This window comes from Castor canadensis, chromosome X (assembly GCF_047511655.1).
Source record: "Castor canadensis chromosome X, mCasCan1.hap1v2, whole genome shotgun sequence".
NCBI classification, from domain to species: domain Eukaryota; kingdom Metazoa; phylum Chordata; class Mammalia; order Rodentia; family Castoridae; genus Castor; species Castor canadensis.
This window is the reverse complement of record NC_133405.1, coordinates 111,014,369-111,086,457: the sequence shown is the minus strand read 5'-3', so window position 1 is coordinate 111,086,457 and position 72,089 is coordinate 111,014,369. Positions and strand designations below refer to the sequence as shown.

General features: G+C 35.2%; 1 protein-coding gene and 1 non-coding gene across 2 annotated transcripts; both read right to left on the bottom strand.

Annotated features, from left to right (window-relative positions):
* Positions 1-14,406: 14,406 nt before the first annotated feature.
* On the bottom strand, positions 14,407-14,513 carry LOC141420065 (U6 spliceosomal RNA). Its single transcript, XR_012444772.1, has one exon. It is a non-coding gene; the product is annotated as a U6 spliceosomal RNA (small nuclear RNA).
* Positions 14,514-35,351: 20,838 nt separating this feature from the next.
* Tmem47 (transmembrane protein 47) lies at positions 35,352-64,072 on the bottom strand. The gene is made up of 3 exons (XM_020178681.2): positions 63,558-64,072; positions 48,664-48,804; positions 35,352-38,688 (listed from the first exon to the last, which is right to left on the bottom strand). The coding sequence occupies exons 1-3, from the start codon at positions 63,781-63,783 to the stop codon at positions 38,510-38,512; spliced, it is 546 nt and encodes a 181-aa protein (XP_020034270.1). The 5' UTR covers positions 63,784-64,072; the 3' UTR covers positions 35,352-38,509.
* Positions 64,073-72,089: the final 8,017 nt, after the last annotated feature.

Here is a 72,089-nt window from a genome sequence, read left to right as displayed (position 1 = left end):
TACATCAACAATAACATTTAGCACCTGTGTAGTTTAGCTGTTGTGGCCACAGGGTAAACCTGAACTTTATCTATAACGGCATCAGTCATTACTTTAATCCTACCCCAAGAACTTGACTGACAAGTCAGAACTTTGCAACTTGTTGCTGTTGATTGCCTGTCCACATTACTTCAAATGCTCATGCAGGAGAGGAACGGCATTCTCCCAATCTGCAAGAGAACTACATAGTGGACAAATGGCCTCAATCAAAGACAGCCACCACATTAGGCCATGATACAGTGGGTAGATGACCCTGATTACGGACAGCCATCATGTGCCTGTTTCAGAGTGGGTAGATGGCTTCCACCAAGGACAATTGACATCAGCCCATTCCATAGTGGGTAGATAGCCTCCACCAAGGACAGTCACCATCAGCCCACTACAAAAGGTCAGGCTATGCAAATAGCCCTAATGCAACACAAAGTCCATTGATATCCTTCCCAAGTGAAGACGAACTGCTCTTGATTTTCTGGATGTGGGCGGGATCCTCAGGCATGGACTCCTTGGTCCCCCAGACACAGCCTTGAATGTGCTTTCAAATGAATTTTAGGATGAATTTATTATGTTGAGGTACATTCCTTCTATTACTATTTCTTCAGAGCTTTTATCATGAAAGGATATTGAATTTTGCCAAAGGCTTTTCCTGCATCTATTGATATGATCACGTGATTTTTGTTCTTGCTTCTGTTTATGTGCTGTGTTATATTTTTTGATTTTTATATGTTCAACCATTCTTGCATCCCTGGAATGGATCCAATTTGATCATGGTTTATGATCTTTTTAATGTGGTATTGAATTTGGTTTGCAAGTATTTTAATTAGAATTTTGTCATCTATGTTCATCAAGGAAATTGGTCTATAATGTTTGTTTTTGTTGAGTCCTTGTCTAATTTTGATATTAGGGTACTACTGGCTTCATAGAGTGAATTTAGTAGTGTTCCTTCCCTTTCTATTTTATGGAATCATTTTGGGAGGATTAGCATTAGTTCTTTTTTAAAGTTTTGGTAGAAATCAGCAGTCAATTCATCTGGCCCTGGGTTCTTTTTTTATTTGAGACTCTTCTTGGATTTCATTGCTTCTTATAGATTTGTCTAAGTCATTTATATTTTCCATTTTGGTATACCAAAAGCATCTAGGGGTTTATCCATTTCTTCTAGTTTTTCCTGTTTATTGGAATATAAGTCTCCAAAGTATTCCCAGAGGATCCAGTGGTCCTCTGGATTTCATTGCTATTTATTGTGATATCCCCTTTTTTATTTTTAATTTTATTATTTCGGGTTTTCTCCCTCCTTCTTTTGGTTTCTCCACCTCTCATATGTAGATGTTTGCATTTATTTATGTTTTTGCACTTATAATTTTAACATATCACTACTCTGGAATTCACTCCGGATCAGTTTATAAAGAACTTCTTACTCTCTTGTACAATTACATAGTACTCATTTGTGTGTATGTAACATAGTTTACTCAATTTCTCTCTAAGTTTGGTTATCTAGGTGGTTTCCAATATTTTGCAACTACAAATAAAGCTCAAATAAATAATGCTAGTATTATGTTTTTCTTATCATTAGGAGATGTGCTGCTGAGTTTGAAGACAAATGTATATGAGGATTTGGTAAATGTTACTAATCTCCACTCAAGATTTTATGCAACATTTTTCATTGATCCCAGCAGCATCCATGAATGGGTTTCTTCCAACCTCTTCGTGAATGTTATACAAAAGTTAAGATGCTGCTACTAATATAACATTAATTTCTAACTGGAAATCATTTTGCATCACATGCACTTTCACACGTCATCAAAGCTCTTTCTAAATATGATGGGAAATAGGTATGTTATAGTCCACTGAACCATTTAACACGGTTATTTTACTCATTTTTGGACATTTAAACTGTTTCTAAATATTGTTTTTCATATTAAGGTGAAACAAAAATTTTAGCTGGTAGAGTGGTTCAAGTGGTAGAGTGCCTGCCTAGCAAGCATGAGGTCCTAAGTTCAAAACCCAGTACCAACAAAATAATAATAATAGTCACAACAAAAATTTTACAATCATTTGTTCATGTGTAAGACTATGTCCTTAAATTTCACTCAATAGCTTTTTTCACTCAATATCCTCTGATTACCTTTGAAGGACACCAAAGTTTAGAGAGGTAGCAAACAACCTTACTCACATGTTTGAGAAGTTCATGGATTCTATGAAAGAATTTTATCAAAAATACATTGCTTAAACCAAATAAATTGTACAAATATATGGGCAAAGGAGTCTTTGTCAAGGTGTAGCCATTAATGCAGTGGAGAAAAGAGGAAAACTTTAATAAGTATGTTTTAATGAAAGATATTATTTGTTTCCTCAATTATCAAATTACTCAACAATTTTACAGAATTCAGTATACAGCCGTGAGCTATTTGCCATGGGTTTTAAAACTACATAACCATCTTCAAATTAATATTTAAATGAGTTTAAAAAGGAAAAAAACTCATAGTATTCATAGTATCTATAAAAGTCACAAATATAATATGTAAGCAATATGTTACATATTAGTTACTTTGCTATTAGATAATTAAAGTGACAATATAAAAAAAGAATCAACTGAAACAATATCCCCAGCCTCTATGAATAATTTGGAATATCTTTTTATTTTCATCTGAGAGTTCTGAATTTGGTGAGCTTAATAAAGAGCTTCAAAATGATTGCCAAGTACTTTCCAAAACTCCCTGAGTGCACTTGGTGTTTGTATGGATTTTCATTTCATAAATTACTTTGTGCAGTAATTTGAGAAACTAAGTGCTTTCCTTTAAGTACCCAAAGTAATGATATAATCTGTGTTGAAAATGTGTGGCCTTATATTGCCTTCCTATTTTAGCATTTGGTCACCCTTTTGAGAAACAAGCTGAATCTTTTATAGAATTTGTCTTTTCTCTAGAAACAGCAGGCTCTGAGAGTTGAATGCCTGCTTCCATTAAAATTGCAACATAACTGGGGATTGGAAGTATTCCCTGTGGACACAATCATTTTATAAGCTACAAAATACTGGCATTTACACTGACAATATTGTATCAGTCCTGTTCAACATGACTATCCTATCCTTCCTGCTGACACATCAGGCCTCCAGCATCCTTTAGTGCCACACTCAATAAGGCATCCCTCATTTAAAACCTGCTGGTGTTTTTGCTTCAAACCTTGCCTTGCAGCCTGGGTACTTCATTTGCCTTGGATTTTTCTGGTCCTAAGCCCAGGTTTGTTTGACAAAGCACCTGCCAACTTCAACTTAGGTTGATTCACCAATTTCACTCCCAATTGTATATTCCTTGGTATATGACACCATCTGCAACATATTGCTTTCCTGTTTATATTTGGCCAAGTCTGAGCCTAGGTCAAGCAATTTCTATCAATCACTGGCTTCCATGACATACAAAGGTTCACATGTCAAACTTCAAACTATATACAACTGGAAAAAAAAAGATTCATAGCCTCTGGCTCTAGAATCCCAGAACAACAGTCTCAAATAAATGTTATAGGCTAAAATGTTGACACTAAGAGATTTCGTCAAGGTTTACTACCCGGAAAACAGTTTTTCCTGAGTTAAGTGAGTTGGTCTGTCTTGTACATTTTTTAAACCAAAGCATCAGATAGTTTTATCACCAATGTGAAAAAATCTAGATCCTACCTGCCAGAAACTCAAAACTGCATTTCTCTTTCTCCCTCTCTCTTTCACTCTCTCTCTCTCTCTCTCTCTCTCTCTCTCATACACACACATACACACACAATCACAGTATCACAGTTGCACTATGAATAACTACATTCACATAATTTGTTAATGTATCTTTCTCCCAAGCTAATCTGTGTATTTTATGGATGAAAAGTGAGACTGATGCATGTTTGTGTCTTGCCTTCCTGGGTATAGCAAGTGATCTGGAACAAACCAGTTGCCTCATGACTCTTTGAATGATTAAATCCACAAATACAAGCGTTAATTCTTTTGAAAGTTTTGTTAAGGTCAAACAGGTGCTCGAAAATTGTTTCCAAGCTCAAATAGTTATTCAAAAACTAAAGCACAAGGAAGACAAGTATCAGCCCCTCATGGAGCTCCTTTAAATACAAGTGATTAATAGCAAATCAGCACATTCTTTCTGGTGGCAGTGATGAACTGAATGATGATCCTGATTGGTCAGTTTCATGTACATGTAAACAGACACATCTAGCTTGAATTTTCCCAATAGACAACAGATATGAATGTGTTCAATCATATTTACAAATGTATTTATATCAAGGAAATAGATATCCTTAATTGTGCCAGCATTGGAATGATATAAAAATTTAGAATTATTATTCTGGAAAATGAGTGAAAATTTCAATTGAGGATAATAGAAAGTAATGTAGAACTTCAGTGAAGTTTGAAATTATATGTTAGTTATGGACTTCATCATCACACATCTCTGGAAATGTTAATATAGTCTATATATTTGAAATGCAACAACAGTATGTAAAAACTCCTGAATAATTTCTATTTCTCTGTTTACTCCTCCAAGATAAATATATAAAATTATGAACTTGTTAGGAGTTGGGAATGAATCTTTATTAATAAATATATTATTAACTGCTTCATATGAAGATGAGAGAAATAAAAGTAAAAAAGACTATACACCTAGACTTGTTCATATAGCCATGATTGAGTGACTTATATCAGGCTTACCCTCTTATCATGAACTACTATAACACTAGACAGATTATTTGAGGCAGCTATTTCCCGGAACCAAGAAAAGCTCAAAACTTAAAAATAAAGGAAACATGGGGTAAGCCATTTTTCAACATAAGTGTATAAATAAGGAATCTTGCACACACAAGCAAAATGAAAATTATTTGTACATCCAATAACTCAAATTAATCTCAAATATGTTATGCTAAAAAAGAAAAATTCAAAAGGTTACATGGAACATGGTTTCACTTATATGATCTTTTGGAAAAACCAAAATTATTGATCTAGAAAACAGATTCAGAGTTGCTAGTCTCTTAGAGTGGAAGGATAGATTGAATCTAAAAAGCCACACTGGAATTTACTTTGGATGAAGGCAATGTTCTATGTTTTGATTAAGGAGATATATAGTAATAGGAGTTTCTCAAAGCCACCAAAATTGCATGCTAAGAAGGGTAAATTTTACTATGAATTTGTACCTTAACAATGAAAAACAATAGGATGTAAAAGACACTTTCAAATAAACCAAAAATGCAGGAATTTTGTGTCCTACAGATCTGACATCTGAAAATAAAATGAAGAATATTCTCTGGTTAAAGAGAAATTACACCAGAGGGAAACTCAAGCTTACACCAGAAAATTAAAAATGATATAAATGGTAAATATGTGGACAAATGTAAAGGCTGTCAGATATTTGTATTTGATTCCATATTTCTCTAAATGAAAAGTGATTTTTAAAAAGTATAGGTAATAATAATTTTAATTTTTATGATAAAATAATATTTTATTTCTTTTATAATATTTTATTTATTGAAATTTTAGCATATATAAAAGTTAAATGCATGAAAAAATTGTACAATATTTAGGAGGGGAAATAGAATTATACTCCTATAAATGTTTTGAATTTACATAAAGTTGTATGTATACTATTAATTCTAAGTAGATCGTAAGGATACATGTTAAAATAACAAGAAAAAGTAATAAAACTAGTACAAATAGGTATTTATAAGAATCCAATTGAAGATATAAAATAGAAGATTAAATATAAAAATTAAACTAAAACAATAGTAAAAGAGAAAGAAACATACAATGTATGGGACAAGTGGAAAGAAAGTAAACCACACTAAAAACGTTGACTCATTAAGAAGAGATCACAATATTAAAACTGAATGCACCAAATAACAGAGCTACAAAATAGAAGAAAGAAAAACCTAGAGAACTAAGGAAAGAAACACAAGAAGTCACTGTCCTAGTTAATGATATCATTATCCACTTTTAGTAAATGATAAAAATAGACAAAAGATCATAAGACTGTAGAATATTTGAGCAATGCTATCAACAAATTCAACCTAATTGACCTTTATAGATTACCTCAAAATTGCTGAAAATGCTTACTTTTTCCATGTGCATAGGGGATTTCCATCAAGATTAGAAATTTCTAGGCAATATGTATCAATAAATTTGAAAAGACTAAATGCTTGAAATACATCATCTCTAACAGTAGAATTAAATTAATAATAAGAAGGTAGTTAGAAAATATCTCAAACACTGGAAATTAATTAACACTCTTCTAAGTAACTCATGGTCCAAAGAACGTATCATAAAAAAAATAAAAACTAGAAAATGTATCTAACTGAATTCTAATGAAATCACAACATGGCAAAATTTGTGGGATGCTACTAAAGCAATTCTTCAAGGAAAAATTAAACAGTTGTGTACTTATTTTAGAAAGCAAATAAGATTTAGGAGAAGAGAAGCTTGTGGATTGCAATCACCCACCACATTCCTGTGTCTCTACTGACCAGAAATGAAGTCTCAGATACATGGCTACAAGGAAAGATGAGCAAGTTAGTAAGAGAGGGGAGGGTACCAGTAAATGATTACAGCACTTCTGGCTAGAGAAAAAACAAACAAACAAAAAAACCAGTCAAATTTTAGATCTATAAAAGAAACAAAGACAAAGCTTTGCTCAGGCAGAGCCCAGAGTGGGCCCATGGAAGTAGGACCTGTTCTACTCTATTCCTCTACCATTTTAGTTCAGCTTTTTTTCAGCAAGAACCACCTGCATGAGTGCATACTCAAATGTGCCACCCTGCAAACAAAACAACTGCCTAGAGGTCTAAATGCAGGCCAACAAGCCTTACCCCAGCAAAGTAGATGCCAACCACTGACTGTGTCTCCTTGCCCAGGACAAAATGGGGGGCCCAGGAGTGGGCAAACTCAGCTGAATTCTTTCTAACTGGCTACATCCTTAAGCCCATTATGGAGCCCAGAATGTATAAGTAAATACAAGTGGCCACAAGTCTCCCTGCAAGGAGGATGTATCAAAGGCCACCACAGCTTGCTTAAGTCATGTGGTAAGGTGAAAATTACCACATGCCTGGCTCCACAACCCTGGGCAAAGTATAAATGTGGAAGCAACCAAGCCCAGCAGTATTCCCTCTAACCAGCTACATCCCTAAGTCCACCACCCAGCGCAGCAAGTATATGTATATACAACTGTGAATGAAACTCTCTACCAGGCAGAATGATCAAAGGCCAGCCATCACAACTTGTTCTAGTTGAGCAGTCAGGTGGAAGATGCCTGGCAACAGGGTCCTTAGATCAGGGAGAGGGAAACCATGGAAGCAAGCTAACAGCTACAGCCCTAAACCCACTGTACAACCCAGCATATAATGTGGGACAAGAGCTGCAAGGTAGTCTGGCAGAAGACACCCACTGTTTGGATCCCTTGCCCAGGGCAAAGGCGTGGTGTTTGCTAGTGAACTAAGCAGCTGCAGTCTTAAACCCACCACCCAGCCTGGTCCAGACACATACACACACACACACACACACACACACACACAAGACAAGAGTCTTATTTGCTTGTCACTCTGCAAATGAAACACCAAAACATCAAACTGGAGGCCTAAGTGGAAAAGTTGGAGCTGCCAGTGTACTCCCTGTGCAAGGCAAGGTATGGGCTTTGAGAGTCTCACAATTGGCAGATTGCTCACTAGATGTGCTTGGAGGCCCCTCACATGCTTGGAATTTCCCCACTCCCACCAGCACCCCAGCAGTGGAACATAGCTGTTGATCCCCAGAGCAGCCCAGGCCCTGGGAATTGGCACTATTCCAGAGGAAATGCCCTAATTCCCTCCAGCCTCTACTCCTGATCCAGATCCTTAGCCAACAAGTATACATCATACCCAGGCTGCACCCAGAGGGGAATCCAGTCAATCCGGGGCCCAGAAGGGATACATGAGTAAATACAATAGGAGAACCACAGACTAGAGAACATCCACTGCCTTGATGAAGTCCAACAGGTACACACTTTCTTCCTCAACCTGGGAAAAAATTGACTTTTATTTTTTTCCTTCTCTTTTATAAATTTTTCTTTGAGCAGTTTATTGTACCTCCATTTTTTTAGTATTCTTAACTGTTCTATCCTTTAGCAATCACTGACTATAGTACCTTTCTCCTCAATAGTTATAATATATTCCTGCATACTACTAATTCATTGATAAATAAAAACTGAAGAAATTTATGACCACTAAATCAGCACTACTAAAAGGAATAAGAACAGGCCAAACCCAAAAGCAGTAGATGGAAAGAAATAATAATGATTAAGGTAGAAATTAATGGCATAAAGATTAAAACAAAAATACAGAGAATCAGTGAAACAAAGAGTTAGTTCTTCGAAAAGATATATAAAATTGACAAACCCCTAGTCAAACCAATGAAAGAAAGAGAGAGAAAAATCCAGATTAATTCAATCACTAATAAGAACTGGTTATCACAGCAAATATCAGAGGATCATTAGGGAATACTTTGAAAACATATACTCTATTAGAGTGAAAAATCTAGAAGAAATATATGAATTTCTAGATGCATATAACCTAACAAAATTGAGCCAAGAGGATATAAACACCCTAAACAGATGCATTATATGCAGTGAAATTGAAGCAGTAATAGTCTCCCAGCAAAGAAAAGCCCAGAACTAGATGGATTCATAGATGAATTCTACCAAATATTTAAAGTAGAGCTAATGCCAATGCTCCTCAAACTATTCCATAAAATAGAAAGAGGAGGAACACTATCAACTCATTCTATGAAGCCAGTAGTACCCAGTTACAAAGACCAGGTAAGCACACACACAGACAAACACATACAAGGGAAATTATAGAACAATTTCTTTGGTGAACATAGATGTAAAAATTCTCAATAAAATATGTGTGAACCAAATTCAACAGGATAAGACCAAACACCAGGATCAAGTTCAGTTTATTTCAAGAATGTAAGGATGGTTCTATATGTGCCAATTAATGAAGTAATACATCACATAAACAGAATACAGGACAAAAATCCCATGATCATCTCAATAGATGCAGAAAAAGCCTTTGAAAAAATTCAACATCCTTCATGATAAAAGCTCTGATGAAACCAGGAATAGAAGGAACTTACTTTAACATAATAAAGGTCATATATGATAAATCTATAGCCAACATTGTCATAAATGGGGAATAACTGAAACCATTTCTTTTAAAGGTATGAAACAAGATAAAGGTGTCCACTCTCTCTGCTCTTATTCAATATTGTTCTTGAATTTTTTGCCAGAGCAATAAGGTAATGAAACTAAATAAAAGGGATGTAAGTAAGAATGAATGAAGTCAAATTATCCCTATTTGCAGATGATATGATCTTATACTTAAAAAACTATAAAGATTCCACTAAAAAACTCTTAGATCCAGTAAACACTTTTGGCAAAGTAGTATGATACAAAATCAACATATAAAAATTAATAGCTTTTGAATAGACTAAAAAATAAATCAGGAAAACAATCCTGTTCAAAATAACATTAAAAAATTAATTACCTAGGAATAAACCTAACAAAGGAGATGAAAGACATCTACAATGAAAATTATAAAACCATGAAGAAAGAAATTGAAGAAGAGACTAGAAGATACGAAGGCCTCCCATTCATGAATGGGCAGAATTTTTATTGTGAAAATGGATATACTACGAAAGCAATCTAGAGATTCAATGCAACTCCTATAAAAATTCCAATGACATTTTTCACAGAAATAGTAAAATCAATCCTAAAATTTATTTGAAAGTACAAAATACCCCAAACAGCTAAAACAATGCTGAGCAAAAAGAGATATGCAGGAGGTATTATAACATCTAATTTTCAATTACAGTACAGAGCCTTAGTAACAAAAACAGCATGGTACTGGCACAAAAATGGCCATGTAGACCAATAGAATACAACAGAAGATCAAGAAATAACCCCCTAGAGTGATAACCAACTAATTTTTGGCAAAGACATCAAAAACTTATGTTGGAGAAAAGAGTCTCTTCAACAAATGGTGTTGGGAAAATTGTATATCCAAATGCAGAAGACTTATCTAGACCCCTATCTTTCATCCTACACAAAAATCAGATCAAAAAAGGATCAAAGATCTTAATAGAAGACTTGAAACTATGAAATTGCTGGAAAATACATAGGGGAAAACCCTTAAAGATATAGGCATAGGTAATGTTTTTCTGAATAGGATCCCAATTGCTCACGAAATAAGAATTGACAAATGGATTGCATCAAATTGAAAAGCTTCTATGCATCAAAGGAAATAACTGCTAGAATCAAGAGACAACCCACGGAATGGGAGAAAATCTTTGCCAGCTATTTTTTGGATAAAGTATTAATGTCTAGAATATGTAAGCAAATCCAAAAGTTAAACCCCAAAAGAACAAAGAAGCCATTTCATAAATGGATAAATGAATTGAATAGGCAGTTCTCAAAAGAAGAGGTAGAAATGGCTAATAAATAAATGAAGAAATTATTAACATCCTTAGTCATAAGGTAAATACAAATCAAAATGACCTTGAGATTTTATCTCACCCCAGTCAGAATGGCTATCATCAAGGAAACAAATAACAAATGCTGGTGAGGACGGGAGGAGAGGGTCCCTTATACACTGTTGGTTGGAAAGTAAATTAGTGCAGCCACTATAGAAATCATTATGAAGGTTCCTCAAAAATCTAAAAGTGATCTACCTTATGAGCTTCCTGTAAGTTTCCTGATCATATACCTGAACAAATGTAAGGTAGCATATAATCGAGATACCTACACACACATGTTTATAGCAGCACTATCCACAAGAGCCAACTGTGGAATCAGCACTGGTGTCCATTAACCAATGATTGGAAGAAGAAAATGTGGAATATATACACAGCTGGAAAATTATTCAGCCATAGTGAAGAATGAAATTATGTCATTTTCAGGAAAATGGATGGAATTGGAAATTATGTTAATTGAAATAAGTGAGATAGAGAAAGACAAATATCACACTTCTCTCTCATGTGTGGAATCTAGACCTAAAAAAATGAGTAGGAACAAGTGGGAGGGGGAAGGGTGAAAAGAGAAAATGAAGAAGACTGGCTGGTGTGATTGGATTATTTCATAGACATGTATGAAAATAGAATAATGAACCCTGTTAAAATTGTCTAAAAAAATGGAGGAGGGTAGATGAGACAGAGTAATAGAGGGGTGAATTGGTTAAAGTACATTATATATATGTATACATGGAAATACCACAATGAAACTCATTTGTACAATCAATATGCTCTAATATATACATATTATATATATATATAATATATATAGTATATATTAGATGAAATCTCCCCACAAAATACACATGAACACTGTGGGCCATAGCCAGGGCCTCTCACTTGCATAGGTCCCCTCCAAAAAGCAAGAAATAAATAAGATTAAAATTTATGACTAAATCAATGTTTTCCATCTTAAAATCTTTATACTATCTAATTTTCTATAATACTACAGTATTTTCAATATTATGGTATTGTAAATGGATAGACAAATACCTGAAAAGAACAAAATACATCATCTTAAATAGACTTCCACTTCAATAATCAATTTTTTCCTTTTTTATCATTTTATTGGCACATAATATAGTTGTACAAGGGAGTGCATTGTGATATTTACATATGTTCTTAAAATTGAGGAAAGAGCTCAATGCAAATCAGAGGGTAAAGAAAAGCATCTCCAACATATAGGACTGGAACAATTTAACAAACAAATGAAAAAATTAACTTTGGCCTCTTCTTTACACAATGAATATAAATTAATTTGATGTGGATTAAGATTTAAATGCCAAAGAAAAACATCGGAAAGTTTTTTAAAGAATCATTACAGCATATTTTTGCAAACATGGAATCAGCAAAGATTTCTTCCAGTAGCCACAAAAAACTATATTAAGTTTGAAGAAAAATCATAAATCATAAATTGGACATTATCAGAATTAAAAAAATTTTTTTCATTATTCATCTTTATGAAAATAAAAATTCAAGCCATAGAAAGCATAAAATATTAGTAGCACACATATCTGAAAAAGGACTCTAAAAATGACTAATAAAATTCTTGAACAAATACTACAAGAAAGAAGATACATGAATAGCCAATAGTGCATATAAAGATTCACAATGATTAAGCATCAAAGAAATGAAAATTAAAACCATGTTAGTGCAACTACTTTGTAAAACTGGTTGGCAATTTCTTTATTAAGTTTTAGTTTATATTTCATTGACATATAATCATTGTACATATTTATGGAGTAAAATCATTAAACACAGATCATTTTCATAAACCAGTGATTTCACTCCCTGTTATTTATTTTTTAAAATAAGTGTCCAGACTTGAATGAGAATGATTATAGTAGTTTTATTCAAAATACTAAGAAACCAGATCAGCAAGTTATCAAAATCAGCAAGATATTAGATAAACTATGGTTTATTAATATGATTGGAATAAAGAAGCACAAGGATGTCTTGATCTTGAGTGAGTAGAGTATATGTTACATAGAGTGTTAATGTGTATATTGCATATGTGCATATACCAAATATCATTGATTTGTATGCTTGTAGCCTTCATATCTCTGTATGTAAGGGCTGGTGAAGTGGCTCAAGTGATAGAGTGCCTGCCTAGCAAAGCCTAGCAAGCATGAGGTCCTGAGTTTAAGCCCCAGTGCTGCCAAAAAACAGAAACAATCTGTATGTAAATTTAATTAATTTTTTAAATTACAATTTCATTCTTTTGGCAGTAAGGGGGCTTGAACTTACTGTCATGCACTTACTAGGCAGGTGCCCTACCTCTTGAGCCATGCCCCCAGCTGATAAAAGATACTTAAGCAGACTGATACAAGGAGAAATTTGACTAATACATTTCTGTTTTTTTCATCTAATTTATTTGAGGTGTAAAATTTTTCTGATATATATTTTTGAAATATCAATGTAGATAACCTTCTGTCCTGTGGCTCTCTTATTAAATGATATTCAAGGTCACCAAAGCACATTTATTGATTTTGTACTTAAGATAAGCTTTTAACTAAAATGTACACAGTCTATGTAGCTACTATTAATCCAGTAAATCTAAGTTATTATTTATTAGGGAAAAGATTATTTATTTTACCCAGAGATACTGAAAAATAGACCAGGAAGATTATTGAATAAATACTTCTTAAAATGCTTTGTAATCTGAAGTGTTCAACAAAAATCAGAGAAAAACCCTTGAACTACATTAATGGTTTGGGTAAAATGAATTCATATTTACTTAGAGTTGAATTATTCCATTCCCTTACATTTGACATGCCCTAAAGATGCTGTGTCTGAAGCAAATAACAACTATATGTAACACTTATGTACAGCAAACCTGAAGAATCTTGACATAAGATAATATGACTAGGCATGGCTTCAGTAATTTAGCATGAAAGGGTGCTGAAAATCTGGAGGTGAATACCTTTTTTGTCCTAATTAATATGCCACCATTCATTTTAGTTAACTCAACAGCCAATGGTATGGAGAAACTTAGATGACAGCAGCTTTCAGAAATTGGTTCATCTATCTGCATCTAGGATAAGTGAATTATTGATCAGTGACTCAGCACATCTCTGGTGTTTGAAACCATATTGCACAAATTAAAGTAGAGTTTTTATTTCTGGAGTTAGGAAGCAAATGCAATTAAAATAACCAATTTGGAAAGATTCTTATTTATGAAAGTTATGAAGAATGTCAATATAAAAATTGTGTGTCTGAATTATATGAACCACTTTGTTCTCAGACTCAAATGCATTCTCAGTACATGTCTTTTTTCACATACTAAATGGCATGAACTGCTATTCAATGTTCATGTGTCATAAATAAGATCTCAGGAGATATTAGAATAGACAATAAAACAGAATGGAAAAGAGCTGAAGTCACACTTCCTCTATTCTGACAGAACAACAATTTTGTTTAGGGATCAATTTCCTCTCTCTAGCTCCACAGGGAGATTACTGTCTACTGATGGAATCATAGTACAGCATTTTGCTTGATTATTCTTCTTTTTTAGGATAGATCATGTGGCCTAAGTCAAACTAATCAGAATAAATTATATTCCATGTTTTGGGGAGAAGTTACTCTAAATAACAATAAATACCTCCAGTTGCCAATAACATTCACTTGAAAAGAAGTTGCTACTAAGGATAGCCAAGTAGATAGCAAAGTGGAAAGACGAATATTTTATTGAATTATTAAATCACTGGTGTTTGTCTGTTTCAGGGTTACTTTATCTAATCTTCATGGTATATAAGAACATGCATTTCCTTGTTGTTTAGAGAAGTTTAATGCAGTCATTTTCTTTTAATATGGAACACTTCATGAATTTACATGCTGTCCTTGAGCAGGGGCCATACTAATCTTCTCTGAGTCATTCCAATTTTAGTATGTGTCCTGCCAAAGTGAGCACTGATGCAGTCTTTCTTATCAAAAATATTCTTAGGCCAGTATCTGATGCCTATTATCCCTGCTACTCAGAAGGTGGGGATTTGGAGGATCACAGTTCAAGGAAATGGGGGAGGTCTAGTTAGCAAAACCCCCTATCTACAAAAAAAGTCAGGTATGGTGGTGTCCACCTGGACTTTTAGCTACACACGAGGCATAGGTGAGTGGATCACAGTCCGAGGCTGACCTGGGCAAAAACCTGAGATCCCCATGTGAAAAATAATCTAAAGCAAAAAGGGCTGGAAATTTGGCCGAAGTGGTAGAGCACCTACCTACCAAGCACAAGGATCTGAGTTTAAACTCCAGTACTACCAAAAAAGAATATTCTTCTTAGCAACATGGAAGCATTTCGTTATATATACTCAGGCCTAACTTCATAGTAAGATGTTTTATTGGACTGAATTTTAAGCTAAACGTAGGATATTCATAGTTCACCATTCTTGTCTATTTCACAAGCAACAGAGAAAAAGTGAGTATTTATTTTGTTTTCATAGTGATCCAATTGTGAAGGGGTTGCCAGACCATTTTCAGGTACATCAGATAGTGGTAGCATTGTTGATATGTCAGTCTCCAAAATCCTCAGAATTATGGAATATTGGGCCTGAAATAAAGCCATAAGTATTAAAATCTCTCACAATATATGAAGTCCAAGAGCATTGGGCTGAAGTATAGCAATTTTGAAAGTGTAGAGATTCAAACAAGTAATTTCTATTGTAACTGCTCTCTGACTACTGAATGGTCACAGATGCCAATGGCCTCATTGTTTCCTGTTTTCATTCCAGAACATGTGGTAATAGTGAAAAATATAGAGGAGATTTCTTCTCTTAGGTGTGGGAAGTAGAAAAAAGATGACTTATACTTAAAGGACCACAAATATAGAAATAATTTTACAATTCAGGCTTAACCTTTGCAAGTTAGGAACATGAAAATCAGTTATTGTTAAATAGTAAAGGATTTAGACAATTCTGTGATGATGAGAAGGAAAGAAGATTGAAAAAAAAAGCAAAATCCTTAAAAAAAAACCATAATCTTTGTAATCCATGCACTAGAATATCATGGTGATCATAAAAGCCATAAAAATCATCCAGGAATGATAACAATAAGCCCTTGCCTAACCTGCAAAGCCCGAAAGATGGCTTTGTGAGTTAGATGCAGATCAGAATTACAGAATTTTTAAAAAAGAAATCTATAGCACTCATTTTGAGACTGTAAGCAAGTTTAAGAATTTATCTACTGGTACATTTAGTTAAGAAGATCATTGTGGTGAATATATAAAGATTATTTTAATTGGCATATCTGTCACATAAAAATGTCTAGAATGTTTAAAGATCTTTGAAAACAGTACTCTGGAGCATTAAGTATTTCCACATAAATTTGGTTTCATTTGGAAATCTATCTTCTGTGGAGATAAGGTATGGTAGAAGTATGTGTTTCATCTGCTATATGGGAAATACTCCACTTTATTCTCAGTCCTTCTAGAACAAGTGAGACTGATACTTATGCTCCATTCTTTGCCTTCATGTTCTGTACAACTAAATAAAGCATTTCATGTTTCTGACCACAGTGATTAGTTTATGTGATCTCCAAAGAGTTCACTCCCTGGGGCTGTAACTAAAACTTCCCAGAAAGTAAAAGGTCTCTTGCCTTGGCAGGTAACGTCCCTTCAGAACCATGCAAACTTGGAACTTACAAAAATTGTGTTCACCACTACATGGAGAAAGACACCCTGTCACTTAGTTGTATCAGAAGCCAATGCTGTACCCAAATCTGTTAATTATATAAACCTTGTGTCACCATAGTCTTTAAAACAGTCTAGTTTGTGTTTCTATCATTACTCATCCAAAAAACCCCGACTAATATAGTTGAATAACAACTCTCTGTCTAAATATTCACACATATTAAGCTAGAAGTATCTATTTGGACACAAGTAGGAAAAAACCCTTATCACTCTAAAGAAACAAATCTAAAGTCAATTTATATCTAATCACAGGAAAACACATATTTTAATCAACATATATAGCAAAAAAGTGCAAGTCTGAATGCAAAAGAGAAAAAAAACAGTCAAGGCTTTTAAAAAGTCATTCTAAATTAAAATATCCATATGATTATTGAATAAAGGGTTTTCAGTAGAACTTAAGCTTTCTACATATTGAAGTTTGCAATAGGAGAGCATTTGACCTCCAACCAGCTTAATCCTTGATATATAGTTATGCTGAAAAGACCATTTGCTAAATAATTGATGCATGAATGAAGGGAAGGACACTTTTAGGTTTCATGTGATTACCACCTCTATCCAGGACCTTTCTGAGCCTATACCCACATTGTGCCCGAATAGAATAATACCTTAAAATCTGGCAGATAGATAGATAGATAGATAAATAGATAGATAGAGAGAGAGAGAGAGATAAATAGAGGCAGCTATGTCATTCTTTGTTATGCCTAACAAAGCGCAATGTGTTCTCACCTGTCCTCTAATCTACATTAGCTTCTCTTTTGCTTGCAAAGCAGCCAAATTTCAGTGCTTTCGTTGACATTTTGACTTGGATAAAGACTGTGAGATTCTCCAAATAACACACGCAGATATAGTTCACTCTCAAGAAAGTGAAGTATTACTTTGCAGTCCTTAAGAGTAGACTACATATAATGACTTCCTTCCAAAAAGTATTGTGGACATGAAAGAATAATGCTTTTACAAAGAAGAAACCTGACAAACACTACCTCAGTCAGATGGCCAAGATCGAAACCAGCAGTGATATGGCACGTGATAGCATATACTGACTATATAATATGATGAAAATGGCACTTTACTTCTGTGACCTTCCTTCCAAAAACATATTCATCCAATCTAACTGTGAGTAAAACATTAAGCAATTTTAATGAGAAATATTCTGACTAGTAATTCTCAAAACTGCCATCACAAAGAAAGGAAAGTTTAAGACACTGTTACAACCTAGAGGGTCCTACAGAAACATGACTACTAAATGTAATATGGTGTCCTAGATGTGATCCTGAAAAGGAAAAAAGAGACCCTTTAATAAAAAGAAAAAAACTCTGAAAACAGTCTGAACATTAATAATGGCACATTAATAATGTGCCAATATTGGTTCATTAATTGTGACAAATGTTGCATCCTAACATAAAATATTAATAATAGAAGAAACTGGGTGTGGGACATATTGAAAGTCTGTACTATCTTTGAATCTTTGTAATGTAAATCTATTTTAAAATTAAAAGTTTATTTAAAAACAGAGAGTAGTAGAAAGAAGAGGGAAATGAAATATAAGGGGAATAATTGAAAGGGAAATAAGACAGAGGAGACATATGTCCATAAACACCCTCATGCCAATGTCACTTAAGTATAACAAAAATTGTGCTGACAATATTCATGTTACAGAATCAGTCTAGGTGCCTATTAATGGATGCATAAATTAAAAAGAGTCTTATTTAGCCATAAAGAAGAAGAAAATTATGTAATTTGCAGGAAATGGGTGTTACTGAAGATCCCCATGTTAAATGAAATAAGCCAGTCTCACAAAGACAAGTATTACATGTTTTCTCTCATATGTGCAATTTAGGGGGGTAAAGACATGAAAGAGAAAAGAGGACTATTAGGGATATGGAAGGAGAAAAGGGACAAGAGAGGATAGCAAAGGGTAATAGAGGAGGTGAATACAATATATACAATATATGCATGTATGGAAATGTCATAATGAAACCTCTAACTTTTTACAAGTAATATACACTGATTTAAAAAGATGCACCAAGTTACCATTTACAACACAGTTTCGCTTAAATTGCCTTAGGTACCAAAAACTCCCTTATTTTTTTTCTCAAACTCTTTTAATTATGCATTCACTGATCATAAGCCATTTTCTTCATTTCTTTGACCACATTTATGTCCCATTCACACCCAAATTATTAAATAACCTAGAAATGCCTACTTAAGGATGACTTTGTTCTCTTTTTACTTTTAATTTGTATATTTCCACTATTTTATATTATTGTATTTTAATACTTTCCTAGCACAATGATCATTCCCCCATTATTTCTGTACTTAAGATTCTTTGCTTTCCCATAGTGTCTTGTCTCCAGTCCAGAACTAACCATAGTTCTATAGCCCAAGTTTATCATAAGACTTGATCCACACCAAGTCTTAAAAATGAATTGAATATAGCTATATTCAGCAATTGAAAGTGACAAACTGTTTTTAAAATAAAAAACTACTGATACATGCAATAACATGGATGAATCTCAAAAACATCCTGAGCTACAGAAACTAAATCTAAGTTGATAGCATAATTGCATTTACATGACATTCTAGAATATAGCAAACTAAGCTATAATTTTAGAAATCCAAACTGTGGTTACCTCTAGGATTGGAGAATTCAGTAAAATATAAAATAAAGAAACATTTTGGGGTATTGAAAATGTTCAATAATTTGTGATAAAGACTATGTGGAAAAATATATATATATACACACATACACATATATATATGTATATATATATATATAAGCTTAATCAAATGTTTTACAGTTTATATTAAGTAAATAATACCTCAAGGTGTGTAGGAAAGAGAACTCTAATATAAAAAGCTAATGAAAACTACTCTAAATCAATATTTAAATAATCTTTAAATGACTGTCAACATTTTGAAATAAGAAATCTTTGTTTATGACTTTTCATAGAAAGTGAGACCTGGAAACATTGAAAATATTCTCCCATAAGCCTAGTAGTTAGGCTCAGGACTAAAAAAAAACAAAATTTGCCTCCTCAGTTGGACATAGAACCTCACCATTCTCCAATAAGTCTTGCATTCAACCTCTTTCATTAATTAGTATGTTATTTCTAGAGGCATACAGGTAGTTGAGTTCATGACTCTAGTCATATCTTTTTCACGTATTTAGGCTTTTGTTCAGCTTTACAGTCTACATTCTAGTCCTTACGTAACCCTGATGTGACTACTGTCCTTGTATTTGCACTTTACATGCATCACAACATGATATGAGCATACATATGTTATGCACAAATCAATAACATATCTACAAATATCATTAAAATAAAAGACTGAAAATTTTAGCTGACACAATAAGCAGTGGACCTAAGCAGTGATGTCATTACCACCAACCCAGGGATCCTGGAATTGGATGCCTTTTATGAAGACATGAAGATGTAATAAAAATAATAAAAGTATAGACTATCTGTGTATAATGGAGACACCATTTGTAAGTGATCAATTTTTCCTGTGTTTGTCTAAGTTTAAATTCATAATGATATCAAATATTAAAGTCTGTGTCATTGAAGTCTCTGTGTGAATCTTATTTCCATAGCAATTTTTTTCCAAAGGACTTGAAATTAAACATCAAGCATGTAAGTGATTTTTAATGGAATTTCTTCCAAGTTTAATGTTATTCCATCCTTAAGGCTGCATGAACATTTTATAGGTTACAAAAATATTTTTAAAGATTCCTTCATGAAAAAGTGACTAAAATAAGTTAGATCAAAATAAACTTCACTATCCATTAGCGTAGACATGAGTATTTCCATTCAGAAGCAGAATCATTTGGCTGAGTTTCAACTGATGAATGAGATATGAAAGGTAAGTTTCTGGCTTAGCTAGGGAATTTCATTTTCGAGAATATATATTCCTCTTATTTCTATTTAGTAGCACACCCAGTGAAATCAAAAACATTCCAATTAAGCAACTACCAAGTTTTCTTATAAAGAAGACATTGTAGACTGGGCACTGGTGGCTTACACCTGTAATCCTAGTTACTCAGGAGGCAGAGATCAGGAGGATCACGGTTTGAAGTCAGCTGAGGTAAATAATTCGGGAGACACTATCTTGAAAAAACCCTTCACAAAAAAGGGCTGGTGGAGTGACTCAAGATGTAGGCCCTGAGTTCAAACCTTAGTACCTCAAAAAATAAAGATACTGTATTTAAGATGGTACCAAGAGGACATGCTAAGCAATCTACAGAACATGGGCAATAACATGCTAGCATTATGAGCAAACTCATTACCAACAATAGTTACCAGATATAGCAAAAGAAGGTGGAGAATAAAAGAAACAATAATGACTGAAAAGTTCTGATATACCGAACACTTGTAGAGTGCCATTTGAGAAGACATTTTCTTACAATTAAAAAAGAAATTTTAAGTAAGCATGTCATTTGTTTCCTTGTAAACTTCTCCACTGATTCATTTCCTGTGTTGCTAGTCAACAGGGTCCGAGTTGCATTGTGTATTGTAGCATCAACAGTGCAGAATATATTAGTTTGCAATACTAAATTAGAAAACAAATAGAATTAAGCTGAAATTCTGTTTGTCACAGAAGTAGTAAACAGGGGAAGTCTGATTTGCAATATGGGATTTGATTTTGGCCAAGTATTATAACTCAGAGGAAAGTAAGTGGCTAACAATTATTAAATTTTCTTAGACACATTTGGAATTTTCACATAAATTTAAATATTGAGTTATGTAAGGGAAATAAAGTGGGGTGAGGACAGAGAAGGGAGAACAAGGTGACATTGCAATCAATTATGCATTGGTGTTTACAAATGTTGGCCTGAATTCAGAGCTTTCGGGAACAGAGTTAAATTATACCAGACCAGTGCCCTAAATGGCTTTGAGCAGTGAGGCACTTGAAAGTTCCAGAACGATGCTTCCAAAGCATTCATGGCCTTTCCCACTAAACTAGGTCAGTAGTTTTGGATGAGAAGTTTGGTTTTTTCGTGGACATTAAAGATCCTAAAATAATTTTTTATTCCTCTCTCAGTAAAATGAAGATGTAAATAAATTTTAAGAATCTAAATGGGGCCTGGGGGTATAGCTCAGTGGATAATTGCTTACTTATCATATACAAGGCCCTGGGTTCCATCCCCATCAACAACAAAACAACAACAAAGGAATATAGAGTGCTCAAATTATTGTCTAAGTTTCTAAATTTGATAAAATCTAGTCATACAAATTTTAAAATCTATATCTAATGCAACTAAAATACTGATTTTGTTTGTTTTTTGTGTGTGTTCTTTTTTTGAGTGATGCTGGAGATGGAACCCATGGCACTGTGCATGTAAATAAAGCAAGCATTTTACCAATAAGCTACATCTGTGGGGATTTGTGTGTGTGTCTGTGTGTTTGTGTATGTGTGTGTGGTTGTGGGTGTGTGGTACTGGAGACTTAAAAATGCAGTGAGTTGAAACCCACTTATTAGTCAGACTTTTTGTTGCTGTGACAAAATACCTGATATAAACAACTTAAAGGAACAGGGATTTATTTTGGCTTGTGATTTCAGTCTTTGGCTCTGTTGATTCTTGACCCATAGTGAAGAGCATCATGGCCATAGGAGCATGTGGCAGAAGCTGGTTTCACAGTGGACAGAATAAAGAAAGAGAAAGAGAGAGAGAGAGAGAAAGAAGACTAGGACAAGATATGGTCCCCAAGGTCATGTCCCCAGTGACCTTCCTCCAGTCTGGCCTCACCTCCTAAAGTTTCCACCACCTCCCAAAATAACTCCACCAGTTGGTGACCAAATGTTCCATGCATGAGCCTGTGGGGGGTGTTTCATATTCAAACCACAACAACCCCAAATAATGAGTTTCTACTATGCTTTGTGTTAATTATGTAATTATCTTTGTTAGGCTTCTATGAGATAAGATATATTTGTGTTGTAATTCCCATTTTAATATTTTTTAGCAGTACTGGGGTTTGCATTCACGTCTACCGCTTGAGCCATGCCCTCCAGCCCGTTTTTTTGCTTTAGTTATTTTTCAGATAAGATCTTCCATCTTTGTCCAGGGCTGACCTTGGACTGCCATCCTCCAATCTATGCCTCCCAGTAGCTGAGATAACAGGCGTGCACCACCACACCTAGCTTGTTGGTTGAGATGGGGTCTTGCTAATTTTTTGCCTGGGCTGGCTTCAAACTGCAATCTCCACCTTCTGAGTAACTGGGATTATAGGTGTGAGCCACTGTGCCTGATCCAGACAATTCCCATTTTGTAAATAAGGAAATTGAGACCTTTTAATTTTCTCAAGTTGCTATGCTACCAAGTGGATGATTTAGGATTTAAATTCTGATCTATCTTACTTTGAATATTTTAAAGCTTATGTTGTAGCACATTGCTGATATACTGATCAAACATTTTTGAAAGATTAAATAAGCTCATTAGAATAAGATGGAGTGGAGAATATTAATTAACGGAACAGGTAGTAAAAGTTCATGAAACCTTTCAGATGTATGTGTATATTATAGCATGTTGCATGTGAGTTATAATAAGATGCATTTATTATAGCACAGTTTTTTAAAAGTTTTAGAAAAATACTGCAGTTTGTACTCTGACATCAAAATAACCTGTGGCAATTATGATATGCAAAAGGAAAACTAAAATAAAATGTTATGACTGACAAATTGGATTGGTCACTTCATAATACTTAAAGGCTGTGGGTGTTATTTTTTGTTTGGTTTAGTTTTCTCCTTCACTAGATAAAAGAAGGTAACTCACAGATGGTTCTCTGTATTCTGGGATTCCGTGCTTGACAGATAACTGTGTGGGTCTTAAGCATATGCAATCTTATTTAATGGCAAACAAACTGTGAGTTTGGGTTTACAAAAATATTAAAGATAAGAACACTGAATTTAAATACCTTTTCTAATGTCACCCAATTGGTACAAGACAAAATTGGAATCAAATATGGGCCCTGTGATTTCATGTCCCTTTCTCCTCACACTTCCTTTATGTACATGGCATATAGCAGGTGTTTCATGTACATACAGCTTTCAGGTTCAGGAGAGAAAAAAAATGATGCCTAACAAGTATGGGTCCTTAGGGTGTCACTACTGCAGATAAGTTGCTTGGCTCTTTGCATTAGAATTAAATGTTTTTCCTTCTTGGTTTGATAAAATACATTAACAAGATCATTTGACATTTTTGTGGTACTGAGATCCAACCCAGAGTCTCACACATACTTGGCAAGTGCTCTACCACTGAGCTGCACAAACAGCCCTTATTCATCTTAGCAATAAATAACATAATTCTGCATCAGGAAATGAAGAATGCTTTGATGTTCCTGATCTTAGTGAAAACAGGAAGGGGAAATGAAATTGGGTCTATTTTAAATAAAATACTGACTGACAGTACAGTAAACTATATAGCAATATATGATATTTATGAGCTTCAATAGTTTATTGCTTTTTATAAGTATTATCGTCTCTGAGCTATATGAAACTTTTATAATTAGGAGAATAATTAGGTTTGGATGTTCATTTAATTGACTTACTTGATTGCACCTATAAAGAAATCAATTGAAGTGTAACTATTTGACTATTTACTAATTCACCTTAGTGGAGGCCACCCAAGAGAAAGCAGATGAGGCATTTCTAGAGACATTTTGATGCATAGTTTAGTCCTAATATGTTTTAGTTCATATGTGAAAAGAAATGACATGTATCTGTTACATAATGTATAGATACACAATATATTTAACTGTCTCAAATATAATTAAATACATATGTAGGAGATAAATATGAAAAATACTATAGTCATCATGTGTAAGTAAGATAAAAATGAAATATTGCATTTAGCTCACAAATTCTCAAGTGGTTTTGAGGTGGCTTTTCTGACAGAACTAATATAGCATTTAGCTACTGAAAGCTTCATTTCTATTTCTAGAAGCTAGTAACCAGGAGATTGAATGTTATAGGATTATTGTTGGCAAAAATCTAGGTGTTTCAGATGTCAGTACTCACTGGCAGTGTATGAGTTTTATGAGGATAAAAGGTTGGGAAATAATTGTCTCTTGTGTTACACATGCAGTCATATCACAGAATTATTTGTCTATCACCAAACATTGCAAAATGCAGCTGAAATATAAGGGAAGACAACTGGATTTAGAGCCAGAAGACTACATACATTGTAAGGACTTTTGTAAGTGCTACAATATACCCTCATCCAGCACAACAATAAAAATATAAATAAAATGCTAAAATTTACTAGCTGGGTAACTTGGAAAATTATTTAGCCTTCAGTCTCTTCCACTGAAAAAGCTGACAATAATTCCTTTTGAAAGGATGCTGTTATAGTAATTTAAGGTTGAATCACATACAATTACTGATATTTGATCATTCTTATCTACAAAAATGATCATTTCATTAGGATCAACTTAATAATAATAGCTACCCATTTACAGACTCTTTTGTTATAGGAACTTTGCTATGTTTTACATGTTACAGTAGATTACAATTATGGCTTCAATTTTTTACCTCTCGCTTTATTTTGTACACTTTGCAATATACATTTTTAGTTCTCTCCCATTATGAGTGGGCTAATCTGCCTTGTCCCTTGAGTCTGGGTTCAACAGCTTAATTTACTTTGACCAGAGGGATATTAGTATGTGTATAATTAGTATGAGCAAGCAGAGGCTTGAAATGAACTTTTGCAAATGGCACTTGTTCTGTTGTGGCATGAGAATATGTCCAGAATTGATGGCTAGGAATGAGACACATGTAAACTAGAGTCAAGTAAACTAAGTCGACCCAGCCTAGCCTATTTTAGATCAATGGACATCCATCCAATTCCCAGATTTGTTAAGACCAAACACTATAAGCATTGCCAACTTCTAGCAGATCCCCAGGTATATATAGCTGTAGAAAAGTTATGATTTATTTTAGTACATATATTATAGTGGCAATAGCTAACAAATATAAATGACGATCTCATTTCATTCATACAATGAATCTGTAGGCACTATCAACACCTGCGTTGGACAAAAGAAGATATTGAGACCCAGAGAAAAGTTCAGAAAATGCCTGGGGTCATATCACCAGACAGTAAGTGATAGAGGACGGATTTGAAATTAGGGAACCTAGATCCAGAAACCACATTCTACCCACTACACTGAACAGCTTTGTTCTTGTGAAGATGCAATGAGATTATTTTTAAGTGTTTTGTCAATGTTAAGCTCACTAAGAATACAAGACATTATTATGAGGCTGCAATTCCCTTTCAAAGACACTGCAAAATTCCAGCTAAATTTTTTCTTTGTCTCATTAAAAAAAGAAACCCTAAGCAAGCACTAGTTGCTTTAAAATGCACTGTTCTTTGATACGCTGGTTACATAGGGAAAACTGATAAATGATGAAATTTAACATGCCACCTTCCTTCCAAATCAGTGATAGACTGCTGCTATTTGCTAGGCAACTACCAAGTAAACAGAAAAATAAAGCCACGGTTTTCTTGGCAAGTGTCATTAAAAAGAGATTAAATTTACAGTAAATGTAATCTGTACCATAGATCCTATAGACAGAAAACCTGAAGGGGAAATGAAAGCATTAATAAGATATTTCTTAATTTAATGAAGCATTACACACATCAGTCCACTGAACCAAAATAACCTTAGGGAATCACAGTGAAGAAGGGCATTTATTCCTCTGCTTCAGGAGGCATACATATACAAATGGTGCAAAACAGGAAGCCTTGAAATTCGAATAAACATAAAAAAGATAAGTCTGGGGATGCTAATGAGCATTGTGTTTATGAGGTGTGACTTTATTTACATGGAATATACTCTATGGGCATAAATCTTTTAAATTCCACTTCATTTTTCATTTTTCCATGTATTGAAACCTCTCCAGGTTATTATTTTCTTCAAAAAATTAACAATAGAAGGCTTTGCTGGGTGAAATGGGTAATAGGGAGCATGATGCTGTTGAAGCATTAAGCTGAGCAGGGCATGCCCAACAGAGGAACTTCTTTAATTAGAAAGTTTGGGGAGACAGTATCCTTATTTTATATAAAACTCTTAAGTTGTACTTTTTAAAAAGGAGAATTAAAAATAGGCTTAAAGGAGGGAAAGAGAAGAAAATGCAAAGGAGAATCCAAAAGAAATTGGATTAGGCAGAATTTAAAAAAACAACAGTTCTGCTTTGGAGAGTATAATTCAGACTTAATGTCTACAAAATCTGTTGATTCATAAATGTCCCCAAAAATCCTGAGCTTAATTGCTTCTTACTTTAATCATTTAATAATTATCACCTAACTTTCTCTTTTTTAAATAAAAAAGGATTTAGATGGAAAGAAAGACCATGTTAATAAGTTCTTCTTTGGAGTGTCTTTATATTCTCCTTCATTCAACTTTGAACACAAACTATTCATTTATTTGGTTATTTATTAACTTAAACATGTACTTATTGAAATGATCATTGCTTGTTGGGTGTTGGCATACAGAAGCTCTACTTGGGCAAAATTGACCCTGATAAATTAGATTTGGATGGCACTTTTCTGACTACTACACATTGATAATATCTCACCATCTCTTTTTAACATATATTAATTTTATTAAAAAATGAGTTTCACTGGGCCATTTTCATACATGCATATACCTTTGATCATATCCACCCACTTTACCCTCTCATATCTCCCCTCTCTCTTTCACTCATCTCCTTTCTCTTCCCTAATTTCTATTTCATGTCTCTCTGTCTCTCTCTCTCTCTCTCTAATCTACATCCCACATATGACAGAAAACATGGGATACTTGTCTGGCTCATTTCACTTAACAAATATCCCATTATATATTTTTGTTGTGGGACTGTGGTTTGAACTCAGGGTTTCACGCTTGCAAAGCAGAATGCTTACGCTTGTGCCACACCTCTAGTCCATTTTGTTCTGGTTAATTTGGAGATGGGGTCTCAAGGACTATTTGCATGGGCTGGCCTCAAACCATGATCCTCCCAAACTCTGTCTCCCAAGTGGGTAGGATTACAGTCATGAGCCACTGGCATAAGCATATCCCATGAAATTTTGTGACACTTATTCTCTTCATACTACACTTGGTAAGATGGTATAGTTTCGTAGAGTTCCTGCTGAATTTTAGTTTATTTTCATCACTCCACTGTCCTAGCCTGTCAGTAGTTTTGCATCCTAAGACTATAATCTTAAAATACTATTTCAAATTATTATGCATTGTTAAAAATCATAGTAAATTTTTCAATAAGCCAGATGACTGATTTTTTTAAAAAGCAGAAAAAAATGTCACTCTATTGAATATTGCTGCTGGGTACTCAGAATGGAATCACTTGGGAAAACTGGAAGATGTATTAGGTTAAATTTGTTAATTCCCTTTTACCCATCAATTATATTACAAGTTATAAATATGCAAAAGAACTGTCTCCACAGTCTTATCAGGAGACTTGTACAAAAATAATTATAGTATCAATATTTGTACTTGTCCAAACTGAGAGCAACCTACATCTTCAACTATAGTACAATGGGTAAATAAATTGTGACTTCTTCATATAATGGAAAAATATACAGCAATGAGAATGACCAAAGTACAGTTACATGCAACAACATGGCTAAATTTCAAGAACATAATATTAAGCAAAATAAGACTGATACAAAGCAAACATTTCATGAGTCCATTTTCCCAAACTCAAAAAAAGCTTAAATAAATAAAAATGTAATTCACAGGGATGAATAATTATGTAGTGAAGCTATTTAAAAAAGTAGAACAAGAAAATGATCATCTTTGGGGTGAAGGAAATAGACAGTGATGAAATGAGCATGAGAGATTTTCAAGTTTCTGGCAATTTGTATTTCTTGATTTTGTGGTTATATTGGGTGTTCACTTTGATAAATTAATGAAATCTACAGATGTATTTCTACACTTTAGCTTTTGTGTTTTATTTCACAGTAACACAATAAAAATATTTTTAAAGAACCTAATATTCATCAGAATGTCATCTATGGAAACACCTTTATAAGATTATCCTCTGTCTCATTGCCAGTGCTTAGCCTAACAGGACATTAAGCGTTGCATTTTTTAAATGATTGCTTTTATGTAGAGAAAAGTCATTCAAATAAACAACCTATAGTCTTACCTGGTATTTGTCATCATTATTTTGTGAGTAAATGACATACTAGCCTGAATTTCTGGGCTAGAAGCATATTTCAAAAAATATATAGATAAGATTAAAGTTATCAAAAAATGATACAGAGTCAAGGAAAACAGTAATATAAAGGCACCGAGAAGTGTCAATAAATTAAAGACACTAAAAAATAAGGTATATAAGTCATTAATGAATAAGTAATAAGCAGATTTCATCAATTCTAAAACATACTATTAATACATATGAAATCAAGTGCATCTTATAATGAATACTATTCTCAATCTCTGTCACCATAGATTGAGGTCATCGTCTTCCAGAGAGAATTTTTGCTTTGTTTTGTCATCTAAGTTAAGGTACTACTCACGTGAGATCACTTTAAATTAAAATCTCTGCTTGAAATTTGTTTTTAGACCACACTAGTAATGTGAATTCAGGCCTCAAATCTGCTTGAATACTACCAAGTTGTTCAAATTCTCCAGCCAGTGCAATGGCTGAGATGTTGTTCATATGACTATTCCTTTCTTCATGGCCACTATACTGCTTCACAGTCTTGAACTGAATCCACACCCTTTGATATCCCAGTTTTACTCAGTGGATTCCTCTTAGACCATCCTTTCATGAAACCTTGGTTGTGATTTTTCTTTCTTGTTGGTACATAAAATCGTACAATCAATAGTACCTTATACAAAATACAAGTCCAGGCACATAAAGATTTGGTTTTTTGTTCAAAAGAAAATATCTACCTTACAATTGGACAGGTTTCTTACATGCATGATTTTGTTTGATTATAAATTAAATTTGGCCAAAATCTTTGTACATACTAAATAGTAGCAGTGAAAGTATTAGGCTGCAATAAAATTAGTAAGTGTACTTTGAAAACTAAAACTCATTCCACAATATAAGGTAGAATTATTATTTCTAGGAGCATGCTTTGCTCCCAAACTAAACTATGTGACCCTTGAAGTCTCAGACTACATCTCTAGTAATGCCCTACTACCTTATATGCACTATTGAGCCCATATTAAAGATGCAATAAAACTTGGTGAATAGTTGAGGGCTAAGATGAGCATATGAAATACACTCATAAGAAAGAAAGAAAGAAAAGCCTCTATCAATTTGTGTGTTTGTGTGTGAGTACCTGAATGCAAAGGAAAAGTCAACATCTAGACCTAAGAGCAAAGGCAGCCTATGGGTTGATCTTTATTATGAGAATGTTTTGGCCTTGCTGTATTTGGTATTCTGGAAGAGGGCTTAGGACGGGATTGAGAAGCCTGTCTACAAGGCTTGCTCCAACAGATTCAATTCACAGTCTTAGCAGGTAATAAAAGAAGTCTCTGGACCATGTAAGAGATTGCTCAGGCATAGTTAGGTACCTTGGCCATTTTATGTATTAATGCCAGTCTCAAATACATCATTTTTCTGGCATTCTGTGGAACGATAGAGGATATTTCTGTGAGTAAGTGAATGGAGGATTACTGACTTACTGACCTTTCCTGACTGTGATAAAAGATGACTTCTTTCCTTTCAGCAATACTTTAAAAATGGAAATTGCTCTTTTAAACATATGATGTGAGAATGAAGTAGGGAGCTAGCTATTATTCCATAAATAGATGGTGCAGAGGGCACCCCTTGGGAAAGCGAAAATTTTCATCAGGGTTATCTTACTGAGCTCTGTCAGTATGCATGTGTTTGCATTTAAAGACTGTATGAAAAGAATGGAGACTGTCTTGATCGGATGTATTTTTAAGACTCTAATTTTATTCAGATAGCATTTAAATATAGTGTGCAAGATACAGCAATCCTAAATGCTTTGTGCTAAGTTTGCTATGTGGATTCTCATGTGATTTTCCTGATGGAGTCAGGAAAGCAAAATTATTTTGATCTGCATTGTTAGGTCCAAATAAGAATGGGAAATAACAAGGCATGTATTTTCCATGACCCAGGAAATGTGACAATTGCCTGGTATTTCAAAAACAAATGGGTCTTGCTGCTTAGGCACAGGATGAAAATTTGCTAAAAGATTGAACTTTTCATTACATATGTCCAAAGAGCTTTTGAAGGTCTGAGAAATTTAAATAAATGATAAAATGATGATGTAGAGTATTTCATGATATTAAATGCTAAAAGAGCTAAAATAGTTGGGAGAATGTCCCATCACATAATTGAAATCTATTAATTAAGTCTTGAGGAACCCTTCTTGCAGTTACACAAGTTGTCAGAACCACTTTTTGTTTTGTGTTCTGAGTATATATGGCTTCTATAAGCAACTTGAATATATTGTGCACAAAAAAGAAGGGACCGTGTATTGTACCAGTGAATGCTTCTAGTGATGAATCAATTTATATTAAGGCCACCTGCTGTTATGAAGAATCAAAGAATGTCTGTCAAACCTGAAATTCACATCAATCAATATAACATCATGTTTTAGTATTAAATAGGAGGAAAAAAAACCTCTCAAAGTAGATGCTTTACTTGTCCCTGAATGAAAGCTGTGGTGGTAACAGATAATTTGACTGCTTATACATCATTTAAACACCTATATAGTTTTGGTTTCGTGGCAAGAAAGAATTGTCCCTCCCTTAAAAGGTATTTATCTACATCAAAAAGTGTACATGAATATTGTACCTATGGACTTTCATGAACAAGTCAAGATCTTTTCTTTAAAAACAAAAAAGGTTTACATGAAGAGAGCACAATAGCAAGGGGTTGAATTTTTACATTCTGTATTTTGTTTAACTCCAGGCTAAGTTGAAAACACAGATTAGGTCCATCACTTTAGGTTCAGTTGTCTATATTTGTGTAGAATCAGTTTTTTATGTGTCTGGTAAATATGCTAGCTAAAGGAAAATCCAAGAACAATCATAATTGTTATGTGGACTTACTTGAGCAACCATGTAGTTCAAGTATCCAGGGGAGCTGGACATATGAATGGTGCCATCTTAGGAGCCCAAGCAGAATGTCAATATAACCTAGAGGTAAGATGGGGGAGAAACTATCATAAGTGATTTTAGAGTTTCCAGTACACCTCTACCATCTGATAATTATTGATCTTCCTACCTTAGAATGTTAATTTGATCCTGGGGAAAATATACATGCAGAAGACTTAGTTAACACTAAAACGTTTTCACTTAGTTATATCTTAATCTGTATGAAACAACTAGGAACATTTTTTGATGGGGAACTAGAGAGTATTAAGCACACTGGGATGGGATGGGAACTATGCCAAGAAAGCTTTATGTACTTAATTCATTTTTGGAATGTTAGTGCAACCTAAATATTGAAACCTCTATCAACAGGGTCTTTGTCTTATTCAAAACAGGAAACTGTTGAAAAGACACAGGAGTATTTCATGGAATATAAAACAGATTGACATTACTAGCACTGAGACTACTCCCTTTTTCTTTCTCTCTGGGTCCTACATGGCTCTCTTGACTGCTTCTCTCTATCTATGTCATTCTTTTATTCTCTGCAGTTTTTTTCATCTCTGCACACATCCCAAAACCACATACTTTATGTGTTTTATTACTAGCTACATGCAGAAGCCAATTCCAAATTAATGGGCAAGAGAAACGGTCCTAGCATAAGGCAGGAAAGATCTCTGCTTTAATCATCTCTGACCAGGCGTGCAGGATCATATGTTGCAAATATGGCTGCCACTCAAGGCTTCTGTTGTTCACAGAAAAATCATTATAGGTGGAGCATAAATTCCAAAACTAATCAATTACGTCAACTGTTTGGTTTTCTACTCTCTCTCATACCTATACATGCAATTATAACTAAATGGCAACACTTGGGAGAGCCAACTATTTGATCTCTTTTTCCTATAGGAGATTTTCCCCAATTCTTACTCTGACTTCAGCTTTGTATTTCCAAGACTTGTAAACAATTCTAAAAATGCTCCAGATCCAAAAGCTATATTATACAAACAATTCTAAGTATTTAAATGCATGGAATTATACATATTTATACTAGTTACAAATAAAAACCAGGCCAATTTTAAGAAAACAGCATGTTGCATATGTTTTCTCCATTCAAATAGCACAAAAGTCAAACTTAGGTAAAGCCAAGCAGTGCTTTTGGTTTGAATGGTTATAAGGTTTAATTGTTGCCTCATCTTTTTGAGTGTTTCTGATATGAAGTCATGCAATTATTGGGAGCAGTGATTTCTGAATCATACTTGAACTTCTTAAAGCTCAAATACCTGGCTAAATATGTAATAATATTTATTGACTTTCTGAAAATTGGAGGAAAGTAACTCAAAGTATTCCATGTCTTGAAAGTTGGCTGGAAAGATATGTGATAAATATGGAGGTTTGCACAAAGTTTTTGAGCAATGAATTTTCCAAAAATTCTTCTTTATTAGAGGCATTTAAAAATATCAAGGTCTTTAGAGAATGTAACTGGAAATTGCATATGAAACTTTATGTTTCTGTAAGCATTCTTATATTATGTCAAATTTATGCCAATTATGTGTCAAAGGTAAGCAGCATTCATAGCTTGGAGACAAATGATCATTTGTTAAATGTTTATTGCAACTTCCCTGTTTTCTTCTTTCACATATACCACATTTCAAATAATTAACATATAACATAACCACAGTAGTTAGATAATGTTTAAGAAGAAGTGATATCTAAAAGTTGTTGATTGGAAAACTTGTGCTTAATGTTAGGAATTACATCACCCCTGAGCAGTGATACTGACAAAAGCTTTCCCAAAATGCTTTGATACAGAAGTTTGCCTTCAGACTACCTACAGATGCATTCCAATCCATACAAAAATCACAATTCATATATATATGCATATATATCATATATGTATATATATCCTTGTCACTTGCAGAGATTAACGTATTCAATGTTTCTGGTGGTTTGATGACATGGTTTTCCAGTACATGCTTCAAGCATCTTTTATAATTATTATTTCTATGAAGTCATTCAACTTGGAAATAATTGCTTGCCAAAACTGGGTTTCTCTGGTGAACCACTCAACACAGCTTTAGTTTTACAAATAACACAATTCTTTGTGTGTTGTTAATCTCGGTTTAGAAACACCACATATTATCCTTTCCTCTTGAACAGTTCAGCTCCTGTTCTTATACTTTAGAACCATTACTTACTTCTAGAATATAAATGTGTGAAGCACATAGCTGGTGACTCTTTGAAAATAGATTTTCCAAGTATATATAAAACAGAGGTCTAGGGCAACATTTAATAGTCATTAGGAATGTGAGGACTTCCCAAACAGTTCCCAAACTTGCTTTATATAAGAGTTACATGGAGTTTACTACATGGAGTTTTGTTATTTACTGTTTTTAGTTTTTGAGATTAAGTTGCTATGATACTGTGTACCCAAACTTGACATAAAAGTTATTCAAATAATTGAGTGCTTCCTGCTAAAATACTCCAAAGAACTTAACTCTAATTTTTATTTGCTTTTAATCTCATCTCATCTAACATTGCACTTCTGAAATAGCATTAACAGTCCTAACATGAAAATTTGATAAACAATTTACGTATTCAGTGGATGTCTACAGAATACACAATTTGGTATCAATTTATTCTCTTAACAAAATGACTTAAACCATTGAAATGGAACATTGTTGACATAGCACAGGCTAGACTTAATAAAGCAGACTGCTCACAGACCATATGGCCATTATGGAAAAATAAATTGAAATTGCTTTCCTAGATTATGTTCACAATGAAATCTCTGAAGGTAAAGGAATTTTCCTTGTCAAATCTTAGTGAAGCTATGTCTCCACATGTTCCAAATTCAGAGAAACTGGGTCATGGATAATTACCAGGCAAGATATGTTTGTAAAGGTGATTTGCTAATGAGAATTCTCTATGAAAATGCAAGCACTTATACTGAAAATATAATACAACAAATGAGTGATGTTCCTCCATCAAATTAGAATTTAAGGCCATTGAAAGGGGAAAAATTTAAACAGAAAAAATAAGAAAATGTTGAAACATATAACAAATATGCATATTTTTAAAAGTTTGATATTATTATAGATTTACAGATGACTTAGAACATTTTTATCATAGCAGGAAAAATTAACTGGATCCCTTCAAAATTTAAACGTTCAGGTGAGACATGAAAGTCTTTGTGACAAACATATCATATGTTAGAGCTGATATTATCAGCTTCAGAAAGTATGTTCAATTGCTTATAATTCTATTTATATCTTCAGGAAGATTTTTTTCTAGCATATATACAAGTGAACTCTATTTCATGTCTGATTTAAATTGCTTTACAAGTATACTCACCATTTATACACAGCAAAGGGTGATGGCAAATTTTGACTTTAATTTCATGTTTTCACATACATACACCCACATATGTGCATGTGCACAAGAATATGCACTGAATATTGAAATTGCCTCTTTAATGAAAAAATGAAATGCAGGCAAGCCTGCTTTAACATAATCTGCATACACTGAGAATTACATAAAAACAAAACTATAATATCAATTCCTTTCACTACTCCTATTTCTACTGTGGTTATAGAATAGGGAAAAAAAACAATGACTTATACTGCATCTACTATGCATTTTAAAACAGAAAGTTGACACTTAATAATATTCTTTGCTCTCTCACTGATTCTTTATATGACTTAGTGGCAGAAGACATGAAGGATCTTGGGTAAGAATCGGAAATAAAATTTAAAAATGGTATTTTGAGGGACTAAGGTGTAGCTCAGTGGTAGAGACTTGCCTGTCATGTGTGAGGCCCTGGGTTCCATTCCCAGCACCACAAAAAAAGAACCACTCTTTTAAAAAATCAAATTAAGTATGTCCCATTAAGCTGTGTTTTCTGAATGATAAATATTTTAAAGAACTCAGGATAATGTAACTTTGAAATTTTGGCTAAAAAGTTTACACAGAAGAGAAGACACAAAGTCAAACCATATCAGTGAACTCACTTTTATTTTTATTTTTTTCCACATAGTAACTTCATGTCAACTACAAAAATCATGAAATTTAGAACTGAACATGAAACTATAAACTCAAACTCACAGGAGCGACAAACAGATTTTCCCCAGATGACTGCTAAGAAAAAGTAACCAGGATATCAGAAATTCATATTTAAGTAGTAAACATGTCATATATTTAAAAATAATAAATATAGAATAGCAGTAGAGAAACTAATAGCATAAACAGCATGAAGTATATTTTATTTAAGACAGATGAAATTTCTAGGCACAGTTTTAGGCATTAAAGAGGACACAGAGGCATAGGTTAGTGTGTGCTGCTCTGTACAAAAATACAGTTTGAATAAATTACATTGCTAGCCATACAATTAGACATCACTTACCAGTCAGTTCATTGCATGTTTAATAATATACAGGTACATGCTAATCCATATATATCATTTATATCTCAAACACAGTCTCTCTATATTTATGTCTTTAAAATTTACATGTTGAACTTACAAAAAGCTAAATACTTGTGCAAGAAATCTGAATAACTAGCCCTGCTGAGTACTTTTATGCTATGTGTGTATGTATATATTATCTCTCTAAGATAAACAATGGGTTGGTAGTTAACAATTTTGCTTAAGAAAACATCAAATAAACCTAAAGCTGCAAAGACGTTAGTGTCAGTGAAAATTTCTCTTAAGTTTATTTTGATGGACAAAATAGTATTTTGAATGAGCAACAATAATTTTCCTGTTGTAGTGAGCCTTGTTAGTAATGAAACACTTCCCAATATTAGTGATGCTAGAAATATAGCATAGGGCTCTTCACTGGGAAAAGGAAAAGTTATAGAAGAAATCTACTTTTCAGTAAACTGCTAATATATGTGCAACTGTAACATATTCTGTCAATTCTCAGCTTGTCATATTGACAGAATGAAAACTTGATAAGATTCTAGATATGATATTGGTCTAACAGCACACTGCATCCTCCACTAGAAGTGCCTCATTGATATCAGCACCAAAGAACTATTCTTCTATTATTCAAGAATAAAAAGATCTTCTCACAATGGAGTGTGTTTACTTGAATCCCTATCCAAATAGTGTATTTCTCATGCTGTTCTGACAATATGCAATTAACTGCAAGGCAGCCTGCTCCAGATTTCACTATTTCTCAAGAAAATTTCTTCAAAATATTTTATAATACTAATATCTTTCTGGATATTTTCCATCCATAGTTTTTATGATTCTTTACAGAATCATAAACTTTTATAAAGGTTTCTTTTTAGGATGCACTGAATGACTTTTGTCTATCATTACTAAAATAAGCATAAGCCTGGTACTTCATACTTACTTTGAGATTCAAAAGAAAATCCACAAGTGTGTTTTTTTGGCATTTGAAAAATAAAATGCTTTTTTGAGGGGAGAAGGGTTGTTTTTGGCAACTACTCTTAAGACAAGCTGAAAGCAGCACTCTGCTCTGGGAGGTAAAGGAAATTATTAAATCTATAGCTAAGGTCCTGCTCTTAATGGATTTCGTAACACAATAGCACATTGGCATGTTTTAAGTTATTTTTCCAGTGCTTCTTTCTGCAAGAGGGCCAAACCAGAACATACTGTTTTTAATGTCTTTGTTAATAAAAATAATCATTTATAGCTTTCATATTAGAACTGTTTATTTTATATAAAAATAGGTTTATAATTAAAATATCCAAATTTGTATAGTAAACAGAATTAACACAAGTTTGCAGTATGAGATTAGTTTCAAACTTACTCCCTATTAATGATATTTCCTTCTCTTAGAACAGTTCAATAAATGTTTCTCCTAACATAAATCCATCATACTTGTGTGCACGAATCAGTTAGCCCATTAGAACTTCAGAGGACCAGGTGATAACCAAATGAATTCTACTCCTCTACCAAGACATTTATATAAATCTATCACTATTTCTTTTCTTAACAAAGACATTTAAAATACTTGCAAAAAATAGCAGCCTTGTATTTTAATGAATTTTACAAAGTGATCATCCTAATTGCTACTCTCTTTTGAACTACAGTGCTTACCCAATAATCATTAATTTTTAGATTAACACTATTTCAATTTTTCTTCTTAAGCAATTTTATTAACACTTCCAGTGAAACAGTAGAGAACACAGCAAAAAGATATAGGTTCTTTTCTATGGTAAATAAGTGTGAATACCAATCTAAGCCTCTTAATAATGTGTACAAAGTTAGTGTTCAAACCACTTCACTAGAGCAAATATGAATTATGTGTATAATTAGTAAATGCATGTGCAGGGTCAGGGAACAGCTTATTACCATTTATACTAACTTTCACTTTCTATAAAAATATTTAAGCTTGTTACGTATGCACAATTATTTGCTGCAATGTTTGGCAAATGATTTAAAGAGTACAAAAGTAACTCATGAATCTTTTCTCTCATTGCCCCAGGGAAAGCAGAGACACTCAATTTTCTACATGAGGCTGAGGCACAATTTTTAACCATGTAATTAAAAACGCATGTCTCCAAGTCTTGACTTTCTTTCCAGGGAGATGCTGATTGCTAACGCATAATCTCCCATTAAAAAGAGTATTCTTGAAGGTGGAATGTGAATCATTATCCAGTTATATTCACAACTCCCATTAGATACCTGAAAGGCAGGTGACTTTTCAAGAGCTCACAAGTGAATAACCAAGAGCCAATGTAGTCAGTGGGTGGTTTAAGCAGGTGATAAGGGCTCTAACAGTGGAATCCTTGTTTGCACAAAGGAACTTTTAATGTTGCTTATGCCAGCTGCTCCCCTGCAGGCAATAGGAGATTCAGGCAATTCTCATTCCGACTAGTTTCTTACACTGGTTGCTGTCATATAGACCCTTCACTTGTCAAGAAAAATAACATGAACATATTGGAAGTTTGCAGCATTTGCCTATATCTAATCAGCTCTCTTAGTTTGTGCAGGTTCCTAACATGGATGTAAAAGCTGGTTATGATGTTGATAGCCAAGAGGCAAAGTAAGTATATTAAATCAACTGAGCAAACTGTTTGATGCTCCACAAGTGTTTTAGAAAACTGTGAGTTAGAAAAGATGCAGATGTAAATCTTTTGTTGGATGGTTGTTTTTTCTTTTTCTTTTTTGCTCGAGAGTTGGTTTTAGTAGTAGTCTTCATAGTTCTTAGGATTCAGGCAATAAAGGATGGCACCCCCAAACGAAAATATAGTCGCACCCCAGGCCAGGCCATAACCCCAGTTGAACTCATGGTAAATTTTCAGGCTCACAGTTTCAATGAACTTGATTGGGTAAAGGACCAGGCTGCAAACCTGTAAAACAACTGAAACAAAAAACGAAATAGAAATTAGAAAATATTATTCACATGAAATAAAACAATGTAATAGCATAAATATCATATGAGCATTGCTTTTAAATCAAATAAACATAAATGCCCAAAAGCATTGCTTATTCTAGACACTGCACTTTAGAATATTAATGATTTTTTGTTTCACAATATAGTAAGAATTATCCTATCGATGACTAGTGAATTACTATTAGTATTTGATGAAATAATTAGTGAAATGTAATAATTTATAAGCATACAAAATAGTGATTCCCATCTTACAAACACATACATATATAATTATCACTATAATGGCAAGTAGAACTACTTAAGATAAACTTTTCAAATATACCACACCTATAAAGAGTTCACTAAGAATTGTGGTCCCAATGCAGACTTAAACCCTTGTTGTTTATTTTATGTGCATTTAAACAGGGAATTCAAAATCATTTCTCTTGATGAAACTGGTCAACCTGTGAATAAAGACACAACTTGGTTGGCATTGTTGCTTCACAACCATCTAACTCAGCCCAATATTCCAGTCTTAACTTGATGTCTTTGTATCTGTTACTCATCCAAAACTAATTTTACTCTTTTCCTCTAATCCACTCTATACTTCTTCATCTTTAAAAAGAGACTTAAAAGTTATTTTTGTCAGGAAGCCACAACTAATTATACCCTTTTTGTTAGATTTAATACGTGATTTTTACATTTCTATTTCCTACCTACTTCAGAAAAGAATTAAATCAATGAACGTATGGGAGATAATGGTACTGAAAAACTTAGTCTAATGGAGGCTATTATAGTAGAGCACAAATTTGAGTTCTTACTTCCAGTTACATATTAGTTCCTAGTTAGGACTAAAGGGGAAACATGATGAGTCATACTTAGTGAAATAAAACAAATCAATTAATCAGGAAAGGAAGTGAAGTTTTTTGACTATCTAAAATAAAGTGGGATGTATACTGTGGATATTTTTATATGGGAGACATTGGATTACATATGAAATTATGTTATTCATTTAAAATTTATAACTTCCTATTAATCAAATAATATAATTTCTATTTGAATTAAATTAATGAGATGGATCTGCCTCATTCTCAATGACAACTTTAATCCTCAAGAAATTAACAATTTCTCTCTAAATATCTGGAGTATATATATATATATATATATATATATATAAACACACACACACTTTATATATATATATATATATATATGTATATATATAAAGGGGGGTTGGAAAACTACTAAATTTGGCCCACTGTTTGTTTTAGAAAAAAAATTCTATTGGAACAGTCATGTTCATTCGTTTATGTATTGTTCATATTACAATGGCAGAACTGTAACTGCAACAGAAATCATATGGCCCACAAAGCTAAAAATATTTGCCTTCTAAACCTTTACAAAAAAGGTAAAGATCCAAGCCCCAATATAGGAAGTAAATCTTTTGTTGAAATGATTATTCAATTTACTTTAAAAATATTATAAATTCCTGAAGTTCAAGAATAAAAATATGAACAATTAAGTAAAAGGAGAGAAGAATAAACACTGACTTTATGGGGTGTATATATCTATTTAATTAAATTGGAATTATATGTTTTAGGAGCTACTTTCATCCATTCTCAGCACTTGTAAAGGAACACATTACAATATGATTAACATTCCTAGAAAGTCCATATATCAATCATCTATCTCTGGTATAAAACTGATGAACTACAGCAAATTCTTTGGCATGATTCTATAAAATTATTACTTCCTATAAGAACCTGATTAGAGGACTAAGGCAGAAGGGTGCCTGCATAGCAAGTGCAAGGCCCTTATTTCAAACTCCAGTACCATCAAAAAACAAAACAAAACAAAAAAATCTGACTAGGGAACAAGGTAGCTGCAACCAGATATAAAAATTCCAAACGTCTTTGCCATATAGCTCAACTCTGCTTTGGGCCTGTACCTATCTGCCTACCTTACTTCCACTTTACTTCTAAAAAAGATGGATGGTAAACAAGTTCATGTAAAAGGAAAACCTCTTGACATCTAAAATAGAAGTTAGAATAATCCTAAAAATAGGATTATTTTTAGCTTAAAAGACTTAGGAAAAGTTTTAGGTCATTGTGAAGACTCAGATGGCAGCATAATCTACATCTCATTTAGTTCTAACTAGTAAGTGATAAAATGTATGTTAATTTAAACAATCAGCTAGCTGTGCTTTTTATAATAATTTTTTTATTAGGATATAGTCCTTATGGGGGGGAGTCACAGTGACAATTCTGATTAGACTTATATTGTACATTATTTACATTGCCCCTATCATCTCTCCCCCTCAATCCCCTGCCCGCCCCACTTAAAGAAATTGCAAGAGGTTGGTTTCTTCGTTCTATTTCACATAGGTATATGAAGTCCATCAACCATATGCCACGTCACCTGTCACCTTAATCTCTTTCATTCACCTTCTCCCCTCCCACTAGTACCCTCCCCATGCACATAATGTAACCTATTTTATTGGCTCTGTACCTTTTGAAGGCAAGAAAGCTTTCATGTTTGGGATGTCTTAAAACTAACAAGAAGTCAATAAGTGCCAACCATGAACTACATAAGGAAAATTCCAAAGTTACCAAGCATGTTTTTTTTAAATGAGCCATTTCTCCTTAGGTGTCTATCCTCTGGTTACAAATTAAATCCTGGCTGATCATGCTAGAACACGATTGAAATAGGAATGTGAGTTAGGTATAACAATTCATTTACTTATTCAACAAATTCATCCATTCCATAAATATCTGAATGCTATTCTAAAGTGGTACATTTCAAGTATAGATAACAAAAGAGACAAATAAAACTGCTACTCTCATGGGTCAGCAGTCCAAAATACTGAATACAAATTTGGGGGTGGTGGTACCCGCTCATAATGACAGCATCCAGAAGGCTGAGGAGGGAGGCTTCCAGTTTTGGCTACATAGTGAGACCATGTCTCCAAAAAATATATACTGAATATAGTATCAGGCACTGCTTAGAGATATAATAATCCAAGAAGGCAGGACCAGACAGAAAGATGAAGGCTGCTATTTTAGATCCATAATGGGAAAAAGCCCCTTTGGCAAGGAGACATGAGCGCAGACCTGAACTCTAAATAAGGCAGAGGTGCAGGTCAATATAGTGGGGAGTGAGCTTTTCAGGTGGTGGACACAGGCAGTACCAAACTCCTGATCCAGGAGCACATATGGCGCACCTGAATATCAGGGGAAGATGTGGTTGCAGCACACAGATAAAAGCCTCAAAAGGGCCAGCAGGAGGCCATTCAAAGTTCATGGGCATCCCGAAGGACCATGGTTAGGGGTTCGGAGTTCATTCTAAGTATGATAGGCAGCTGCTAGAGGAATTTGAGGAGAAAAATAATAACCAATCTGAATTATATTCTGAAAGGATTACATTGCTTTCTTTGTGAAAAAGGCCCTGGAGTAAGGTGTTTACCTAGGATGCTTGTAATATTCATTTCAGTGTGTTTTATTTAGCAAATATTTGGCCTCCATGGTATAATATAATGACATAATATTTTTATAGAGGACAAGTGGAAATACAACTCCATTAGGCTTATTCCAGTCGCTTACTTTCTTGAACAGCATTCTCAGACCTTTATTGTGTTGGAGCCAGATGAAAATTACCCTAAAATGCTTCAGGCCTCTAAATTATGTTACTCTTTCTGGAATCACAGAGGAAAATGCATGAAATAGAAAAACTGAGAAAAATATAATCCTGCATTGGTAAATAAAAAATTTCTCCTTTTAATAAAATACATGGATGCAGGTAAATATGCTTCCTTGCCTTTCATAAATTCCGCCAGGAGAGGACTAAAGTTCAGAAGCCAAGAAAGCACCATCAAATGTTTCTATTTTACCATCAATAAATGAAACACAATGGGCATTGGCTGTGGTATTCTCTGTGCTTTGCTAAGTTATGAAATATTATAAAATTTGAAGAGAAATTTGGGCCCCTTTCATGTTCCCCCCCTTTTTAAAAAAGAGGCAATGGAACTAGTGATAATTAAATCCTGTTTTTGTGAGATTTAAGACAGTATTTTTTATTGTTCTCAGTGTTAAAATATTCAAGACACTCAATATTTAAATATTCAATATTTTCTTCTAAGGGAATATTTCAACATTTCAAAAACATTTATCGAGTGCCCACTGTGTTGCAGGATAAGGGACATTGACTTTGACCTTTGACATTTAACACCCTAGTAAGAACAGACACATAGATAAGTACAAATCAATATGTTCAGCAACAGTAGTGAACATATGTTATTTATAATCCACTCAACATACATTTATCAAGCTCCAGTGATGTTCTAAGCATCAATCTTGCTTAGAGAAAGAAAGAGGGCTTCAGAGAGGAAGCATCATTTGAACTAGTTCTTACAGGATGGATAGATAAGACTTGTCAGAAGAGTACAATGAAAAGAACTCTTAGAAGAAGCAGAAAGAATACACAATATGTATAGAGCTCAGAAGTATAAGGTGTACCTATAGTCAATTCACGTGGATAGAATGAGGGACACACGCATAGTGAGATGTATGGTTCAGAGTATAAAAACCTCAGTGTATCATAAAATTGTACATGTTGATGCCCCAGTACATGCCAACTTGACAGCACTTGTATTTCTTTGTCTGAGTTTCCTCTAGCCATTCAAGCTATTTTGTCCATCTGTGGAGCAGACTGGAAGCTCTGGAAAATTAACACTGGTGTCCCTTAATCATAACTAACAGCCCTTAACAGTGGCTCTTAGATTTTGGTGTATGAATACCCCAGTTCTCTAGTTTGTCCAGTGAGAGAACTCTTGAGGTGTGTGTTCTACACTAGCTTCTAAAGTTTCTCCAGGAAGATTAAGCTCCAGCTGCTTCTGCTTCAAGTGACAAATGGCTTGACAATGTATCCTCTGCTGGCTGCTCTCCCAACCCTGTCTCACTTTCCATATCACATACCATAATCCCTTCTTTTACCTCCTAAATAAAGTATGTGAACTTGATTTCTTGTCTTCTGTGGAAACCAAAGTGGTAAGTGCCAAAATCAGATTCATACTTCAGAAATAAACTTATGAGTTTATAGGTAAGACAGACCACATGAGGGAAGAAAGCAGAGAAGGACAGGCTACTAGGGGGTCAGTCATTGCCTGGGTACTTGTTTTCAGTGATAAGGTGCCATTGGTGGAATGAAAGGTCTAAAAAAAAAAAAACAGAAAAGATTCTAAGAAAGAACTGCATAACTAGAATAGAATCTAGGAAAGGGATAGGAAGAAAGGTGTCACATAAACATTTTAAATCAGATATTACCATAGAAAAATGAAACAAAGTAAGGAAGACCAAATTAAGGAACTGAGATGTGCCATTTGAGGAACAGTTGTGAGCTCAACTTAGGCAATAATGTTGGTGTATAAAAACTAAGGACAGACTAAGAAGATAATTTAAAGGAAGAACTGAAAGGCCTTATCAGTTAGGTCTCCAAATATAGAATTCACATAAACGAAATGATAATTTGGAAAATAAAAACATTTTCTCATAAAGTGTTAATATGAAGATGTTGATTTCTTTAACTTATAACCACTAAAAACCAATTCATACTATTTGTAAAAATAGTAACAGTAAAAGGTTAATTACTGGGCAATGATACTGTAAGTTGTACTAGCCAAAGGGTAGTTTGGAAAGTAAAATGGAATCTAAAGACCTGTGAGTAGAACTCCCTTTTAGTTTGAAAAATAAACTGGACACTGATTTTTCTGCTAAAATCTAGACTCAAAATGTCTCCAGCCATTTCACAGTACCATATAAGATGGTGACAAGGGATGTGGAACACAAGCCTCTCTAATCAGAGACAGCTCAGAGATGGAAGTTGCAGGATCCTGAAAAAAATAGTACTGTTTAATGTAAGTAATTACTTACAGGTGACTTTTTGGAGTTGTAACAAGAAAATCACATCTTCAATAATATAATAAACAAGAATATTAATTAAAATCTGAATTACCAAAGACTGAAATTTTTCTGCAATTTGTACTAAAGGCCTTGAGGGAAAAAGAAAACACTCATTATAAATCTCAGTGAGTATAAAAATGATCTGCACTCATTTCAAGACCAGACAATAAAAGAAGAGGACTAAAAAGGAGACAATCTCTCTAATTTTACCAAGTCATTTGTAAGGAGAAATGAATGCTAGTTATCAGAATCACATCTTCTCTATCATTGTCTGCTAAACAAAAAGAAATACACTGCAGTCAACTGCTCTAGAAACACATGGCTTTCATTATGTGCTATGGTTCAGTCATGCTGCATGATCAGTTTGTGATCTTTATGACAACTCAAATTCTGACTTCCTTCAGGTGTTGTTCCTGAAAGAGAGCAACTGGAGTTATACAGGATGGACTGTAATTGTAGCACACAGTTGGCAGCTGAATATATGATAAAGCCTGATTTCTATTTTCATTTTTCTATATGTGATATGCACCAAGTGAAGATGACTTGTGAATTTTTACTTGGGCTCAAATTAGATAGATGTCCTGAATTTAAACTCTGGCTCTCCAATTTACTAATTATACATCTCTGGACAATTAGTTAACCTTTCTGACCCTGCTTCGTAATCAATAATATGAGGAAAATAAATACCTAACTTTAAGCTGGCTATATCACAAATAGCATATGGCATATGTTAGGTGCTCAGTTAATTATTATTATCTGATAACATCTGGTTCTAAAATTTACACTTCTAGGATTGGTGAGTGAGAGAATTGTGGAAAATAGGGCAATAGTTCAAATGGGTTGCAATAATGACTACCCTCATCTCTGCTAGCAACCATTCAAGCAGGAAAGCCCTACTTGAAATGAAGGACCTCAAAAAAAGATAAAATCTTTAAAATATGCTTGGATAACTTCATGAGATTTAGACATCTCTTTTCAGTAAAAACCCATAAAGTTTATTATCTACCACAAAGATATTATACCTGCATATTGTAGGTTTATATACTGACATTTTGTTAAGTAAATGAATGAAAATATTTAAAAAATAATTTTGGTAACTATTATTATTTGAGGTGTTTTGGTCCTAGCTTTGTGGACATGTGAAATTGCTGCTTCATAAACTCCAATGAAAAAAAATGGCTTCAATAAAACATGACACAGTTAGTTACTTGGTTGCATGCTTGTTTTGCCCCACTAGATTAAAAGCCACATGCCTTAGTCATCTTTCCATTGTTCCTTCAAAAACTATTTATTGAGTGTCTATGAGTACCAGGCATAGCACATGGTACTAAATTAAGTAAGTATGTAATTCTGGACAGAGCTATTTCTAAGTGATAATGATATGTCCGTTTTGAGTTTATGTACTGCACATATTAGCAAAAGAAAGAACATTTCTTTTTTGAGATAGATATGACTTTCTACTACTATGTGTGATCAATAAGATATTGCTTATTGTCACAAGGCTTGATGTGATTTGAGTAAGAAAGGATTTACAGAAGAGAAAAGAAATGCATACCATTTTTTAGTAGATCAAGATAAGTAAAAGATAGAAATGGTCACATATACCCCATTTACAAAGAATCACTAAAATGAATTACAAGTGAAACAAGCAAACCATTTCAATAAGTATGTTTACTAACAGGCAAGTAAAACAAACAACCAGAGCTTTAGATAGCATTGTTTCAAATACACAGATTTTCCAATTTTTCAATCTTAAGCCCAAATCACCAATGGATTATTATGTGTAATGTAATCAGCTATGGGCAACTTTTTAATGGCTTTTACAAGTGGGAGAGAGAACCTTTTCATGATATGTTACAAATAACCAGTACGATTTACCTTGCTTATATGCAGAGAGAACAATAAACTAATGGGTGTTTCAAAATAAGCTTCCATAATCATGGTGTTAAGACAGAATGAGTAAAATTAAATCTCAGCACACGTACATTTTTAAAATTAGCAGTATAATGCTCACTTTAGGTCTCAGTGGGCAGAAACACTACATGAATTTTGCTGCAGGGCTTTCTTTCATTATAATTTAGTAATATACATGGTAGCTAGAGCTAAATCAAAATCTTCATTTTGGCTGAACTTATTACTTTTAACTTATGTACATTTACAACATATTTCCTATTAAAACCAGTACTCATTTTCACATTTTCTGTTCTTGGGAAAATACAGAAACCTGCTAGATTAGTTTTCATTCTGAATAGAGATGGCATCAACAATGGATTTCTTTATAGATTCTGCATTTGCCATTATGCAGTGAATTAAAGGCTAAATGAAATAGCAACTAGGAATGCACAATATCGCATATTTATAATAAATGACTAGAATATCTCTATACCATCCTAAAATGAGAAATGTCCACATATTCTAAAAGTTACTCAAAACAGAATTAACAGTTTTAAAGAATCACATATTGCTAGGAACAATTTATCAAGAAATACTAACTCAACTGATTGTTTAATTGTCATGTTAATGAACACTCCCTGCAGAGACAAACTGATACTATAATTAAAATACCTAAAATAGAAAAGAGAGCCATGGTAAATCTATGAATCAATAACTAAAGCAAAGAATAGTGATGGATCTCCAGGGGTTTCTTCATGTTGTACTAAATCATTCACAAGAGACTTTTATTACACAAAAGAGCAATAAAATAATAATACTATAGTCAGTACCCAAGACTTCTAAATATTTTCTGTAGTCATGCTTTCTAGTCTATTACAAAGTACCTATGGTGAGTGATTCTGTGGGCAGCAGTTTTACAGCTGTCTTAATAAAATGTCTAGTCCATAATAAACATCCAGTAAATAATTGAATGGTTGTATGAGGGATTCACTAGTGAATGAACCACTAGTTTAAGATTTGGTATCCTTCCAACCCTTAATCTGCCAGTTACTAGTATGTGACCTTGAGCAAGTACTTAAATATTTCAATTACATGTATTTCTGCATTTATTTGGCCCTTTGGACCTGCATTTTTGTGATACCTACATATTCTGACCAGTCTTTGTGGGTATAAGAAGATGAACACAAACAGCAGGGGGCAGCAGAACACTTTGGATTTTATAATTTTAGATCAAACTACACTTTAAATCCAGAAAAATTTCATCTATTCTAATCTTTAAACAGCTTTTAAATATCCATCTAATAGCCTAGATGGGTCTGTTAGTGTCTTCATTATTGACAGTAACAGGGGCTTATTTTTCAGTCTTCAAATCAGATATGACTGACAGGGTAAATTGAAGGTACAACAAGAATATTTCAGTTTGAGTCAAAAAGAATAATATATTCAAAGATATTCTTATAAATGAAAATTAAAACTCACATCACATAATGTATTGGGCTTTTAGTCTACAAGCCCCTTATCTACATGGCTATCTGTCTTTCAGTTTAACTTGGTTGATAGTCCAATTCAAGCTATGTTTCAAAGAATGTTTGCCAAATTAAGGGACATATAACTGACTTCATATTAACTAACTTGTCTGGTGGTTCAAGATAAAGCTCATTATTTTCTCAGTATAAATCATGTTTATTTCCAAAGAGATACATGCCTTTAATAATGGTACACATTTTGGATTTTTTTTCCCAGATTCATGTCAGAAAAAAAAAATGATGTTCCTTAGGATCACCGAGGGGGCAATAGAAAGGGAGGAAAAAACTGAATGTGAAAAAAAAGACTGTTGATAATACATTTATTGCAATTCCTAAAGCAATAGTCCTGTCAGAAATATTATTTATTCATGTTTGAGTTAGAAGTTTAGAAGTTGCCACTGTGCTCTGTGCTTAACACACTGAAAACTGATAATATGAAAAATTTTCAGACAATTCACCTTAAAATATAACAAATGCCTCTCAATTTTTACGTTATGTAGCAAACACATATTGCTTCTCTATGAGAAGGGAGGATAGTAGAAAGGTTCATGAAATTTTAATACTGGTTTGAAAGTAATGAATATATTTACCTGCTGCAAAAAGCATGACAGCAACAGGTCTGTAGAAGCGCCTTCGAGATCCCACGCAGATGGAAATCAAACCCACCAGGAATGCAACGAGAATGATGGCAGCACCGCCCAACAGTAAAGCCAGAGTAGCAATCTGCCAGTCTGGAAAGAAAAAAGAAAGGCATTGCTGCTTTTAAGCAGTAAGTTCTCAAAGAATCAACAGAACTAATGCTTAGCAGCCTTCAACTTGCTGCACCTCAACAGATGTGATTTTATTGCATGCAGCATCCTTTGGGGTCTGAAATGTTTTGCAACAAAAATTAATATTAATGTACTTATTCAGAAATGGGTTCTATGCTAAGCTCAGGAGTGTTTTTAAACCAGGGCTTTGCCACTTTTCTTCCAAGGTCTCTCATTCATGTTAAACCAAGTGTCCCTTCCATGACCTATTTTCAATATTATTATGTTTTAAATTTTATTGAGCTATAAAGTTCACAAATCTTAAGTATAGAAAATAAAGATGAGTTTTATATATATTTATGCATCAATGTAAGCACCACACAGATTAAGATCTCAGATCTCAGATAATTCTATCACCCAGAAAGTTCCCCTGTGATACTTTCCCAGTAACTACCCTCACACCAGGGTGACTTAATTTTTCCTACCATGGATTAGTTTAGTTTTGTCTGTTCATAATTGGTATGAACTTTTTTGTGTCTGAATTTTAAGTCTCTGAAATTCACCCATGTTGTCATGTGTGGCAGTAGTACATTCTTTTGTTAATGTTTCTTCTTGGAAAACCTTCCTTCAGCTTATAAAAATTCCCCAAGTTTTTATTTGCTTTGCTTCCCCACTAAAACAACTCCCTAGCCAATTAACATCAGGAAGATTTGTTATTTATTATTTTTTTTCCTCCTCGCCTTCATTTCATTCTCATCTCAACAGTCGTATTTACCACCACAGGGATAGTTTCTGAAAAGAAGCATTCCCAAGGAGCCAGAAGACTCTAAATGGCTGCTTGATTTCCTTTTTTATTCATACAAGAAATAGCAAACCTATACTGGCCACTTATTATGGGCAAACTTCTGTACATGGATACATCAAGCAAGTCTCCTCAGTGAAAAGCAAACCTCATTGAATGCAGTTGTCATTTCTTATAAAATAAGGATGCGGTAATGGTATGGCAGAAAAATGACCCTTTTTCCATTCATAAGGCAGGCAGAATGTTCTTTCAGAATAAGCAAAGTGAATCTATTAAAGAACTATTCTGGTTAGGAAGCATCACATAAAATGATATTGTAGAGAAGCACTGTTTAGTGGTGGTTGTTTAGAAGTCCCAGGCTGCCTCTTCTGGCCCTCAGTTTAAAGTATGTGAAGGAAATGCAAATAGATTTTAATCTAGTGTTTAACTGTAAAGTATTCTATTCAAAGTCCTGAATTTATGATCCAAAAAGTTTCCAAAGTGTACTTTTTGCTGCAGTAGGATAAAGGATGAGTGAAGGAACCTACAAGATTTTCTCTTTTTATTTATATTTGCATATTGTTGCTTCTACCATTCATTTCCACATTCTCTCCTCCTAAGAAATTCTGGACGTTTCACTGGCACTCAAATAGAATTTGCACAGCAATCAGGAAACAAATAAATAAGGGCAAAATAGAACAAACTCACACTTCTTAAAAAGATGAATCACAAGAAAGTAGAAAGCATTTTCACGCCATCTATTTGTAACAAAGCCATATAACTTCAAACAAAAGTATATCTGGCTTTCAACTGAAGTTAAAAGGACAACCACACCATGACTTTTTTATTCCCTAACAGCATGAAGCTTTGAATTAAAAATCCAAAAGAATAATCTTTATACTTGGAAGTCTCTAAATTTCTTTGGAAAAGTTTATACATAGCACATTATTTAACATAATGGAAATGCTTCTGAAACTTGTGTGTGAGTTGAAATTTCTGAATAAAAATTCAAAGTTTAATTATATCAAAGCATACAGGGTACAAAGAAAAGAATAAAACCCATCTATGTATCCATGCATCAATGAAATTCCTGGAGAGTTTGGTTTAAGAGAGCCTGTACTGGAAATGTTCTAGTTTGACAGTTACTTTTATAAAATGATTCCTATTTTTAACAACTTCTCCTAAATTGTTTTAAATATGTAAGAACACTTAAAGTATTGGCTTTGTTTTGATAAAGATACCACTAGGAGTCTCTACCCATTTCCTTTGTGGAGAACAGGAAATGTTTCTCTCCTTTTTTTCCCCCAACTTCTCCCTTTTTTGTCCTGTTATACTAAAATAAATCCTTGTTAAAAATAAAAAAAAATTAAGATACCACTAAATATTCACCCATTTAAAAATATCAATATAAATTACAATAGTTTTCTTGTTCCTGATAAACTTTTCCATTAACTCAATATGCACAAAATGTTAAATATTTCACTAGCTTCACTTCCGACCCAAAATTAAACAAGAATTAATTTTGGCCACTCTTATCTTAAATATCCTCAAGGAGTAGCTAAACTTCACATTTGTTTGCATTTTCTAAATATCAACTAAGATAGGAAAAAATCAGTAAACTTTCTGTATAAAAAGGGCCAAATAGTAAGTACTTTCAGCTCTGTGGGTCATAGTATCTGTTGAACCTACTTAACTCTGCCAAGTGAAGTAAAAGCAGTCATAGATAATATGTAAATGAACAAGCATAGCTTTCTTCCATAAACCAGGAAGTAGGCTGGTTTTTGACCCTGTGGCTGGGTTAGTATTTGGTGATCTCTAGGTAAAGGTCCCTCAATAAAAATCATATAATTAAGTCCATTTGGTAAAAGAGTAATACAGAGCATAAAATAATGCTTATCCAAAATACAGAAAACAGCAAAGAACTTATTTTCAGTAATATTGATTTTCCTTAAAATAATTATCTTATTTCATGTGAAAAAAAAAACTGCAATAGTAGAAGGCACCAGGAAAGTAAGTTAAAGGGACTAGAACCTGATAGGAAAGAAACTTCTTGCAGCACGGGAAATATATTAAAAAGTAGATGAAGTTTTGAGTTTTCTACTAAATGTTCTACATTTTTAGTACTGAGGTTTTAGCTAATGAGAGTCACTCTATCAAAATCAATAAGGAGAGTTACCAGTAGCATCACTACCCTTCCCTTTGGCCCAAACCAGAGCTATAGCTACTCAAACAGAAAAGTTTTTTTTATTTTCCAAGAAACAGCAGAAATGGGCCATGGCTGCCACCGTCATGGCCAGAAACCGGGCTTAATACTGGAATACTGACATTATATCACTGGTGGACAGTACCAAGTTTTAGAATTGTTGTTATTATATCCACTTGGAACAATTCACTCAGGTGGGTTTGCTTTAAATCATTGGACAGTTCATCCTCAATCAGAAAGTTTAAAAAGTAGTTAGACTTCCATAGTCAAGGAGATCTAGGGTGCTTTTCAAAGTTCAGCCTAGGCATTTTGGAGCTAAGAACAGGGCTTGTGACATGGTATCTCTATCAATAAACAACCAGAATCTATTATTCAAACATTAGGTCTAGCCTGAGAGGTGAACTAAAGTCAGAGACTATAGATCAAATGGTTACCATTTCCTTCTCTTATTGAACAAAACTAGGATATGGGAAATACAAAAAGTATAAAATACTTTACAAACACCTAGTAATAACAGGATAGACTTTATATTTACTCAGATAGGTAGATAACTCCTCAACCAAAAACTAGTACTAGATTTAGAAAGAATATGTACATACATAATGTTTTATTATATTCTACAGGACCTGGGCAATTTTACAGTAATATTATAGTAAATGTCCAGATAACTTGTCTCAGCCCAATTGTTTCCTTTATGGTTTGAATGTCACAAGTACTTGCCACTCCATATTCAGTGTTTGCAAAGCAAATTAAAATATCAAAATTATAGCCCCATTTCTTTAAAAAAGTCATGCATTTTAAGTTCTAATAATCAGTTAAGTTCTATATCAATCTTAATTCCCAGTTAAAGTCCTTATAGTATTTAGTCAGATGAAGTATTAAAAGTCCTTAGAGATTTATTACTCTGCATGGATTTCCACATTTCTATAAATGATGTACTGATACCATAGTCAAACTAGGAACATAAATCAGCCCTGAAGAACACCAGTAGCCATGGTGTTGGTTTACAAACCTCAGTGCTATGCACAATAAAAACTGGCCACTGTTCAGTGTTAGGTCAGCTAACTGGAAATCTGAATCTGTTTTCTAAGACCTGAGACAATAGGTTGGTAATCAGTACCAACTGATAATGTAATAATGTACATCTTTGGTCTATAAAACTGGTGAGGGTTTGGATGAGCAGGACAGTATGTTTGGATCTGGTAACCTAACCTGAAATGAGGCTGCTATGTTACATGTCACATCCCTCAGTATTTCAGCAAAATTGACACAGAGACAGAGGGCATTGGAATTGAAGCTAGAGACGCCAAGCCACAAGTAAGTACATGCTTCTCTATTAGTGTGATTCCTAACAGAAAAAAAGTAAAAACAAAGAAAAATATATACCCACATCCAAATGTTGTTTTCCTCCACAGAACAGGGCAAAATTCAGTCTCTGTATTATAACATCAAGTCCAATATTAATATGCAACTCAGGAACTAGATGAGGCCTCTTTCAAGGTATCTTTATTAACTGGCATCAGTTTCCAATGTCTATAAATGCTTTAGTATTCGGCAGAATTGTGCTGACCTAATTTTAGCGGTATAATACATGAGACTGGTCTGAAATTGTCAGTGCATTATGAAAATTCTAGTCCACATTATAGCTGCCCAATTGGAGAACTCTCTTCTAGAGGGAATTCATATTAAAAATTCACTTATGATTTTCAAAAAAGGCAAAATCTTAATGAGAATACATTTTCCACACTTTTGAGCCAAGGTCAATGCACCTACCACATGCCAGTGCCTTAAGCTTTCTTCCTCCAACTATGTTATTTCCAGACCTTTACCTTATCAAATACTGGCTAATTTGTTTAATTCTGTAGGTACTGTTTGTATGCTAAGATTAGTTCTACTATATGTAAATACCTGGGCACATAATTGCTACCTCTTTTAGGAAATTAGGTATAATTAAAAAGCAATGAAGGAACATATTTTAACTTTAAAAATTCAAATTCCACTGTTAAAGTAGGTGGTATTTCCCTAAATCTATTCTATGGTTTTCAAGGATGATTCTCACTTTTGTATAATTCTCATTACAAATTGAAACACAGATTTTCCAAAAGTCTTCATAATCACATTCAGAATTATTAGATAGGCATTTGTATTTTCATGTTTGAATCCTCCCAAAAGGAAATTATGTTACTCAAAATGATATGCATAACTATAATCAAACTAACTCACTAGACCACATAAAATAGTGATTTTATCTATCATCTTGACATTACTCTTCATAAGTCATCCACAAACTCTCTATAACTCACCTTAATAAACTGGATCATTTTCATTAATTCACACAAACATCTGTTCTAAATATTTTTATTCAGTTGTAGGGCATATTTACAGCAAAACTTTTCAATTTGATTAATTATATTGGTGAGATCTTCGAAAGCTAATTTAGGATTGCCAATCCCTTTCAATCACCAGGAATTGCCAGGATGGTGTTTAATTTTGTAACCTTGGTTACAAAATAATATTTCAAACCCACATTCTTCAATTTAACTGTCTCCTCGCTGAAGAACATATCATGTCGTTTTCACAGTCATCCTATTTTGTCAGAAATTATAGCATTCAGTTATTTTCATCAAATGTAACTTAAGATTTTATTTCAAAATTAATGCTACATACTTCCCAGTTTAGATAGAAAGGCTATGCCCTCATTTACAAAAAAAAAGAATCAACTAGTACTACCATTTTGTGTAAAAAGTACCTATAGACTTAATAGCCTATCTACTTCCCCAAGTCTCAAATGATACACTGTTCTAACTTAGTCTGTATGTGGCAAATGAAATGGAAAACTGAAACAAACCACTATTGAGGCAGTTTAAACTTTGTTTTCTTGGCTAAGTTATATTCAGATCTAAATTTATCGGTGTTACATTAACTTTCCACCATTCTGTGATACAGACACACAAAAAAGAAGAATTTGGTTTCTAATTTCAATAATTAAAAGTACCACCTTTTTTCACAAATGATATTAAAACTAACACTTTTCATGTGCAAATATTTTAAGCAAATAACTATCTTTGATAAAATTGCAAACAGGAAATACCATATGCACTGTGCTATATACAAAGTAATCTGAATTAATGTAAAAGCAGCTACTATAGATTTATGTTAACCAATTTGGCAACATTTAGAGTCCTACTCTTTAAACCCATTCACAGATGAAGACTGCATCAGAAGTACAATGTCAACCTGGTTTTAACTACATAAAAGTATGTGATGCACATATGTGATGCAGTATGTGATCCACATATGTGATGCAGTAACTCTAATGACAAAAGTGCCATGTCAATTTTGCCAAACTTTTAGAAAAGCTTGTTTAAAAGTGACAGAGAGGTTACTAGTTTTAAACTACCATGACAATTTTATTCAAACCGTTAGTTGTTTTGTGTTGATATTAGAGAAATGGAAAGTTTTTTCTTTAACAAATAAAGGGACATTTTAGCTGCTTCACAGATTTCTAAGAAAACTCAGTGAAAATGCAATTTGTAATATAAATACCAGTGTTATCCCTCCAATAAAACCATTGTTTATAGTGCTTAACAAAAAGCTTTGCTCTTAAAGCATGTTCAAGTACTGAGATAAAAAGAAAAGACTCCATCACCTCCAATGACTACTGTTTCTTACCGTGTACTATATTAGATGACAATATCTAATGGGTATTGGTATTTTTCTACAATAATTTCGTTTTTATGTTGGCAGCACTGAGGTTTGAACTCAGGGCTTCATGCTTGCTAGGCAGGTGTTCTACCTTTTGAGGTACTCCACCAGCTTAATAATTTCTAATTGTGGTATTTCTATAAATTATGTTAGATTTGGTATATGGAATACTGTTTCTTTTTCACTGCTTGAAAAAAGTCTAAGAAGATTACAATTTAGAAAACTTGGTTATTTGGAAAAGCAGAAAAAAACCCACACCAATAATAGGAGTGGGTAACATTCCTCTATCAAAAAGCTTTTGTGATAGGTTTAGGGGAGATAATAACTGAAGAGTAGAAGGAAGACAACCAGACAGCCACCCACAATCAATATTAAGGCATCCCCTTAGTAAATATGGAAAGATAAAATTGGCAAGTTAATGCTCCGTCCAGCTCCTTCTTACATCCCTCTACAGAAGTAGAACTTATATTGACTCCTTTTCAGCACTTTGTACACTTATTTCATTCATACACTTACTCCTACCACTGAGCCTAGAACCTGGCACACAGAGTGACTGGCTGACAACCAGGATCATGTCTATTTCTTGCTAGAAAATCAACATGTTCAATGAAGTTAATTTACTGGGTCACAAGGACAAGATAAGAAAACGGAAAGAACTCATTTCTATCTTTTTTATACACTTGGTAATGCTACAAATAAATTTCAGTTTTCCCTCATAGAACACTATGGTAGTGTTTTGGGGACTATTTCTTTGGTATCTTAAACAAGACAGCAATAAAATCTTTTTTGATAAAATTTGAAGTTTGGATTGGTATCCATTTTTCTGTTCAAGGAATATGTGTTTCAGAGATCACAATGTCTACTTTTCTTAAACCTTTTTACCTAAATAACACATCTTGAACAGTACCAATCTTGTGACATTATCTTGAAACATGACTCACTAAATAATCATTTTAAACCTCACAACAATTAATACACTGTTAAGATGATACACATATGTTTTCCTAGTTTTTGTAGAGACCATGAATGTGTCATTGTTATATATTTTGTAAGTGGAAGTCTTTGGGGATTAAGGTAAGATTAGAATGGAGAATTGACAATTACTGTCCCCAAATCTCACATAAACAAGAAGCAAAAACGGAAAAGGGTCCTTGTCTAATTTTCAAGGACAATGGACCAATCATTTCAAAGATTGGTAAATCTGTCAATGCTTTTGGTATGTGAGGTTTACAATATGTTTTTAAATAAAGCCAGAATACAGTAAGTTGTCAAATGAAAATTTATATGCATTTAATCAATTTAAGGAACGTACATGGTTGACCTCCACATGGTCCTAGAATTATTTTTCAACTTAAAATTAAGTCACAGTTTTAAAGTACCCTATCATGGAAAAACTTAAAGCAAAAGTGTTTATTTTTAGGAATAGCCATGATAAAAATTTAAGTCTAATGAGAAACATCTAAAATACAGTTGACTTAATAACATAAATGACTATATTTATATCTATGTGAAAACTTAAAATTCTATGTGAAATCAAGTCATGGATGATAAATAATTTTATAAAAAGTGGATTATATTTCATGTAGTCATTAACCTCTTCATCTGAAATCATATATGATGATACTCAATTGTCCTTCAAACACCAAGAGACAGTTCTCTGCCATACCATACAAAATGTGAAAAACAACCCTACAAAAACACTACAGCTAAGGGCAACAACTCTATTGAGTGTTTACCATTGTATCCTGCCTAATTTTTCTTATTGATGTAATAAATGTGATTTGACTGAAATACCTAAAAACTTTTTTTCACTATAAACATGCTGTGATTCTGCAATTCAATAAAGGTCAATTATAAAGAGAAGAATTGTTTTATTAAAACAAACCAAGAAAAAGGAAGCATACAAAAAACTACTGCAATTCCAATTCCTCTCAAGCACAACTTGTCTCTTGTCTGGAATTTTAACATTTTAGTGTTCACACACCAAGCCCCTAATCAGATGTATTCAAAACTCTTTGTAAAAGTGTAAAATCTTATCATGTGACATGATATATAGCAGATTATAGCCCAGATTCTTAACCAACTTGAGCCTTGGTTATCTATAAACCAAAGACGAAAGGAGATAAATCTCTGTATTTATTTATCTGTATGTCTGTCTGTCTATAGATTTGTATTTGTGGAAAGGTTAGGTTCTTAAGTTCATTTCATCACAAATCCAAAGTGACCCCATACAAGTGAACAATGATTAAAAGTATGTATTGGCTGAGCACACTGAAACATTATTCACATAATAGATTCAAAAATTTTAAGTTCAGAAGCAACACAGTTGTATTTGTTCTTTGGAAGCAGTAAGAAATAGAGCTCTGCAACTAGACTCGGTGTCAGATGGTATGCTCAAGAGTGGAGTTTAATTCTCCTTCCCTTGGATCTGAGCTGGCCACGTGGCTCCTTTCAACCAATAGAATATGAAAGAGATGTATGATTTCTCAGCCTAATTCACTGAAAAGCTGATTCTCTTAGGACTCTTGCTTGGTGGGAAATCACTTAACCTGTAAGAAGTCTATCCCATCCTGTGGTCAGGATGCTAAAAAGACCACCAATAGGTGCTCCAATCAGAGATCTAGCTGAGACCAGCCTCCCATCCATTTCCACCAAGATGCCAAACCTCTGAGCAAAGCCATTTAGAAAAGAATCCTGTAATTTCAATGTTCTAGTTCCCAGCTATTGAAGTCACCCATGGCTATGGTCTCAGATGTTATGGATCAGAGGCAAGCTATTCTCATTATGCCCTATCTATTCCTGAGCCACACAATTCATGAATATAAGAAAATGGTGATTTTATACTGCTAACTTTGAGTGTGATTAGTTATCCAGCATCTGTAACTCTTGGTAAAAATCTGTCTCTACCACCAACTGAGACCTTGGTCAATTTTCAAAAGTCTTTGGTGTTTTCAAGACTATATAGGGATTACAGTATTTACCTTGCATGTTTATTGTGATGTTGGGAATAACTGAAATATCTGGCCTGTAATAGTACTGAATTGGATAATAGTTTTGTAATCATGACCTACCAAGAGCTTTATATATAAAATATTTAAGTTTGAAATGAACAAAGCACTTCAGTCATTATGCAATGCAAAGAAAAGTTACTACTTAAGGTGGAAAACATCCTCCCACTGGGAACAATACTACTTTTAAGTTTGTTTTTCTAAAATATATAACATGAAAAAAAATACAACATTTCATGTATTTAATCTTCGTGACACACCATTTGAAGAGGTTAAGTAAGTTATAAGAGATCACATAGTTGTAAGTGGCAAGTTTAGGTCAGTTAGAACCTAAAGTCTCATATATTCTCCACAGTATTAGTCTACCTCACCACTGAATTATGTTACAAATTTAGCATATAGAAGTTTGCAGTGATATTTAGGTAATGCTTCAGAGACTTATTTCAAAACATCTACAACCATTTTCACTAATATATCCTAGCAGCATGACTGTATCCTGTGGTCTTTCTAAACTGTCTTATGTAGAAACAAAGGAAATTCCTGAAATGTATTCCTGACAGCAGGTAAAATTTATTGCTTGAAATAGGCTTTTGTTTTATTGTGCTATGTTTTGTTTTGAAATGCCACACCTTGTTTTAAGAACAAACTTTTCACACACCTCTTAAATCCCTTTTCTGCCAAAACTTGATGTAAGTGCCTCCCTGGGAATTACAATCCTTGTTGAATATGAGCAGAAGTAGAATTACATTTGCCCACAAATTAAAACATCATTCTTAAAATTAAATCTGGGCTAGGTGCCAGTGGCTCACGCCTGTAATCCTAGCTACTCAGGAGACAGAGATCAGGAGGATCACAGTTTGAAGCAAACCAGGGCAAACAGTTTGCAAGACCCTATCTTGAAAATACCTAATACAGAGAGGGCTGGTGGAGTGGCTCAAGGTATAGGCCCTGTGTTCAAGCCCAGTACTATAGAAAAAAATAAAATGAAATCTGGGGAACTTAAAATTCTAGAAGATATTAAAAAAATTCATCATGAAGATCTTAATTTCAGTTATATGTGGTTTTCTCTGATTTATTACTTGAGAAAATTTGGGTGCTGACTGGTACTGTTACTTTTTCATTTGTCCTACTGATGTTCTTTTAGAGGACACCAGAAGACAGTTTAACTGTAGGGACTTCCAAGCTTGCTGAGCTATTTGTAAACATGCACCAATATCAACTCATTTTTCAAGCAACAAGCTGAACCTTTCCTGGAGCAAATCACACTGTAAGGTTTCTCAATGAAATTCCATGTATACATGATATGTATCTGAACCCAGAATCACTGTATCTCAGATTTTCTCTAACAATTGCAGGTATTCAGGCAGTTCTATTTATCTCAAACCGCCACCAAAGACATATTTTCTTATAAATTCATTCGAAAGTAGATTTTTACACTAAAGTTCCTGTCAACTGGAAATAGTATTCACCTGTTATTAGCATACAGTACACTGCCACTTCAAAACTACCAGTGACTCATGTTACAAATGCAACTATTTTTAGGGCAGTGCGTGAATGATGTTACAATATTCCTTAAAAAATGCTCTATTTGATCAAGTATTTTATGGGTGGAACGATGGATAAATGTACTTGTTATATTTCCAACCCGTCAACTTTTTGCTGAGTCAGTAAATCATATAGACATCAAAAAGCAATATGCTTTATATGAAATAGCTACATACTTATAAAATTTTAAAAAGAAATGTAAAATTACCCTAAGAATTATATAGCACATTTGATATTGATACTAGGGTGCCAGTCACTTGAGCCATTCTATTAGCACTAAGAATTCTCTTATTATTGCTGTCGTTGTGAAATCCCAACCACTATCTTCTAGGAAAAAAGTTATCAAAACTAAACATGAGTAAAGAGAATTCTAAAACACCACAAGCACTTTGAATAAGACTGAAGATTTATTAAAAGGTTGTTGTCCAAAACAGTACTGGGAAAACCATCCTTACAAAGGAATTCTATAGCTGGCAGCCACGTGAGTATTGCTTATTATAAACTTAACAAGCATATGCCCCCCATTCCTTCTTTTTCAACCACAAATGACTATCAATTGGTCGCTTTCTCATTTGTCTTTTTTGGAAAACTTACAAGTTAAGATGAGTGCCTGCACTGTCCCCAACACACTGAGTTTGGGAAGCCAGAGAAAAGCATTCCAGCTGACCAACAACCAGATTACTGGTTCATACTAGAAGTGCTGACACAACCTTCAATACACCAGGACACTAGAGGCATGGTTCTGCTTTCACTTATAACCATAAAATGGGTTATAAACAGCAAACGATGCATATTTGGTACCAAAATTAAAATGCAAGTTTAAAAGGAATGGCTAAAGGGAAAGTTTCAGTAGAAACCAGGCCTAAATAGGTCATACTGTCCTCAGAAGAAAACATTCCAGAAATTTTCTTTCTGTAAATACAAGCTTGCCTCTTCATTGTAGTTTTCATTCTAATTAAGACAAAGGTTTTTAATTAAGCCCTGAAGATCCTGTGAAGGGCCTTCAGTAAAATTGTCCTTAGTAGTTCCTCCCAAGGTAATTGATTTCAAGAGACAATGAAGTGGCTTAAAATCTTCAGAGAAAACATTTCTCTCCCTGCCTTCTGCTCCTCCACACAGCAAGCAGACTGAAAAACGCTGTCTGCCCTTTGGAACAGGCAAGAAAGGCATTACTGGTTTCGATTCTGGCGTGCCCCTTTCATCTTAAAACACTGATGGATAAAAGGTTCAAGTCTACATAACATTTTAAGAAAGTACATTGTAAGTGGAGATCACTTAGCAATTCTCTGTGTTTTATCCCATTTCTTTCACTGTCTCCCCCACCACCACCATTATGCTACTACATAAGAACTTGTTCTAGGTAGCCTCCAACAAAACTGTATCTTCTAGTTACCCATTTACCTACAAACTCTACCTTTTCTGGACTGAAAGCTATTTTTTAAGCAAAATAAGATTAAAGTTGATTTTCAGGAACCCAAATAGAAGCACATGCTGGGACATGAGAATAAGCAAGGAGGTAGAATAAAGGATTTGGAGTGGATCAGAAACTGTACTGGTCTTTAATTTTTACTTTTTGCAGTTCTATTTCCATTGTATTTACATTAAGCTTGTGTCTCCTTATTTCTTTGCCCAGGGGAAAAAGCTGACATAAATGGGTATGGCAATTAAGGAAAGATTAGCAAACACTGCATACTGCTCAAACAAACTTGAGCTGGCTTCCCTCCATTCTCTACATTCCTGGCCAAGAGAAAAGGATAAGGGCCTGAAAAGCAAATGGGAGTTGAAGCTGGTTTCTCTAACCTATCTGAAAAGTCTTTATGCAATCAGAGGGCTATTATTTCAGGAGACAGAGAGAAAGGGGCAAAAAAAATTCACGTTGCTAAGGAGACATGCTGAAGCTGGCATTCCTACATAAATTTCCATTTCCATTGAAGAAGGGAAAGAAGAGATATTTTCTCCAAAGTTTATTTGGATCCCCTGGTTACTGAAGAAAGACATTTTACCAATTTATTTTATCTTCAGTTGTAAACAACCAACCCTGAGAGAATGAAAAGACCTAAATGTTGACCTCCTGCTGCCAACCAGTCCCCTCCACAGTGAATTAATCAACAAAGACTAACAAAACCCTTCAATGGGAATTTTGAGGTAATACCTAAGAAAAAGCCTTTCATAAACACAAAATTAAATTTATGGAAGGAACTTAACCAAGTGAATCTCTTGTTACAAGAAATGAAAGACAAAGGAAATCAGATTTTTGTGGCTTTTTGTGGTCTTTTAACTTTATTGGAACTTGAAATGTTTCAGTAAAGCTTTATAAATAGTCTTAGAGAAGACAAGAAACTGTCAAGAAGGAATTTAATGAGTTTCTTGAGTAAGAAAGAGAGGGACAGAGAGGGAAAGAAAAGGAGAGAGGATGAGAGAGGGGGAAAGTGGAGGGAGAGAGAAAAAAGAAAGAGAAGAAAAAGGAAGGGAAGGGAAGAAGGGGCAGTGAGAGAATGAATACCACATCTCTTTATACCCCTTTCTCCATGCAAACACAGGCGGCTGAAGAATCAAGAGGAGATATGGAAGAGTTTGTAGCAAGAAATTGGAAGTTGACAAATTTCTACTAAGGGAATAAACTGTGACGATAGAGAATGCAGCTGGAGAGTCAGGGAGAGAATAAAGCCATCAAGTCCCCGTGGGGCTGGTGGCCCCAGTGGGTACCTTCTATTCCATCCCCCATCCCATCCATTTGCAGCTTTCAGTGTTGGCTGAATAAAGCACAACTTTCCAGGCAACTGTGAGTAGCTGTCTGAGAAGAGAAAGATCTGGAGGAGACAGGAGTTTCTTACTGTGGGGAAGAAGGGCAACTCAGAACCAACGATGGTGTCACCAAAAAAGGAAAGAAAATTAAATCCGCGTCGCTCCCAGCTCTCCACATTTTAAAAGGAAATAAAATTTTAAAGAAATAAAATCCGAATCAATATTCATTCGGGAAAACCCAGATAGCGGGGAGTAGAGCAGGCAGAAACGTGGGCTCTAAGAGGTAAACTCAGGCAAAATCCTCTTTGAGAGAGAAGCAAAGAGAAAGGGAAAACTGAGCAGAAAACCCACACATCTTCGTGGAGTTGGGGCGTTGGTGCCCGTTGTTTTTTCAACGGGAGTGTGGAAGGCGTTGTATTTTTTACACAACCACATGGTTCTCGTCTTAAATGATAACAATGACCCAAAATAGCGTACGTGTTACTCCAGAGCAGGAGGAATGGCCACAGGGGGAGGGAGCGGGCGTGGGACGTGGCTTTAGGTTTGGAGACCGGGAACTGGGAGGGGAGGGGAGGGGAGGGGAGGGAAGAGGGGTGCTTGCAGGGACGTGGCTGGAACCCGAGGGTCCGCGGAGGGCGGGAAGGGTGGGGTGGGACGGAAGCGGACAGGGGACACCACGGAGAGGCGGTGGCTGTCCAGGAAGCAGGACGCGGGGCGGGAGGAGGGGCGCGGCGCCCGGGGCCCTCACCGCTGCTGAGCGTAGACTCGCAGTGCCAGATGTCCAAGCTGGCGGGTTTCCGGCAGGACTCCCACAAGGACAGGTAGTACTGGTGGTCGGCCGTGACCCAGGCCGGACTCAGCACGGCCCCCAGGTCCAGGCACAGCGCCAGGAAGATGCACACCAGCCCGACCAGCTTCAGAGGGGTCAGCACCGACACGCGCACCTCCTCCATGCCGCTGCCAGCCGAAGCCATGCCCGCCCGGGCGCCGTGGACGCCCGCCCAACCGAGGCGAGGACGCCAGGCGGGTCCGAACAGCCGGGAGCCGGACCGCCTGCCCGAGGTGGGAAGCAGCCTAGTCGCTGCGTACTGGACTCGTTCCTTCCCTCGGGCTCCGCGCCTCCCGCCGCGCGGCAAAGATGCGCCTGCCCGCGGGGCGGGGGGGCTGCTGGCGGAAGAGAGTCCTGGGCAGCCGCAGCGACAGCAATCCAGCTACGGACCTTCGCCGCGCGCTCTGCCCGCACCAGCGCCTGCTCCGCCCCAGAGCGGCCCGGCTGGCTCCGCCTTGGCCCCTCCTCAGGCTGAGGGAGGCGGGGCCGAGCTAGAGGGGCGGAGGGTCCGCACCCTGGCGGTGTCCGGCTCCTATCCTTGGCGCCAGAGGCTCTCGCCAGCCCCGCCCCTGCCCAAGCACCGGTTTGTGCACAATTCCTAGAAGATGCCGGGCCAGTCGACCGCTCGCAACCTAGCTTGCTTCTGGGTCTCTTCCTCTCCTGGTCGCCCAGTCACGTGGGTTTTCTTTTCTTAGGGAGCAAGGGTGGATCGTTTTCTGGAAGGCTTCGGATGTGGATTCCTTGGTCTCCTAGTCCGAGGCCTTTGGAGCAAGGTCAGTTCCCCATTGTTACACCCTTGTCCCAGGCCAATTTCACATCCCGAGGGATTTGGAGGAAGGAGGAGAAAAGTAATGAAAGGCGTTTTATCCTCTTTTCAACCCCTGAACAGCCCCAGGAGACCTTGGGTCCTTGTTTCTTCAGTTCTCCAGCAAGCCTGCTGCCGTTTTCTAAATTCGCCTACTTTTGCGCCCCCCTCTGAAGGGCATTTGCTCCAGGTAGGCAGGACCTAAAATGGGAATGAGAGATTCCGCAAAATGTAAAGTAAACCTTATTTGCATTCCTGCTACTCCATCCTGTATGTGTTACCAAACCTTAATTCATTCCGCTTTGCATTATGCCAAGGTAGATGTGAATCTCTATGTAGCTATTAAGTTATCCTTGTTACCAAGCAAGCACTACACAGGGCCTGTGATAGGAAAAAGTGGTATCACATTCCTGAATAGGAAACTAATGGCTACAAATATCAGCGATAAATTAAGGATTCAGCCCAATAGAAGACTCCTCGTGTTTTTCCCATATATGTGAGAACTATAAACACACCTTGAAATTGGAATTTTGTAATTGGCTAGTTATCTGTCTCATATCTCTTTGACTATTTTCCATCTTTCCTAAATAAAAAAGCAATTTATTGACTAGATTATTGGGCGGGAGGGGGGGTTAGGGGGAAAGAGGTTGTTCGTTAGGGGGAAAGAGGTTGTTCCTAGATCACTAGACATTTCAAAAACTTGGTAGGCAATGCAAAATAGGGGTTAAGATCTGAAGAATGGAAGAAACAGCTGCCCCTTTGTGAAATACCATCCTCTACTGAAAATTTCGTAATTTTTTGGTAACAGTTCTTTGTCTTCTAACTACCTCTTTCCATAGGCTGACCACATCTTGACTAAAAGAACATCTTGAGTGGAATCAACAACCAAATTAATATCAATAACCTGAGAATAAAAACCAATGCAATGTGAAAATAGAAAACCATGGTTTTCTTTTGTTTGTAAATCAGTAAACTGGTCACTGTCCCTTGTCTCTCAATCATTATCATGCTAATTAGTGCACAACCTTTCACCAAGAAGCCTGGAGCATGCTGAGCTTCTTAACCCACATCTTCTAATCAGCTTCTTGGCTTCCCAATTGGGGAGAGAAGCCTAAGCACCTCCTCTTAAAAACATTTCCTCAGAGAACACTGAGAATTAACAAACCAGGAGGATGAATGGGGGCAGGGGGAGTTTTGTCATATTTTCCTTTTACCTGGGCTTATGTAAAGAAAATAAAAAGGAAATTTCTGGAGCATGCTCTCAAAGTTATAAAGAAATATTTTGTCTCCGAGTTCCATCACCCTCCCTTTAATAGTCAGCTAATAATTTTATGAGTCAGCTAATAATTTTGTCGTTATTCCATTTAATTCAGGCTTTTTTCCTCCACTACCTTACCCAAACCCCAACACCCACACTTATTTTACTTCATTTGTTCTGGAATGTTCTCAACTGCTGACTTGAGTTCCTCCATCCTTTTTTGTACTGCTTACACATTTTCTAATTACCTCCAAAATTAGAAAAATAACCTATAAAAACCAATGGCCAAGTTATCATAAAATACTTGTTCCTCTTTTAGTCATTTTTAAATTTGCACACTGGAATGCAGAACAATCATCTATAGTCTTCACTTTCAAAACAGAAAAGTCTCCAGGCAGAAGTATTATTTACTTTTCATAAGGTTATAGCAAACTCATTTGGTGGAAAAGCCTATTTCAAACTAATGGGCAAACCTAATTATGGTTTGTAACTGAAAGTTCAGACTAGAGGCCTAACCTGCTCTACTATCCTCTACGAGAAAATTTGGGAGATAATTGTGATGAGAAATTTTAAATTTTTCAGATATTTGAAGGATACTATGATGCTCATACTATAAGTTACACATCACCCAATAGGGTCTGTGGATGCAAATTTACTCACACTAAGTGAGATAAATCAAAACTGTAACAGGCACTTAAAAACTGCTTTTGCTAAAAAGCATTGACTCCTTACTTGGACCCACAAATTAACAAAAAGCAAGAGAAAGTTTGGTATCCCTACCTCAGTTTTACATCTGTCTCCTTTATTCTGAGTCTGTCTTCCCAGTGATCACCTTGGGTTCCAGAAAGGACAGGAATGATTGATAGCATCATTATGACCAGGGAATAAAACTACCCTCAAGGTAAGGATCAGCAAAGCCTTGCATGATAGACCACCCCTCCAAATGAGGACAATTGCCTATAATGAGGAAGCTGTACCTCGGAGAAAGAATAATCATTCCATGGGAACCAGATTGCTCCCCTCAGTGGTGATAGCAATTAACACTTCTCCAGAATCCCTTGAAGAAACAGAACTGAGATAATGATCAATAAGGCTATACTTTGCCTTGGACTACATATCTCTCACCTTGTCCCAACTCCTTCTCTGTGTAAAGCTAAATGTCTATACTCCTACAATGGGCTAAATGCTTAATTTTCCTCTTCCATGCCACATAAAAAATCATCTTTCTCTGCCCTTCACACTACTCATCTCTTAGTTTGGCATGCTGTGGGAAGTGGCTGGACCTCATATGTTGGAATCCCCAGAGTTGTGTTGTGACAATACTCTTTGCTTAGAATTATCAAAATTAACTATGGCTAATACTTGTTTCTGCTTTTTTAAAAAAAGAAAGTACATTTATAAAAAAAAAATCCCACATGTAAAAAACTGAAATCTTCATTTGCTAATATGTTTTTTATTTTAATATGCATTGTATTGTGGAGTCACTTAAGTCAGTAATCATATATTCACTACTCAACATTATGTGTTGATGTTTTGATTTCAACTTAATTGATGTTTCATGTTAGTACCCATGACTTTAATTTACTCACTCACAAAGAAAGGAAATAAATCATGAAAGTGAGAGCATTAGAGGACACTGAAGGGAAGAATGACTAGTTTTAAAATAAATATATTTATTGTAAAGAAAAAAGTGTGAATCAGATGCTCAAAAGGAAGGAATATGAGGAAATTAGAATATTCCCAATGGAATTAGTCCCATTGGAAATGCCTTTTCCATCTTTTTCAAACACTTATTTCCTTAACAACAGTTCCCTCTAGGCACTAATCTTTCTACACATTTATATTTTACTTGTATTGTTATGAGTATTATGTTTGCTGTGCATTAAACATATTGAAAAAGTATATAAAAATATAATACATTGTAAAATCTATAGGAAAACAATATTGTGTGCACTTGTAAGCCCTATGATGTAAACAAATACCATATGGTGCCCGATGTGCACATCAGCCAAACCTCAGCTGGTGCCAATATGCAGATCAGCTAACCCTAAGCTGGTGCCAATAAACTGGCCTGCTACAAATATTTAAACACCACGCACCACAAGACCAATGCCACTTCCTTCCGACCAGCAACTCGCATCACACCAATCGGGAGCAGTCCTGGATGAAGTGGACTGGATACTCCTTACAGCCCGTGGGATTCCCTGGGTGTCCTGGAGGCATATGGAGACTGAGAACTAGCCAGGACCAGTTCAGAGCCAGCGCCTGGGGACTAAGATTCATGTCACAAGGTGAGCACAGCTTGGGGAAGGCTGAGGTGCCATCGGGCATAGGTTGTAACTCCCTACAATAAAGTGTGTGTATGAGCAACTTAGTTCCTACCTAAGTTAATTCATTTAGCGCCTGACTGGATGGTCGACTTTGCACCGTTGCCTGCTCGCGACAGTTGGCGTAGTCGGTAGGATCTTTAGAAATAGCGAAGGTCCGTACCAAATTAAAACAAATTGGCTATATTTCTATTTCCCAAAGAGGATTAGAAAAAAAAACCCACCTCCCGCCCTTGTAAAGGAATCTAGACATACTTCCGAAATTAGCCTCTATCAATAACCCCCATCGTGCTATAACAAGGAAAGCAAACCAGGCACACTGCGCCTTATGGGGCCTCTGTAGTTTGATGAAGAGTAGGTAACTGGTGCTGGCATCGGGGCAAATCAATTACCATAACGTCTAGGAAGGCAAGCCAGGTGCATAGCGCCACCTACGGGCCTATGCGCCTGACGAAGACCAGGTAGCTGGTGCTGGTTTTGGAGGTGAAAATGGCAGTATGAAAGATTCAGGACCACGGTCAGGTTCATCCACCTAGGAAGGCAAGCCAGGCACATAAAGTCATATGTAGCTTATGTATTTGGTGAAGATCGGGTAACAGGTTGGAAGGACGATAGTGGAACCACAAGGATATGGGGGGTGGTGTTCCAAAAGACTCTATAGATACACAGACGACCACCTGGCAAAACAAATTAGTAGGATAAATTCTTCGTCAGCTTTCTGCTGGTGTTGCAGAAAGCAGCTGATTAAAGCCTTATACACACTTGCAGCCAGTATTGCTCCCTAAACGCCATGGCACCTCAGTGGTGGGTTAAACTACAGTCTAAATGTGGCAAAGTACCTGACAGGGTGGAGTTAGAGCCGGGGTCCCCCTGGAAATTGTTAGAGAAAGCGGTACAGACTAAATTTAAACATGGATATGAAAAAGGGACAGATATCCAGATTTGCCTATCAAACCCACACACTGTGAACCCTATTATTGCTCGAGCAGATAAATCAGAGGTACCAGCTATTTTATGCAAATTATAGATGATATAGAGGTAGATAGATGCAAAGGCAAGCAGCTGCTAAGATCATTCAGTCCAGCAATAATCCATTCTAGCAAGATATTGAAAAAACCCAACAGTCCTGCCCATGTAGTAACAGGAGAATGACATATACACCTCCAAGGGTGTGCGTAGAGATGAACAGGAAAGCATAGATGATGAGGAAGGACTGGAAGGACATAAACTTGAAAATACTATCATAGAACACAGAGCTCTTACTAGACCAGAAATTCAGCAATATAGACAGGAATATTCACAAAAAGGAGAAAAAGATGTTACTTACCTTGAGCGAATCTGGTCTTCAGAGGCAGACTCACTTGAACTCTCAGGTAATGAGATGAAACAGTTTTCAGGGATAATTGAAAATGCCCACATCTATGAGGGATTACTGGCAACCGTGGAAGTGTGCCCAAAGGCAGTCATGTCTCCCTTTAGATGACTATCAGAAGCATGGCGTACAGCCATCAAAGACTTAGACTTTTCCGTCCTTGAGGTGGATGTCTCATGGAAAAACCTGGACGATGCTATCAAGCTCGCCAGAAAATTAGGAATTTTATATAAGATATATCATAATGAATATCTGATGCAGCTGGCAGCGCCTCTACAACCAGAAATGAAAAGGATAATTATTAATGGGACTCCAGCCCACATGAAACTCTCTTTAACCACTTCCCTGGCACATGCCCAAACTCTCCAGGACGTAGTTGATTTCCTTAAGGAAGTCAGAAATTTGGAGACCTCTAAGGTAGTCTCCCCCACTGCTTCCACTGAGGCTCCTACTAAGGCCACTAAGGCTCCTACTAAGGCCCCTACTGAGGGCAAACGTTGGCCTTTACCACAACCAGTATCCTTTCAGGCCTCTACCCAACCGAAAAACCATTAAAATGGTGTGGAAGATGTGACAGCTCATGGCATAATTGTAAATGCCAGGCAAAAAATGGGAGAACACCCCCGGCCCATTCTGCTGTCAGGGGGCGGGAAATTCCAATATGACAAGGAGGGACCCACAGTGGGGCCCAAACAACAACAGCAGACAGTGGAGACTTCCAAACATAAGACCGTTTGGAGATATCCAAATCAGAGCCCCACCAGACCCAAACAGGCCCAACAGGCTATGGGGATGTCCTCGGACAACAGGCCCTACATACAATTATCAACGTGTGTCCAGGGGACAACACATGCACTAACCTTTCTGGTTGATACAGGGAGCCAAAAAACTATTATATCTTCTATACCGCCAAAGCCCACGGGCATTAATGTAGATATCCAAGGTGTAAACGGTATGACAGGGGCTCCCAGGGAAACTATTGAAATCTTATTGTATGATAAGCCCCCTATTCCACTTTTAGCAACTTTCATGCCAGCCCCTATAGACAGTTTAGGAATGGATGCTATTCCACTTTTGTTTCCTTTATGGATACCTTACAAATGACTTAAAAATATTCAGACAGCAGGAGTAGCATTATCTTCTGTTTCTTTACCACCTATAAAATTGTGCCCTATCCCACCTTCTTTTACTAAGCAATATCCTATAAAAGTTGGTCACGATGATATTACTTTGTGTGTCCAGAGATTACTTGAGGAGGACATTATTGAAAGATCACAATCCTGTAACTATAATAGCCCAGTAAAGAAACTTAATTAAATCTGTAGATTCACTGTTGATTATAGGAAGATTAATAAGCTAACACCCCAAATGCCAGGCAACCTACCAGAAGTTGGTTATTTAATAAACTGCAGGCTGGGGCATATACATGGTTTTCAACTACAGACCTCTCGGACATGTTTATTGCTATCCCACTAGATGAGGAATCGAGGGAACTTACCATGTTCACGTGGGATAATAAACAATATCAATTTAAATGGGTCCCACAATGATATAAAAACAGCCCTATCACTGCTCATGTAAAATTGCAGTGGTCTATTGACCAATGTAAACTGCATCCTAAAACATTAATATTGTCATATGTGGACAATATAATTATAGCTAGTCTTGAGGCTGAGGAGGTTGAATTATCATTGAATGCACTGGTAGAGACTCTGACCAAAACTGGCTGGACTATTAATACTGATAAAATCCAAAATCCTGCCCAACAGGTTAAATTCTTAGGTATTATCTGGACATCAACTGGTCCTAAGGTTCTGGAGCCAGTAATAAATAAAATTGCTAACTTAAAGCCACCAGAAAATAAGACCCAGATGCAACACTTAATTGGTTTGTTTGGGTATTGGAGAATACATATTCCATATCTCCAAATTATCCTACAATCTCTATATAAGGTAACTAGAAAATCCTCAGACTTTAAATGGGACAAAGAGGAAAAATTAGCCTTCTAAACTGCTACAAAATTTATTTCAGAATTTAGTCAATTATATGTTATTAGTCTGTCAAACACGGTAACTTTGGACATTTTATGTGTTAACGGGTATGGTAACTGGTCAGTTTTTGCCAAACCACCAGGTGGTGCTAATAGACCTGTGGCATTCTATTGCAAATGCTTCCCTTGCTCTCAGGAAAAATATAGCTTATTTGAAAAACTGACATGGACCTTGTATGAAGCGGTGAGGACTATATGCCTAATACTGCAAGATCAATGCATTATTGTCCGAAGCCCGCTACCCCTCCTAAATTGGATCAATATGCCAGGTGAACAATTAGTGGGTACACCCAGAGAACCAAAGGTTCTGAAATGGAAGTGGTATCTCCAAGAGCAATTGAAGAACCACAGGGCTTCAGCTAAGGGGCAGACACCTGCATGGATCAAGGACATAAAAAATGCTCCAGTTGTTCCATGGCCTGTTACTATCACCCCTCCTCAAAAGGTATCACCTGTTGGAAGTTGGGGAACAGCCCTCTGGTTGCCCACCCAAACAAATTCTTTGTTCACCAATGGCTCATTGGCTGTTAAAGGAGGCAAGCTGCACTGGAAATCAGCAGCCTGGAGACCCTCGGATGGCCATATCCTGCAGGATCAAGGCACTAGTAAATCTGTGCAACATGCCGAGGTCCATGCAGC

Excerpts from the sequence above, each read along its gene's own strand:
- Tmem47 (XM_020178681.2), bottom strand. The coding sequence starts at position 63,783 with ATGGCTTCGGCTGGCAGCGGCATGGAGGAGGTGCGCGTGTCGGTGCTG. Across the intron at positions 48,805-63,557 it reads CGAGTCTACGCTCAGCAGCG|ACTGGCAGATTGCTACTCTG; the intron begins GTGAGGGCCCCG and ends TTTTCTTTCCAG. Across the intron at positions 38,689-48,663 it reads TGTCATGCTTTTTGCAGCAG|TTGTTTTACAGGTTTGCAGC; the intron begins GTAAATATATTC and ends TTTTTGTTTCAG.